At 40.3% G+C, this 72089-nt stretch overlaps 1 protein-coding gene across 1 annotated transcript; it reads right to left on the bottom strand.

Annotated features, from left to right (window-relative positions):
• Positions 1-43934: 43934 nt before the first annotated feature.
• Positions 43935-45020, bottom strand: LOC114296562 (uncharacterized). Its single transcript, XM_028240861.2, has one exon. The coding sequence runs from the start codon at positions 45018-45020 to the stop codon at positions 43935-43937; it is 1086 nt and encodes a 361-aa protein (XP_028096662.2).
• Positions 45021-72089: the final 27069 nt, after the last annotated feature.

Here is a 72089-nt window from a genome sequence, read left to right as displayed (position 1 = left end):
GAGAAATGATGCAGACCACTAATTAGTAGTTGCACTAGGTATGTGGCAGTGGGTCCCATCCACTGCCACATGTGTTTTGTGTCTTAGTTTTTGTTTTTTTTTTTTTTACTTGCCACATCATTAGTGGTGGTGTTAGTGGTAGAAATTTAGTGGTCTGTAGCATTGTTGTTTTTTTAAAAAATAAAAAATAACAATGAATGCCACATCATTAGTGGTTGCTTTAGAGCACCACTTTTAGTGATCTCTAACATTGCCCTTGGACAAATATGTAATTTCAAATTGTGAGTGTTACATTTAAAAAAAAAAAACACACTAAAGTGTTTGTAATATTTTTGTGTGTTACATTGGAATGTTACGTTTGGGATTACATTGATTTGAGTGTTACGTTCGGGAAAAGTACATTAAAAATTCTTTTTGTTTTTAGGTGTTACATTTTAGTGTTACATCTACAAAAGTATACTAAGGAGTTTTTTTTTTTTAGTGTTACGTCGCTACGTTTGGCAAAAGCACACCAAGTAGTTTTTTATATGTTGCATTGAAGTGTTACGTTATCAGAGTGTTACATTAGAGTGTTGTTACGTTATTAGAGTGTTACATTATAGTGTTGTTACGTTATTAGAGTGTTACATTATAGTGTTATGTTTTTGTTCATAATGTGAGATTTGTTCCAGAATGAGGGAAAATCTAAAACTTATATAGTGCGAATTGTCCAAATGTGTACTTTTACATTTGGAGATCTCACTTTTATCCCTAAAAAATTAAACTCAAACATATAAGTGACTATCTTTTTGTGTAATTTCCACTTTAATGAGATATTTAGGTTCATAAGAAAAAAATAAAGAATTAAATTGTGGGGATAAATTTTCTAAGTCCTAACACGTGGCCAAGGTGACGCCGATGTGTCAGCCGAGGTGCCACGTGTCCAGGTCATGACGCCGAGGTGATCTCGGCAAGGCCGAGATTATCTCCGAAGATATCGGAATCTGAGATTAGCGGATAAGGGACAAGAGTCTTAGAATAAGGAAGGACTTTAGCATGGATAATGATAACACTCTTAGGGAGTTTATCTTTATCTCTTGGAGAGTCCAGGATAAGCACTGAGTAAGAGTCCATTGAAGCTAGGCTTCTATTGGGATTAGGTAAGTGTTGGCTATAAAAGAGAGGCACCCCCAATGGGTCTAAGGTACGCAATTTATATTCTGAACAGTGAGATTAGCACTATTGATTATCTTTGAGAGATATACTGACTTGATCGTCGGAGTGCCCCCGGGTGGACGAACCACCGCCGGAATCTTCTCTTTCTGTTGGAGGTCAGCCAGGTGCCATCTATTCTGCCAGTGCTCTCTAGCTGAATACTGAGTTGGCAGTGTGGTCGGAAAATCACTCACACAATTTGGCGCCGTCTGTGGGAAAGAAAGGAGAATAGATGGCCAGTGACGGACAAAAGGAGAAGATTAGGGACGACACTCCTGCTAGGAGTGGCAGACCTATCGACCTTGACGTCGAAGGAGACAACCGCAACACAGAAACTCGTGACCAGAATCACAACAGGAAAGACGTTGGCCAAGATGGCGGCGTACCAAAGAAACCAGAACAAATCAGGTATTATAATGAAGACGACCTCCAAGTGTGGAAAGATAGATGCCTTCGAAGGGATGAAGAAGTAAAAGAGATGGCGAACAAATTGGCAGACCTGCAATCGGTCGTCAATTTTATGATGCAAAACAATGTTATGCAGCCACCGTTCCCGCTACAGGGCATGTCGATTCCAGCAGCCAATGCACAGAATGGAGGGCAGAAATCAATCCCAGGAATCCCCCAACACACCAGGAGTGAAAAACACTCTCACCGGCCTTCAGGGGAGGTCGGATGAGGAGAGTCGAGGAGAGAAGAGTCACAGAGGGCGCATCGCCCCAAGGAGGCAGACCCCAAGGAACATCGGCATATTCAGAGGCAAGCGCTCTGCTTCGACACAACTTAGGGAGAAAGATCGAAAAGGACCCACCATGAAGCTGAGAGTAGTATGCCGAAAAGACTGAAGTCAGGAGATAGCCGAGCTCCTGGGCGGAGCAAAGAAGACTTGAGAGATTACCTCAAGAGGAAGCAGCAGAATGCCGATGCCGAGGTAACTTCCCTTGATAAGCCAAGAACACCATTCTCAGTGGAGTTAGACAAATTTGAGGTGCCGAAGAGATTCAGTATGCCGAGGTTCCAAATTTATGATGGTAAGTCAGACCCCAACTTCCACGTTGGACTATACTTGAACTCGATGGCATTATATAGTGGAAACGAGCCGTTGCTCTGCAAAGTGTTTCCCTCATCTTTCGGGAAGATTGCATCAGATTGGTTTCACAAACTACCGAAGGGAAGTGTGAAGACCTGTGAAGGCCTAGCTGAGATGTTTGTGGCCAGGTTCGTGACAAACAAGCTGCAGCCATTAAGGGTGGATGCTTTGATGGCTCTGAAGATCAATAAGGAGGAAGGCCATAGGGCCTATGCAAAAAGGTACTATGAGGTGTTCAACCGAATACCAGAGTGTAATCAAGAGGTGGCGGTCGTATCTTTCAAGAACGGCCTAAAAGACAACTGTCCACTACGAAAATCTTTGGCAAAGACATTGCCAAAAAGCATGGAAGTGCTCATGGCGAGGATCGAGAAGTATGCCAGAGCCGAAGAAGATACATCGGGGACCAAGGAGGCAAAGCAAGAAAAGGGAAACGGCTTGCCGAAATGAGGCCGAGGTAACAACGGATCTAGCAAGCAGGAGATAGAACTAAGGGCAACACAGGCAGTGACAACGGTGTTCCGAATCCCAATTCACAAAGTCCTGGATCAAATTCGGAATCAACCCTATTTCAGAACACCAGCAAAGGCACCAGGAGAATTCATAGGAAGAAACCTTGGCAGGCATTGTGCTTACCACAATGAAAACGGGCATATGACTCAGGGCTACAGAGCCCTGAAAACACACTTGGAAGACCTGGTGCGGCAAAGCCATCTGAAAGACCTTGTCGATGAGGCCAGAACAAGGGAAGAACATGCAAGATTGCCTCAGGCGACAGTAACTCCACCTCTCCCAACACAGCAACCACAAGGAGGAGGACCTCGGATAATTAATGTAATTCACTCGAAGGTCAACGAAAACAAGATTTGGGGGGAGACCCAGAAGGTAAAACACCTGCAGCATGTCTACCAAGTCGGGGAAAAGAGACATCGGGCAGAGAAGTGCCAAGGACCATTAGTGTCCTTTTCTGAAGCCGACCTTGAGATGGTGCAGCATCCGTATAATGATGTCTTGGTGGTATCCCTCCAGGTTGGGGGATGCCAAGTAAAGCGCATCCTGATTGACCAAGGCAGCTCTTGTGACATCATGTACGTCCGATGTTACAAGGAGCTTGGCCTTCACCCAGACGACATGGAGCAATCCAATAGCCCAATGGTCGGGTTCAATGGAACGCCGACATGGCCACTGGGAACAATTAGCTTGGAGGTGCAGGCAGGCACCAGGAAGATAACAATAGAGTTCAGCATAATTGACACACCCTCCCCTTACAACATCATCTTGGGAAGGCCATGGTTTCATGCAATGAGGGCTATTCCCTCAACTCTGCATCAACTATTGCGGTTCCCAACAGAGTATGGGATTGAGGAAGTCAGAGGAGATCAGCTGTAAGCAAAGAATTGCTCCATGGCAGCAATGAAATCCACCTGCAGCATTCAAAAACCAGAGAAGATAGAGATCGAAGACGAGGACATGGAGGTCCTAGAGGATGTCGGCAAGGAGCCGGCCGAAAAGAGTGAAAAAACACTGAAGAAAATCCTCGTCCAAGAGGGGGATGAAGAAAGCTTCTTTCTTCTCGGCTCGGGCCTAGCCGAAGAAGAAGAAAGAGAGATGGAAGCTTTCTTGAGAGCAAATATTGAGGTGTTTGCTTGGACGCCTTACGAGATGCCTGGCATTGACCTTGAGGTCACTTGCCATAAACTGAATGTTGATAGGCCAGCAAAACTGGTAATCCAACAAGCAAGAAGACCGACGTTGATACACGTCGAAGCAGTGGAGGAGGAAGTAGACAGTCTTCTCGAGGCCGGGGCCATTCGAGAGGTAGATTATCCGACATGGCTATCAAACCCAGTAGTAGTGAAGAAGAAGAATGGTAAAATGGAGGGTCTGCGTGGACTTTACCAGCCTGAATAAGGCCTGTCCCAAAGACAATTTTCCTCTACCCAAGATTGACCAGCTAGTAGACGCCACTTCGGGGCATGGAAGGATGAGCTTCCTGGATGCCTACAGGGGATACCATCAGATAGCCATGCATCCCTCAGATGAGGAGAAGACCACATTTATCACCTCCAAAAGGTCTGTACTACTATAGAGTGATGCCTTTTGGGTTGAAAAATGCAGGAGTAACATACCAAAGACTGGTAACCAAGATGTTCAAACACCTGATTGGCAGAACGGTGGAAGTTTACATCGATGACATGGTCGTGAAAAACCAAGGAACCTAAAGGTCATCTGGCTGACTTGAAAGCAGTCTTTGGCATCCTTAAAACATATCGGCTCCGACTCAATACAGCGAAGTGTGCATTTGGAGTAGGATCTGGTAAGCTTTTAGGATACCTAGTGACTAGAAGGGGCATTAAGGCCAACCTAGATCAGATTAAGGCCATCCTGGAATTGAAGAGCCTGACGTCGGCAAAACAGGTACAAATGTTGACTAGAAGGGCCGCAGCCCTGAATCGGTTCATAAGCAGAAGCTCAGACAAGTGCAAACCTTTCTTCAACTTAGTGAAGAAAGCCACATATTTTTTATGGACAGAAGAATGCAAGGCCGCCCTGACCGACCTGAAGAAGTATTTGACCACAGCTCCAGTTCTTTCAAATCCAGAACCTGGGGAGGAGTTGTTTTTGTACTTAGCAGTCTCAGAACATGCAGTAAGCGCAGTGGTAATCCGAGAAGAAAAAGGGGAGCAAAGGGCTGTTTACTATGTAAGCAAAACCTTAGCCGATGCAGAAACAAGGTATCTACCCTTAGAGAAATTGGCACTGGCTTTAGTAATGGCTTCATAGAAGCTGAACCATTACTTCCAAGCTCATAAAATTGTGGTACTAACTGAACACCCCTTGAAGTCTTTGCTACAACAAGGAGACCTGATAGGAAGAATAGCCAAATGGGCAGTGGCCTTGGGACAGTATGACTTGGAGTACAGACCCAGAACAGCAATGAAAGGCCAAGTTTTGGCCGACTTCGTGGCCGAGTTGACACCAGAATCCATCGTACATCGGGCTCCGTTGAGCCGAGGCGAACGATGTCCAAGCAAGTAAGGAGAAGCTCAGCCAAATGCAACAGAACAAAAGAAAGAGGAAAAACTCAGACCCTGCAGCATTTACATCGGTGACTCTTTTCGATTGTTTGTTGATGAGAGCTCAAACTGGCAAGGAGCAGGGGCAGGAGTAGTATTGGTATCTCCAGATGGAGAAGTACTGGAGTAGTCCATTCGATTAGGGTTCAAGGCCTCAAACAATGAAGTAGAGTATGAAGCATTGATTGCAGGACTAAAGCTGGCGGTAGCAGCAGAAGCAGATGACGTGATAGTCTTCTGTGACTCACAGCTCATAATCAACCAGACAACGAGCGAATTTGCAGCTCGAGATGAAAGGATGTCAGCCTATGCAAAAGAAGTCAACAGGTTAGTAGCTTTGTTTCAGAATTGCCGACTACATCAGGTTAGCCGAGATGATAACAGTCACGCCGATGCACTAGCCAATCTGGCCAGTGCAATACAACCTGGAAAAGCAAGAACGATAATGGTCGAATACTTGTCGGGCCCTGTAGACGTCCCCGAACGTCCCGGGAGGAAATCTCCCGTTTTGTTCATTGGGCTCACTACAGTTCACGACTCAATGTCACGGTCTTGTATCTAATCTCGCAGAGTGCAATACAAGACCGATGAAATCATCAAAGAGTCCAAATCTGGCAAATCATTTTTGAAAACAGACTTTTTTTTGAAAGAAGTGCCAAACATGGACTGCTTTGCCAGATATAGAGTCGCCACCTAAATATTTATTTTGGGGGAATTTAGGAAACCCTGACTTGTTGCCTAAGGCCACGTGTCCGTCATCACCAAAGTTGTCTCGGCTCGGGAACTTGGGTACGATTGGGGAAGGTCACTTCGTGAGCACCCCCGCTCGCCCGATCAAAGATCGGCCTCTACTAACCATGATATCTAGTTTTGAAAACATTATGCGTTCTTATTCCGGTTATTAGCCTAGATTTACTATGTGATGCGCACAGCATACAAGTATAGACTGGATCGCCTGAATTGGAACAAAACGTTTCATGTTTGTTTTTGAAAGTGGTTTGATGGTGCTACTCGCAAGTAGGCTAAAAATGCAGATTTTTCCACCCTCGGGTGGGCTTAGAAAACATGGTGTTGCTACTATCTAGTGGGCTTAAAACTCACAGTCAATGCATTATTCCAATTCAGATAATCCAACCTTCACTCACAGGCATTCAGGCAGGTATATCACATAAGCACATAGCCTCATGGTAAGCATGCTATCATGGCAGTCACTCACACACATGTAAGGATGCTAAAGCATAAAACTTACCGAGTACTCCAAGCCAAAACAAAAGCTATGTTAGAAATCCATGCATGAATCCTAACTATGCTAAAATGCCTAATGCAACACATGCAAAATGTAACTATAGTAGGCTCGGCTATTCTAAGAATGGCATGCGAAATGCTACAACTAACAAGTATCTAACTCGGAATTGAAATACAATGCAGTTAGTATGATGCGCCGAGCCCGGTGCATGCAATATAGATGAATGATGCGAACATGCAAGCATAAGTATGCTAATTGAAACATGCCCTAATCTAACCATCATAAGCTGGTAAATAAAAGGAAGAAAGACGTGAGGTTGGAAGACATACATCACACGCATGCACACTTATTACAATTGTGCCCTCGCTCGGAGGGTCCGAATAAATAATATAGTCTGAATAATAATTACAGTCCGAATAAGTACAAAACTCTAATTAATTAACAGTTTAACTAGGAAAGCAAGTAAATTAGCATGCAAGCTATGGACCGCCTCGGCTCGGTTCCGAATAATGAAAGATGCATGCTTGAGTTGCTTGGCGCGGAAATCCATTGCGATGTCCTAATTCGCCTCTGTTTACACTTAATCCCGGAATGTTGTGCGAGGCTCCGGAAGGCTGTTGATTTCTGATTTGCTGCAATAGAGAACAAGAAAGGGGCATGGCAAAGTATTTTTACATATGTATGCATGACTACTCTTCAGGGAGTGTAGTCCTCAATCCTCGTGCCACCAATCACGCATCTCGATGCATGATGGCTGAGGAGTCGAATTGCACGACTCGATGTGAAATGAATGCACATATAAACACAACAAGGCCTAGACTCCATTATGATTAATCCGGAGTGTCGGCGACCGGGAATTGAGACACGTTCCGTCACTCAGAGTACGAAACGTCCCTCGTTTCCGTGCTTGGGTTAACTCCTATCTCAAACATGATGCAAATAAGATGGCATACATAATGCGACTAACATACAACCTAGCATACGCAATGCTATGAAATGGCATACACAATGCTCGATGTAACATGGCATACACAATGCTCTAATATGCAACTCAGCATACACAATGCCATGGATCAAAATGGCATACACAATGCACGATGGACTTACACCAACATGAGTGGACCTCAGTCACACTCACATCAGTGGCCATTAGATGAAAATGAGACAACTGAAATGTGTGCACACATGCACGAATACCAAGGACCGAACCTAAGGCATGGAATGCCACTCTACCAAAGCATGGCAAGGGATGAAAGATGGCATGGAATAGCATAAATTAAAGCTCTGAAACAACATGAAATATGGTCCCAAAACATGCAAATATGGCACACAATGCAAGCTAGGGGGCTCGAGTACCGAAATTAGTGAAGTGCGTTACACTAGAGGTACCCAAAGCAATGCACCAAAGGCAAAACCAACCCCAAACAGACCCTAGGCAGGTCTGAAATAGTGGGGAAATGGCCTAAAATGATGGCTTGGAATGCAACGGAATGGAGCTCATTCAATGGCCGGCAAATGAGGCATACGAGCCCGACTCTCAAACGTATTTAAAGAGATGAAAACATGGCAACATGGTATTCCTATTAGCTCTGAAATGTGATGAAAAATGACCCCAAGGCATAAAAATACCTCAGTATATGCATGCAATGGACCTCAAACCTCAAAGTTAAGTATGGGTATTGAACTACAAGCATGCAAAACGAGCATTATTCAACCACAAGACCCAAAAACATAGCTAGGGCAGTCCAAAATAAGCACATTATTAGTTTAAGACATTGTCAAAATGTGCTAAAATCAAGGTCCAACAAAGCATGCAAAGAAAGCTAGTGAACCATGAGTTGTTCTACAACTATGTGAAGCATAAGAAAGCTCATTAAACCGGCCAAAAACAGATGTATGCCATGCCAAAATATGCCCAAATAACCACTAAAACTCAGTCAATGCATGCAAAAATGATGATCTCCTTTGGAAGGCCATGCAAGGGGTTACTCTACACCTATATGATGGACACATAAAAGGTCAAAACCACCTCTGGAAATGAGTTATGAAAACCTTAAAACTCACCAAATAGGCCCTGGAATTGGTCTAGGAAGCATGTAATGAAAAGTCCCTTTGAAAGGCCTTGAATAGGATTGCTCTACACATGCATCATAGACATAAAATATGGAAAAAAGGGCTCCGGACAGAGCTAATGCAGACCATAAAACTCACAAAATAAGTCCTGGAATGTGACTTCACAACATGCAAAATGGAGCTCCTTTGAAAGGCCAACAAAGCTAGTAAAGAGAATGAGGGGTGAGAGGGTCACCCCTCTATGATTTTAGAGCTCAAAGACACATCAAATCCATTGAAAATCCACTGCATTTCAGTGGCTAAGAGGCCAAAATAAGGCCAATGCAAATGCTCAAATGCATGGCTCAAAGCATGAGGAAATGAAGCATGCAAGGAAGAAGATGACTCCAAACAGAAAAGTGACCTCAATCAAAATTTAAGAGGAGGTCAAAAAAAGACTTTTTCTAGTTTATGGAAAATCTCAAAAATGCTCACAAGTAGGGCTAAGATACGATGCAAAATAAGTCTACAAAGAGGGATAGAGCATACAAGGAGGTAGATGGTCTCAAACAGAATAGTGTCCTTAATCAAACTCCAAGAGGAGCTCAAAAGAAGACACTTTTCAATTTATGACAAAGCCCAAAAATGCTTGCAAATAGGGCTAAGCTATCGTGAAAAATAAGGCAAGAAAAGGGGAAATGGAGGCTTACCCTTGAAGAGCAGGTTTTTAGCAGCTTCTGGACCAAGAATGTGAGCTCTCAACCTCTGTAAATGACCTCCAAGGTACTGGAATGGATGGTGGAGGTGGTAGGCTATGAGGTGTAGTGCAAATGGTACAAGAAAATTAGGGTTTGGAGCTTTGAAGAAGAAGGCTATGGAGGGTGGAGTGTATATGCCTTAAACAAATTTGTTGAACCCTTCAAATGGAAGAGGAGTGCCTCTCTTATAGAGAAGAGAGGCCAAAGCTTCTCTTGGAAGCTTCAAATATCCTCCATACATGTGTATGGAGGATGGTCCAAATGCCTCCCAGCTGGCATAGCTGTGATGCATTCAGAGAGAGCAAAAAGCAAGAAGCAGGTCGACCAGTTCAAGTGGTCGGCCGGCCACTCCCCCTGGTCGGTCGACCAGGGGTCAAATGGTTCAAGGAGAAATGCTAGCCGGCCACCCTAGAAAGGTGGCCTCCTAGATGAGTACAACATAGCTGTATGGTGGAAAATTAGAAAATGTGACCCAATAGAGAGAAAAACCATCCTTTTAGCAAGGTTCAAAAGGGTCAAGAAGAATTACTGGTCGGCCTACCCATATTGGTGGCCTCCCAGATGAGCACAACACAATGGTGGTATGAAAAGCCAGAAATTGTGACTCAAAAGTGAGAAAAATCAGCTTTCTGTCAGAAAAACTAGTTTTAGGAGAGAGAAAAAGAGAAAATTGGTTTCCAAGGGAAAAAGGTGGCCTCCCACCATACTACCACCTCCCTAACAATGAAAATAGGGTCCCTACCAAAAATGGACCAAGACGGATGCAAAACGAGGGTTCGGAGGCCAAAACACGCAGTTCGAGGCCCTGAAAATAGGCTGTTAGGCACCAAAAGTGACGTATAACCACGAAGGTGGTCTCCCGGGCCACAGTGTCCCTCTAAAGGGAGGAAACAAGGTGTGTGCCAAAAATCGGAGCAAACGGAGGTAGTTAAGCGGTCCCGAACCGAGGCACACGGCCGACGGCTCGGAAAATCGCAAAACTGGGCTCCAAACGGGAAAAATGGCCTACGACCATGAAACGTAGCCTATGACCACTGAGAGATGGTCTACGAGACCTCTCCCTCCCTTCGGGAAGAGAAAACAGAGAAAATAGGACCTGGTTCGCAAATCGAGGCAAGGCTCGCGGCCGAGACTCCGCAACCTCAGAACGAGCACAACATGCAACGTCACCGAGCGCTCAGTTGGTGATGTCTGAGTCTTAAGGTCAGTCAAAAATAGGGTGTCTACAGGCCCGAGCATCGAACCACTGACCACAAAACATGAAATAATGTGTGTGGACATGAGACCAAGCTGGATGGATACAATTGTTGCATTCCTGAAAGAAGGAAAGCTGTCAGATGACCACAAGAAAGCACACAAAATCAGATTGAAGTCGGCAAGATTCAGTCTAACAGTAGAAGGACATCTCTACAGAAGATCTTTCACTGGACCCCTTTTAACGTGTGTACACCCATCACATGTTGAAGATTTTCTATATGAAATACATGAAGGAATTTGCGGAAGCCACGCTGGGGGCAGATCACTTGCTCATAGGGCCATTACCCAGGGTTATTGGTGGCCCTATATGCAGAAAGATGCAGAGGCCTATGTCAAGAAGTGCGAGAAGTGTCAAAAGTTTGCACCTCTGATACACCAACCTGCAACCGACTTGAATCCAATTTCCAGTTCTTGGCCATTTGCCCAATGGGGCATGGATCTCTTTGGGCAATTGCCCCAAGCAACTAGACAAAGGAAGTACCTACTGGTAGCAACAGATTACTTCACCAAGTGGATAGAAGCTGAGCCTCTAGCCAAGATCCGAGATGTAGACGTGAAGAACTTCTTATGGAAAAATATCATCACCAGATTTGGGATTACTAGAGCAATAGTTGCTGACAACGGAACACAATTTGACAGCAAGCTAATCAAGAACTTCTGTGCAAAGTTCAAGATCAAGAACTACTTTTCAACCCCAAGCTTTCCTCAAAGCAATGGACAAGCGGAAGCATCCAACAAAGTTATCCTGGATGGGATAAAGAAGAGGCTGCAGGAAGCAAAAGGAAAGTGGGTGGATGAACTACTAAATGTGCTCTGGGCATATCGGACTACGTCGAGAAGATCAACGGGAGAATCCCCCTTTGCCATGACCTATGGCACAGAAGCTGTCATTCTTCTTGAAGTCAGCATTCCTGGGATCAGAACTCAGGGAGTAGAGAAAGGGACTAGTGATGTACTTTTAGCTTGAGATCTGGACCTACTAGAAGAAAAAAGAGAGAAAGCTGCAATTCAGCTTGCAGCCTACCAGCAGCAGCTTACCAGAGCTTATAATAAAAGGGTCAACCCAAGGAAGTTCCAAGTCAGCGACCTAGTCTTGAGAAAAGTCGTCGGCAACAAGAAGGATCCCAGGGAGGGCAAGCTTGGCCCAAACTGGGAAGGACCCTACAGAATCACTTCGGTATTGGGCAACGGGGCATATCGGCTTGAAGATAGTGAGGGCAAAGAGTTGCCATGACCCTGGAATACTTGTAATCTGAAGTTTTTCTATCATTAGATTTTCCTTGTTATTTGCCGACATAATGAATAAAATTTTAGCAGAATTATTCTATATTTGTGACTAATGAAGATACGTAACATTGTTTCGGAATACGTGCATAATGAGACCCCAAGTGGAACTTAGGTTCACATTAGGGGGCAAAGAGAAGAAATGATGTTTAACACTTGTTGAAACTTGAGAAAAGTTTACAAGTTGAAGTTAAACCAAAATGATGTTTAACACTTGTTGAAACTTGAGAAAAGTTTACAAGTTGAAGTTAAACCGAAATGATGTTTAACGCTTGTTGAAACTTAAGAAAAGTTTACAAGTTGAAGTTAAACTGAAATGATGTTTAACGCTTGTTGAAACTTGAGAAAAGTTTACAAGTTGAAGTTAAATCGAAATAATGTTTAACACTTGTTGAAACTTGAGAAAAAGTTTACAAGTTGAAGTTAAACCGAGATGATATTTAACACTTGTTAAAAATTGAAGTTGAAGTCGGACTGAGGTTAAACACTTGTTGAAATTTTATGCAAAATTTACAAGTTGAAACCGAGGTCGCGCCAAGAAAGATACTTGGGTACTTGCCGAAGTAAATCGTTATAACCGAGGTATGTCATCCCGAGAAGGTTGCACAAAGATTGAAGTATATATTAAAGATATACAAGTTATTCTAAGTATGCAAGTCATACAAGAAGCAGTAAAGAGAAGACAAACATGCAAACATTCAAGAAAGAAGGAAGTTGTATTCATTAAACGGCACGTCGGCCACATGAAGAGCTTACATTGTCTCAAAAACAAAGAAGTACAAAGTATAAAAAACAAAAGAAAAATACATCAAATCTAAGATTCCTCAGCATCATTAGCAGGCTGAGTCTTGATCTCGGAAGACTGCTGGGAGAACATCTCGGCCACCTTCTCGGCTGCTAGCTCAGCATCAATTTCTTGAAGGGTCTGATCAAGGCTTTTGTCAGCGAGAGGTACGTCCAAAGATGCCTGCTCAGGGGTAGTTTCCTTAGGGACCTCCTCAACCTCCTTATCTTAAGTCAAGTCTAGGACTTACCCATTTTGAGGAAGAGACTTGGCCCTAGCAACGTTTTTTGACTTCCTCACCAAAACCTCCTCCTTGGACTCAGAGTCATTGTCGGCAGGTTGGCTTGGAGTTAGGGAGAATGGCAGAGGAAAGACATTGACATTCCTGAGGAAGGAGTCCTCGGGGACATCAAGCCTTTTTAGCAAGGTCATCCAGCTAAGGGTGAAACCCTTGTTGCATGCTTGCTTCACTCGCTTTTCATAGTCCGCCGTGACATCGGCCACCCCTTCGTTGTAGCCCTTTTCATCGGCTACCTTGACTTCGGCCTCTTTGGTGGCCAGAGTGTCTTGCAGTTCTTTTTGGGCCTGGGCCATTTTCTCCTCGGCATCCTTCTTCTCGGCCTCAAACACCTTTTTGATGGCCTCAGCAGAGTCTGCCTTTTCTTCGGCGTCGTTTTGAGCTTTGATGGTAGCCTCGGCCTGGTCTTCCAACTTTTTCATTTTTGATTGCAAACTTTTGTTGGCCTTTTGAAGACTGGAGACCTCCCTCTTTATTTCGGCCAGCTTCTCCCAATTCTCAAAAGACTGTACTGAGAAATGGGCATGCTGGATGGCCTGAAAATAAACAGAAGATATTAGAAAAGATTACAAGTATGGAATGAACAGAAAGAAAGAAAAAGTTGCCAGATAAGGACACTTACTTGAACGGAGCGTTGAAGCATCAGGGCGTAGTTTTCATACTCGCTCAACTCGGCGTTTCGGTCAAGATCGCCGGGAAGAAGCAGAGCGGTGCTGAGGGCTACGTCGACGTTAATGTCATCAGCGCTATCGTTGGCCATAACTAGCTTATCTTCCAAAGTGATTTTGGGGGCCCAGGGGGCATCATGCTCTTGAGACCCTTAGGTCGTTGCATAAGATGACCTCGGCCTTTTTGATCTGTTGGATTCGGACGGGTGTGTTTCAGTAGACCTCTTCTCGGGGATAGAGGCAGTCTTCTCACTCTCAGCCAATCTAGAAATTGGCAAGGTGTCCTCAGTATCAATCTGTGTCACCTTTACCTTTGGCTGAGCCTTTTTGATTCTTTTTTGCTTTGGTGGGGGCTGGGCTTGCTGAGCGTCAACGTCAGAAGGGATGCTGACTAAGAGGTCTTTTGCGATAGCTTTTTGGCAGCCCATTTCAGCAGGAAAAACAGTTCGTCGCCGACGATGTCGTTGAGATAGTGGGATCAGGTATGGAGCCGAGGTTGACGACTGCTCAGCAGGATCAGAGGTTGATCTTTGGTTTGTCCGAGATGTGGACACGACTTGTGGCGTTGTGGCAGAAGGTGGAGAAAGGCTTTTCTTCTTCTTCTTCTTTGGGACGTCAGGAAGAGCCGACTTATAAGTGGGGATGAAGTTGAGAAGTAAAGGGGCCTTCCGCTTGTGGACTGGCAAATTCAGTAGTTTTTTCAAGTCTTTGCTGGGAAAGAAAGACTGACGGAAGCCCTTTTGGTGGCTGAGGGAGAACTGCAAAAAAGAAAAAAAGAGTAGACATTAGAGTAGAATGTTGAAAACTTTATGCAAGAAAACAAGAAAATTTGTGAAGGGTGGCCCTTACCAGCTCATTCCCCGGAAACTGTTCGACTTAAGGGATAAAGATGAAGGTATCGTTTGGCTGAAACTCCCAATTACCCGAAACGATGAAGTAATCATCCTCCGCTCCCATGTTAGAATCAGGGAAGTCGGCAACAATTTTGTATTCCGTAGACCTCAGCTTGAGGTAGTAGATGTGGCATTTTTCTGATTTTAGGCGAGACATGGTATAACAGAACTGGAAGTCGACAAGAGTAATCCTAGCATTCTCTTGTTTGGCTAAGGCTATGGTACCATTAATAACTCGGTACGAATTGATTGCAAGTTGCATTGGGTTCAACCTATAGAAATGGAGGATTTCACGGAAGAAAGGGTTAAGTGGAAACCTAAGTCCACACTCAATAAACGCTACTATTGGGAAAGGCATAAGGTTTACATCGGGCATGATAGAGTCATCATCCCTAGCCAACCTCAGATGGACGTCGGCAGGGATAGAAAACTCTCGCCTAAAGTATTCTAATTTTTCGGGGTGTCTACCCTATGTTTCCGCATATCCATGATATCAACTTAAACTGAAGAAGTTGGATTTCAGAAGGGGTGTTTCTAAAGGGTTTTATAGACCTCGGCTACAGCTAGAAGATACACAAAATCTGTGGGGAATCGTTTTAATTTTCCAAACAATTGTTTTGAGTTCTACAAACAGACCCCAAGCCTAGATCTATGGAAACAAAGATTGAATGCACAGATCTGGAAAACAGAAAAACAGGGATGCGTTTCAGAATAAAAAATGATGATGAAGCCATCAAGAAATCAAGACAAAAAATTTGCACAGGTGTATCAGGCCAAGAACAGTGGCAGAAATCAACATAAGTGTGAACAGTGTATATTCAAGAAGATGATTTGGGTAAAAACAGAATCATGAAACAAACATATTCAAATATATGGTGGAATACAAGATGCAAGATGAAATATCAAAAATATGAACAAAGGTTGCAAAGACAGCAGGTAAAACAGTAAAAGTTTAGTAAGGTAACAAGAAACTGAAACCAGGCGAAATAGTGGCTTACCAGAAAGAGGGAAGCCGGAGAGGGATTTGCCGAAGTCTGACGACGGTTGCAGAGGCGGAAGATCAATGGAAATCACGCGCGGAGGTGGTAAATGAAGTAAGTTGCAGAGCTCAAAAAGCTTAAGCAATGGCGGGTCTGAAGAAGAGAGCTAGAGAGAGAAAAATCTAGAGGATTGAACAAAAAGTGAAACGACGAAAAGAGGAAAAAAAGTTTTGTTAAAACTTGAAACGGCGGCAAGGCAGAATTAATGCGCCTAAAACAACGTGAGCGTCAGACGGCGCAAGCAGGCGCAAGACGATTTAGAAGCGCGTACCGAGCACGATCCAGTAGGAGAAGGACACATGGTTAAAACGGTTGAGTTGATATGCATGACAGCTTATACGCGTGAAGAAGTTCTTGGAATTCTTGATCTTTAAAAAGACATATCGGCCAATAGTGATGAGCTCGGCTTAAGCTGATATACTGCCAGGAAGTGCCGATATAGGTTCCATCACCTCAGAATGCCGAGGTAATAGAACCTAAGGGGCAGTTGTGGGAATATATTTTCTAAGTCTCAACACGTGGCCAAGGGGACGCCGACGTGTCAGCTGAGGTGCCACGTGTCTAGGTCATGATGCCGAGGTGATCTCGGCAAGGCCGAGGTTATCTCCGAAGATATCGGAATCTGAGATAAGCGGATAAGGGACAAGAGTCCTAGAATAAGGAAGGACTTTAGCATGGATAAGGATAATACTCTTTGGGAGTTTATCTTTATCTCTTGGAGAGTTCAGGATAAGCACTGAGTAAGAGTCCATTGAAGCTAGGCTTCTATTGGGATTAGGTAAGTGTTGGCTATAAAAGAGAGGCACCTTCATGGGTCTAAGGTACGCAATTTATATTCTGAATAGTGAGATTAGCACTATTGATTATCTTTGAGAGATATACAGACTTGATCGTCGGAGTGCCCCGGGTGGACGAACTACCGCCGGAATCTTCTCTTTCTGTTGCAAGTCAGCCAGGTGCCATCTATTCTGCCAGTACTCTCCAGCTGAATACTGAGTTGGCAGTGTGGTTAGAAAATCACTCACACATAAACAGTTTATAAGAATACATTTTGGAATTTATTGATACTTTACTCAAAGAGTAATATACTTGATTTTTATTTTATTTTATTTGAGATTAGTATAATTGTGTTAAAAATATGAAACTTGTTATATGCTTCTAAAATTTCAACAGAAGTCAACGTGAATTATGTTACAAAATAAATAGACAAATGGTCGAGTCTCTCTCACATATTCCAGATGATATTTGTATATATGTAACTTGATGGTTAATGAGACAAAAATATGCATACTCACTAATCATAGATTTGATCTCATTTGCTATTTTTTTATTTGATATCATCTCCTTTCTACCTTGAACAAATGGAATATGAAGGTTCAAACAAAGAATGAAAACTTTTGTAATTATTCCTTAACACTGAGAACTTGGCCAAGGCAGATCTTTTGGACCCATCTTAGGCGTGTAAACTCGAGGATTAGAAGTCATTTCTTGAACTAGACGAATAGGAAAAAAGTCGACTTTCAAACCTTTTAAATTGAAACTTTGGCAACTGATTATTCACGTTACCCTCAAGGATATAAAACAGTATTTTTGCAAATCCGTGCCTCCGCCAATCCAACATAAACTTGTAACTTGATTAAATTAACAATGGTTAAAAAAGAACTATTGTGCTAGAAAATTTCAACAACCTAATCGGGGATAAATTTTTATTTTATTTTTGGGTAAATTACATATACCTCCCTCTAGATTTAGCTAAATTACAGATACCCCTGAGATTTCGAAAATTACTGATGCCTCCTTGAGGTTTATATTTTTATAACAAATTGTCCCATGAGATTTATGTTTCCATAACAATTTGCTCCATAATTTGTTATGCAAATAGTACCTTCGGGGGTATCTGTAATTTCTCAAATCACAGGGAGGTATCTGTAATTTTGCTAAATTTCGAGGGAGGTATATGTAATTTGTCTTTTATTTTTTTTATCAACAAAGAGAAGAAACTTTATTAATGAAAATCGATATACAAGACTAAGACAAACATCAATAAAGATAATACATCATAACAAAATTTAACGATCACAATTAGATTGATACAAAAAAATAAGTTTAATCATCTGCTAACACTAAACCAATCAATTGCGATAATTACAACTTGGCATTTGAGAGTGGGATGGCAACCCAACCCATTTTTATATGGTTGGAGTTGATCCAAAATAAATGCCAAACTCAGGCTTGAGATTTATATTTTGGCCCATAAAATTTGAATGGGCTCAAATTTTAGAACCACTTATTAAATGAACCGGACTTCGAAATAATCAATGAAGCCTGCCCCTCTCGGCTCGATTATTGTATATATAGTAAAGGTTAAATTACACTTTTCCTTCTTATGCTGTGTTTAGTTGAGAAATGTGAAAAAAAATTTGAAAAGAAAAATAAAAAAAAAGTAAAATATGAATAAAATATATCTATATTATCATTTAGTTTTACACACTTTTTTCCTTTCTATTTTTAGATTTCTCCCAAAATCTCTCAACCAAACACAATATTAAAGTTTCACTCATTTCTCACTTTGACTATTTAAGTTTGATTTTTTACATTTTGACTCTTCATGTTTACAAGTCCTCCCACTTTGGCCTTTCATGTTTACAAACTTTCTCATTTTACTCCTAGACTAACTTCTATTCAAAAAAGTAACAAGATCTGTCACATCACCAACACATTAGCTCTATGTGTGATATAAAAACTTTACTAAAGATACAAAAAATGAAAAATAGAAAACAAAAAAGATTGAATTTTTTTTTTGTCTTTAGTGAACTTATTTTTTTCCAATTTATTCATAAAATATCACTACATTATAGATGCATATAGATTAGAAGCACCTACAAAAATAAAACAAATTTAACTAAAAGTGGAAAAAAGTATACTAAAAAAAATGAAATATAATGACTTAAACACTTATATTGTCAATTCTGAAATGAAAAATTTACTATTTAGGCCTCGTTTGGCAAGACGCTATTTTAGCCAATTAGTCAAAAAGTTACTAAATTAGCCAAAAAGCCAACAACACATACCAAAAAGTCAAAGATTCTCTTTTCTCTTTACTTTTTGCACATCTTTTCGTAATTAGCCAAAAAGTCATCCCAAACATACAAGTTTTTTTTACCTACCTTTTTAGCCAAATAGCCAAAAAGTTACTGAATTTTTTAAAAATTGAGTTTTTTGATTTTCGCAGTTTTTTTTATTTTATTTTTAGTGAATGTTTTTAAAATTTTAAATTTTTAAAATTTTAAAATTTTTTTTTTGCTTTTTTAGATGCACCTTACTTAGATATATCTAAAAAGTAAAAAATTTATGAAAAAATATTTTAAAAAATTAGTAAATACATAAAAATACAAAAAATATACTGAATTCTAGTTTTTTTTTTTTGGCATTTAGTGAATTTTTAATAAGTTTTTTTAACAAATTTTTTACTTTTTAGGTATATTTATGTTAGGTATGTCTGAAAAATAAAATAAAAATTGCTTAAAATATTAAAAATGTTCAGTAAAAACAAAAAAAAAACATGAAAAATAAGAAAGTATAATTTTTTGAAAAGTGTTTTTGGAAAACTCTAACCAAACAAATTAAAAAAAAAAATTTCCCATCTTTTGTGTACTTTTTTCTTTTTTCTTTTTAGTTAAATTTGTTTGTATATTTTTATGTGTATCTAAGCTAGATGCATCTATAATGTAATAATGCTTATGAATAAATTTGAAAAAAAGTTCATGAAAGACTATAAAAAATTTTAATTTTTTTTTTTGTTTTCTATTTTTCATTTTTTTGCATCTTTAATGAATTTTTTACATCATATATGGATCTAATGTGTTGGTGATGTGGCAGATTCTATAATCAATTTTTTAGATGAAAATTAGTCTAGGAATAAAGTGAAAATGATTGTAAGCATGAAGAGTCAATGTGAAAAGAATTACAAATATGAAAGTACTAAAATGGGAAAAATCAAACTTAAGTGGCTAAAGTGAGAAATAAGTAAAATTTGAGGGAGACAAAGTATAATTTAGCCTATAGTTAATTAGGTCCATGCACGGGGCAACTAGCACAGTTCTTTTTGTTTTTATTTATTTATTTATTTTTTTTGACTTTATGGTAGTAGTTGCTTTAATTGAAGCAAAATATATTGAAATAATTATTTAGCAAAGGCTAAAGAAAAATAATTTTATTCTAATTCAAATTAATCGGATATATTTTGAATCGTTCAAAATTGAACTTCATGCTATTTTTCGAGAATAAGAAGTCTTTTTATCCAACAATTGGAGAAAATAAGGAAAAATTATCCTTTATATAAAATAAAAAAAATTATGGAAAAGTCTATTTGCACACCATACAAACTATTAGTACACACCATAAATAGTGTTTGAATATAAACTTTCAAACAAATTTCAAATGTTCAAATTTAAAATTGTGAATAAAAATAAATTGTTCAAAATAAAAATTCCGTTCAATTATTTATGTTTGAACAATTACTTTATGTTCATAAATTTATATTCTAACATTTGACTTTTATTCAAATATTTATATTCGAATACTATTTGTGGTGTATGCGGAGAGTTTATATTGTGTGCAAATAGAATTACTCAAAAATAATACCTCTATGAAAATTGATTTTCCCAAAATAACTCTAAAATAAAAAATGAAAAAATGGAAAATTAAAAACAAAGCAAGCGCAGAATAGGAATGGAAATATTGCGTCAAATCAATTCTTATATAACAAGATTAGTGGAGGACACACGCCATGCATGTGCAACTAAAAAAAAAAATTATAATATTAAAATAATAATTTTTCTTCAAGTGTATTTTTAAGTTTTTTTTATATTTTTTTTTTATATAATTTTTTTAAGAACAATCCAAATAATGTTGTGAGAACGATCATGAAAAAAAATTAAAATATTTATTTTTAAGTTTAATAACTTTTGATTTTCTCCTTATCATTTATAAATTTATTTTTTATTTGTTTAAATCAAATTTAAAACTATATTCGTACATAATTTCTCAAGGTATTCTTTCTTCTTTTTATTTTTTTTCTTTTTTAATATTTTTTGGAGTCTTCTTGTTATCTGAAAATAAATTGTTAGTCAATAAATATATATATAAAAAAAACAATTAAATGGAACCTTATGTGATATAACAAACAAATTAAAAATTATCTGTTACTCATAAATAATCTTATAGTTATCCTATCTTTTTTCTGTTGTTAATTTTAAAATCTTTTGGAATCTCCTTATTATATAATATAACTTCTTATTATGTATCATAATAAATAAAAAAAACGAAAAAAGAAATTGAGAGAGAACTTGGGAAAAAGTTTTACTTAGTAATACATACCAAACACAAATAAATAAAGATTTTGAGAGAGCGAGAGAGAGAGAATTGGTAAACCATAATTAATATATCATAATAAAAAAATATAATAAATAAATTAATAAAAATAAATTGAGAAAGAGAAAAAAAATTCTGTCAAAAAAATTTGAGAAAAACAACTGGGAAAAATATGGGAGAATTGATTCATCACAACTGATATATCATAATAAAAAAAATACAACAAATAAATAAAATTGATAAAGAAAAAAGTTTCAGGCAAAAAAAAATTTTTTTTGGGAGAGAGAACAAGAGAATATAGTGGAGAATTGATTCACCACAATTAATATATCACAATAGAGAAATAAAATAAAAAGAAATTGAGAGAAAAAAGTTTCAGTCAAAAATAAATTGAGAGAGAAACTGGAAAAAAACGGTTTCAGTTAAAAAGAAGAAGACGAAAAAACCAACTCCAGAATCGAAATAAAACAAAAAAATAAAAAGAGAAATTCAGGGAGAAACTTCGGTGAAAATAAATCATACTCGACCTTATTTTGGGGAAAAAAAAAAAAAAAAAACTCTATAGTAATCCATCAATAAAATTAAAAAAAAAATTGAGAAAGAGAAAAAAAGGTTTAAGTTAAAAAAAAAAAATTTAAGACAGAACTAGAAAAACAGTGGAGAATTGATTCATCATAATTGATAGATCATAATAAAGGAATAAAATAAATAGAAATTGAGAAAAAAAATTCAGTTAAAAAAAAAAAGGAAAACTGAAAAAAAAAAAAACTATTTCAGTTTTTTTATAAACAGAAAAAAAACAACAACTCTAGAACCCAAATAATCAATAAAATAAAATAAAATAAATTGAGAAAGAGAAAAAAAGTTGCAGTTAAAAAAAGTAGAGAGAAAGAATTAAGAAAAACCGTGGAAAATTAATTCATCACAATTGATATATCATAATAAAGAACTAAAATAAATAAAAAGAAAGAGAAAAAAAAAAGTTTTAGTTAAAAAAATATTTGAGAGAGAAAATTGGAAAAAACATGTTTCAGTTCAAAAAAAAAAAAAACAAAAAAACAAAAAAAAAACAAAAAAACCAACTTTTGAACCCAAATAACGAAATAAAAACTTTAAGAGAGAGAATTATTGGGAAAAAAAAATTCTACAGTAATCCATTAAGGTTCTACATATCAAAAATAAATAAATAAATAAAGGTTTTAAGAGAGAGAGAGAATTGGTTCATCACATTAATACATCATAAAATAGAAATAAAATTTAAAAAAATTGAGAGAAAGAACTAGAGAAAAGAGTTTTGTAAACCAAACATGACCTTACTTTATTAATGGTTGGAAGAGGGGGGGGGGGGGGGGGGGGTGGTGTTGTGGTTTGGTGAATTTGCTAAACAGAAAATAAAATTGAGAGAAAGAACTAGAGAAAATAGTTTTGTAAACCAAATATGACCTTACTTTATTAATGGGGGGGGGGGGGTGTGGTTTGGAGAATTTGCTAAACAGAAAATGGTGAAACCCAGAAAGAAAGAGAAAAGAGAAAGAATCTGTCATAAATGAATCATACACATTTATACTTTCTTTGAAAGAAAATTATTGTAGAAACAGAGGAAGAAACTAAAATGTTAAAAAGAAAAATAATAAACGTAACTAATTGTAGAAGAGAAGTGTAGAGTATTTATAATTGGAGAACGTATTGGTTGAGTGGGAATGATGTGGATGATTTATTATTATTTTTACTTATCTAAATGTCACATAGTAAAAGTTTCAAGAGTCAAAGCTAGTGTTTCCTTTTAATATTCCATCTGTCTTCCGTCCCAAAATATTAGTCCCTTATTCCATTTTTCATTGTTCCAAAATATTAGTCCCTCTTCAAAAATCAAGTACAAAAATAATATAAATTTCCTATTTTACCCTTCTTTTAAATTAATGAACAACATAAAAAGTACAATTATGCATTGATATTCCCAAAAAATGTACTATCAAAAGGATAATTTTGGAAAATCAACTTTTTTCAAATGCAATAATTGTACTACCAAAAAAAGTTGGATTCCCCAAAAGGGACCATTATTTTGGGACGAAGGGAGTAGTCGCTTTTAAGTAATTAAATTTTTTTTATAATATAATTATTATACTTTAAAAATATTAATTTTTCAAAACTATCATTCGGTAGTACATTTTTTAAGAATATCAATTGTCATAATTATACTTTTTGTGTTATCAACAAATTTTAAAAAGGACAAAATAAAAAATTCATATTATTTTAGTCATTAAATTTTTAAAATAAACTAATATTTTGGGATAATGGAAATGAAATAAAAAAACTAATATTTTGAAACTCAGGGAATAATGGTGTGGGGATGTATTTTCTGAATACCAACACGTGGCAAGGTGACGCCGACGTTTCAGCCGAGATGTCACGTCTCCTGGTTGTGATGCCGAAGTTATCTCGGCAAGGCCGAGGTTATCTCCGAAGATATTGGAATCCGAGATAAATGGATAAGGGGCAAGAGTCCTAGAGTAAAGAGGGAACTTTGCTAAGATAAGGATAAAGCTCTTAGGGAGTTTATCTTTATCTCTTGTGAAATCCAAAGTAAGCATTGAATGGGAGTCTGTAGAAGTCAGGCTTCTAGTGGGACTAGATTTATGTTGGCTATAAAAGAGAGGCACCCCCGTGGGTCTAAGGTACACAGTTTTATGCTTTGAGTAGTAAGTTTAGCACTTGATTATCTTTGAGAGATATACTGACTTGATCGTCGGAGTGCCCCCGGGTGGAAGAGCCACCGCCGGAGCCTTTTCTTTCTGTTGCAGATTAGCTGAAACCATCTATTCTGCCGGTGGTCTCCAACTGATTACTAGGCGGGCAGTGTGGTCAGAAAATCACCCACACAATTTGGCGCCGTCTGTGGAAAAGATAATAGAATAAATGGCCAGTAACGGACAGAAGGAAAACATTGGGGGCGACACTCCTGCTGGGAGTGGGAGACCCATTGACCTTGAGGTCACAGGAGACGAATACAACGCAGAAACTCGTGACCAGAATACCGGCGTAAAGGACGTCGGCCATACTAACAATCCAGATCGAAGTGGCTACTACAATGAAGATGACCTCCAAGCATGGAAGGATAGATGCCTGCGGAGGGACGAAGAGGTGAAAGTGATGGCAAATAAGTTGGCAGACCTGCAATCGATCGTCAACTTTATGATGCAAAATAATGTCATGCAGCCACCATACCCGCTGCAAGACACGCCGATGCCAGCAGCCATTGCCCAGAAGCAAGGGCTGAAAGCAATTCCAGAAGCCCCCCAACACATTGGGAGAGAAAGACATTCTCACCGACCTTCTAGGGAGGTCGGACGAGGGGAGCCAAGAAGAGAAGAATCACGAAGGGCGCAACACGCAAAGGAGGCAGACCCTAGAGGACATCGGCATGTTCAGGGGCAGGCACTGTGCTTCGACACAACTCATAGAGAAGGGTCGAAAAGGGCTCACCACGAGGCCGAGAGTAGTATACCGAAGAGACTGAACTCGAAAGATAGCCGAGCTCCTGGGCAGAGCAAAGAAGACTTAAGAGATTACCTCAAGAGGAAGCAGTAGAATGCCGAAGCCGAGGTAACATCTCCAGATAAGCCGAGGACACCATTCTCGGTGGAATTGGACAGGTTCGAGGCACCAAAGAGATTCAATATGGCGAGGTTTCAAATATACGACGGCAAGTCAGACCCCAACTTCCACGTCGGACTATATTTGAACTCAATGGCATTGTATAGTGGGAACGAGCCGTTGCTCTGCAAAGTATTCCCTTCATCCTTCGGGGAGATTGCATCAGATTGGTTCCATAAACTACCAAAGGGAAGCGTGAAGACTTGGGAAGGCCTGGCCGAGATTTTTGTGGCCTGGTTCGTGACAAATAAGCTACAACCATTAAGGATGGACGCCTTGATGGCCTTAAGGATCAGTAAGGATGAAGGCCTTAGGGCCTATGCAAAAAGATACTATGAGGTATTCAACCGAATACCAGAATGTAATCAAGAAGCGACGGTCGTATCATTCAAGAATGGCCTAAAAGACAATTGTCCGCTACGGAAATCTTTGGCAAAAACTTTGCCAAAAAGCATGGAAGAGCTCATGGCAAGAATCGAGAAGTATGCCAGAGCCGAAGAAGACACATCGGCGAATAGGGAGATAAAACAGGAGAAAGGGAACGGCTCGCTGAAGCGAGGCCGAGGTAACAATGGAACGAGCAAGTAAGAGGCAGAACTAAGGGCCACACAAGCAATAACAACTGTGTTCTGGATACCAATTCCCAAAGTCCTGGATCAAATTCGAAACCAGCCCTATTTCAGAACGCCAGAAAGGACTCCAGGAGAGTTCATGGGAAGAAACATTGGTAGGTATTGTGCCTACCACAATGCAAATGGACATACGACTCAGGGTTGCAGAGCCCTAAAAACATATTTGGAAGACCTGGTAAGACAAGGACATCTGAGAGACCTTGTTAATGAAACCAGAACAAGGGAAGAATGGGCGAGATTGCCTCAAGCACAAGCAGCCCCACCTCCCCCAGCACAACAGCCACAGGCAGGAGGACCTCGGGTAATCAACGTAATCCACTCAAAGGTCAACGAAACGAAATTCGAGGAGAAACCCAGAAGGTAAAACACCAACAACATGTCTATCAAGTCGGAGAGAAAAGACATCGGGCAGAACAGTACCAGGGACCGATGATAACCTTCACTGAAGCCGACCTAGAGATGGTCCAGCACCCACATAATGATGCCTTGGTAGTATCCCTCCAAGTTGGGGAGTGCCAAGTGAAACACATCCTGATTGACCAAGGAAGCTCTTGTGACATCATGTACATCCGATGTTACAAGGAGCTCGGCCTTCACCCATATGACATGGAACGATCCAACGGCCCAATGGTTGGGTTCAATGGAACGCCGACATGGCCACTGGGAGCAGTAAGCTTGGAGGTGTAGGCTGGCACCAGGAAAATCAAGACAGAATTCACCGTTATCGACACACCTCCCCTTACAATATCATCTTGGGAAGACCATGGTTGCATGTGATGGGGGCAGTTTCCTCAACATTGCATCAACTGTTGCGATTCCCAACAGAGCATGGGATAGAAGAAGTCAGGGGTGATCAGCTGCAGGCAAAAAGTTGCTCTATGGCAGCAATGAAGTCTACTTGCAGCGTTTGAAAGCCAGAGAAGGTAGAAATTGAAGAAGAGGACGTGGAAGTCCTAGAAGACGTCGGCAAGGAGCCAGCCAAGAAGAGAGAAGAGGCACTAAAGAAAATCCTCGTCCAGGATGGGGATGAAGAACTTCTGTGCAAATTTCAAGATCAAGAACTACTTCTCAACACCAAGTCTTCCCCAAAAGCAATGAGCAAGCAGAGGCATCCAACAAAGTAATCTTGGATGGAATAAAAAAGAGGTTGCAGGCAGTAAAAGGAAAATGGGTAGGCGAATTGCCCAATGTACTCTAGCATATCGGACTACGCCGAGAAGATCAACTGGGAAAACCCCTTTGCCATGGTTTATGGCACAGAAGCAGTCATTCCACTAGAGATCGGCATCCCTAGAATCAGAACCCAAGGGGTAGAAAACGGAACTAATGATGTTCTCTTAGCCCGAGAGCTAGATCTTCTGAAAGAACGATGAGAGAAAACTACAAATCAGCTTGCAGCATACCAACAACAGCTTACCAGAGCATACAACAAGAAGGTCAATCCAAGAGAATTTCAAAGTGGTAACCTCATCCTAAGGAAAGTTGTCGACAACAAGAAGGATCCCAGAGAGGGCAAGCTTGGCCAAAATTGGGAAGGACCCTACAAGATCATCTCGGTACTGGGAAATATGGCATACCGGCTTGAAGATAAAGAGGGCAAAGAATTGCCAAGATCTTGGAACACTTGTAATTTGAAATTTTTCTATCATTAGAATTCCTTTGTTCCTTGGCCATTTGCCGAAATAAATAAATAAAGATTCAGTTGTTTTCAAGATACTTGAGATTGTGTCTGAAATACATGTATAATGCGAACCCAAGTGAAACTCAGGCTCACATTAGGGGGCAGAGGGAAGAAAAAAGTATTGCTTAACACTGGTTGAAATTAGTGGACAATTTACAAGTTAAGTTAAGCCGGGATCATTGTTTAACACTTGTTGAAATTTGTGGACAATTTACAAGTTGGTTAAACTGAAAAGTATTAACGCTTGTTGAAATTTGTAAACAATTTACAAGTTAAGTTAAGCCGAGATTATTGTTTAACACTTGTTGAAATTTGTGGACAATTTACAAGTTGGTTAAACCGAAAAGTATTGCTTAACACTTGTTGAAATTTGTGGACAATTTACAAGTTAAGTTAAGCTGAGATTATTGTTTAACACTTGTTGAAATTTGTGGACAATTTATAAGTTGGTTAAACTGAAAAGTATTGCTTAACACTGGTTGAAATTTGTGGACAATTTACAAGTTAAGTTAAGCCGAGATTATTGTTTAACACTTGTTGAAATTTGTGGATAATTTACAAGTTGGTTAAACCGAAAAGTATTGCTTAACACTTGTTGAAATTTGTGGACAATTTATAAGTTAAGTTAAACCGAGATCATTGTTTAACACTTGTTGAAATTTGTGGACAATTTACAAGTTGGTTAAACCGAAAAGTATTGCTTAACACTTGTTGAAATTTGTGGACAATTTACAAGTTAAGTTAAGTTAAGTCGAGATCATTGTTTAACACTTGTTAAAATTTGTGGACAATTTACAAGTTGGTTAAACCGAAAAGTATTGCTTAACACTTGTTGAAATTTGTGGACAATTTACAAGTTAAGTTAAGCCGAGATTATTATTTAACACTTGTTGAAATTTGTGGACAATTTACAAGTTGGTTAAACCGAAAAGTATTGCTTAACACTTGTTGAAATTTGTAGACAATTTACAAGTCGAGTTAAACCAGCATGATATTCAGCACTTGTTAAGATTAAAATCGAGAAGTTTATGTATCCGAGGTGTGTCACCCTGAGAAGATTTTACAAAGTGGGAAGAATATGTGAAAGACGTGCAGAATATTCTAAGTATAGAATAGCCCCAGAACAGCCAAGAAAAGACAAGATTACAAGCATTTAATAAAAGAAAAAAATTGTATTAACATTTAAAGATAAAAGGGAACGTCAGCCATACAAGAAGATTACATTGTTTCCAAAGATAAAGAAGAAACAAAAGTACAAAAAAAAAAAAAGACTTAGAGCTAAGGCTCCTCTCCTCCAGATTGTTGAATTTGAAGATCAGATACCACCTCGGCCTTCTTCTCTGCCGCTATCTTGGCGTCAATTTCTTGGAGAGTTTTTTCAACAGTCTTGACCTCAGAAGGGATGTTAGCTGATGCGATGTCGGGAACAGCTTCTTAGGCAACCTCATCGCCTTCTTCATCATAAGTCAAGTCTAGGACTTGCTTATTCTGAAGAGGGGACTTGACCCCATCAGCATCTTTTGATTTTCTAATCAAAGCCTCGTCCTCTTCCTCCTCGGCCTCATCCTTAGCATCAGATTCGCCGACATCTTCACTTGGAGTTAGGGCTGGAGGAAATGGCAAGGGAATGGCGTCGGCCTTCCGCAATGGAGAGTCATCAGGAACATTAAGCTTTTTAGGAATGGACATCCAACCAAGGGTGAAACCCTTGTTGCATGCCTCCCTCACTTGTTTTTCACAGGCCTCAGTAACGTCGGCCATACCCTGTGAGTACGCCTTTTCGTTAGCATCTTTGATTTCAGCTTCTTTAGTGGCCAGGGCCTCCTGAAGTTCTTTTTCAGCTTGGGCCATTTTTTCCTCGGCCTCTCTCCTTTGCGATTTGGCCACCTTCCTAATGGCCTTAGCAGCCTCAGCCTTTTCTTCGTCTTCGGTCTGAGCCTTGATGGCTTCCTCAGCTTGGTCTTCCAGCTTCTTCATTTTTGACTGGAGGCCTTTGTTGGTCTTTTGGAGGCTGGAGACCTCCCTCTTCATCTCGGCAAGCCGCTCCCGGTTCTCAAAAGACTGCATTAAGAAAGAGTGGGCATGCTGGATGGCCTGAAAGAAAACAGAGGTATTAAAGAATGTTCAAAGTGTGAAATAAAGAGAAAGAAAAATTTATCAAGTAGAAGACATTTACTTGAATAGAGTGCTGTAACATTAAGGCATAGTTCTCATACTCGCTATACTGGGCGTTCTGCTCCAGGTCACCTGGGAGAAGTAGAGCGGTACTGAGTGCAACGCCGACATTGATAGCGTCGGCGCTGTCACTTGCCATTACGGGCTTATCCTCTAGGGTGATTTCGGGGGCCTAGGGGGCATCTGGTTTCTTTGACCCCAAAGTCGTTGCAGATGACCTCGGTCTTTTTGATTTAGAGGATTTGGAAAGAGGTACTTCGGTAGACCTCTTCGAAGGGACAGAGGCAGTTTTCTAACTTGGAGCCAGTTTTGGGGCTGGCAAAGTGTCCTCAGTCTCAACCTGAGTCACTTTTGCCTTCGGTTGAGCTTTCTTAATTCTTTTTGGTTTTTCTGGAGGTTGGGTTTGTGTTGGTTGTTCGTCAATGGATGATGGAATGTTGGCTAGGAGGTCTTTAGCAACTGGCTTTGTGCGATCTATCTTGGCTGTTAGAACAAGACGTCGGCGACGCTTTCTTTGGGATGGTGGAATGAGGTATGAAGCCAAGGTCGACGGCTGTTCTGCTGGATCAGAGGTTGATCCTTGATCTGTTCGTGATGTTGATGCAACTGGAAGAGTTGTAGCAGAGGGAGGAGATAAGCTCTTTTTCTTCTTGTTCCTGGGGACGTCGGGGAGAGCTGATTTGTATGTTGGGATGAAGTTGAGAAGCAGGGGTGCCTTTCGCTTCTGAACTGACAAGTCCAATAATTTCCTTAAATCCTTGCTGGGAACAAAGGATTGGCAAAAGTTTTTTAGCGGCTGAGGAAGAACTACAAAAGCAAAGACAAAGCAGATATTAGGAAACAGATAAAGTATACAAGACTTTAAAAGCAAAACAAGTATGAATGCAGGGCTCTTACCATTACCCTCTATAAAGACTGATCGTGGAAGAGTGAAGAGATGGAGGTCTTTATCTGGGGCGAACTCCCAGTTCCCCGAGGTAATGAAGTAATCGTCACCAGCCCCCTTGTTGGAGTCCGGGAGGTCGGCTACAATTTTGAATTTTGTGGACCTCGGCTTAAGGTAATAAATGTAGCCTTTTTCTTTTAAGTTAAGGCCACACATGGTATAACAATATTGGATGTCGGCAAGGGTGATCCTAGCGTTTTTCTGTTTAGCTAGGGCTATAATACCATTGATCACTCGGTAAGAATTGATGGCCAGTTGCATAGGGTTCAACTTATAGTAATGGAGAACCTCACGAAACAGAATGTTTAATGGAAGCCGAAGTCCACACTCGAGGAAGGCGACTATGGGGAAAGGCATGGAGTCGGCAGTGGGCATGATGGAGTCATCATCCCCAGCCAACCTCAAATGGACGTCGGCTGGGATCTCAAACTCCTGTCTAAAGTATTCTAGTTTAGAGGGGGTGTTTACCCTATGTTTCCACATATCCATGATATCGGCTTAATCTTAGAAGGCGGGTCTCAGAAGATGTTTTTGAAAGGTTATTGGGACCTCGGCAAACAATAAGGTATGTGCAGGTTTTAGTTTTTTCCTAAGTTTTGGGTTCTACAGACAAATCCTAGACCTAAATCTATGGAAACACGGATTAAAAGCAAGAATTTGGAAAAGATGCAAAAAACAGAAAACAAAAACGAAATTTCAGAAACAAGAATTGAGATGGGCTATCAAGAACATGAAGCATACAAGAGTATATGGCCAAGAACAATGACAAAAGTGCAAAGAAGTGGCAAAACAGTGCGTGTGTTGAAAATTTGGGCAAAGGCAAAATCATGGATGAATGCATTCAAATGTACGATTTATGAATTAAAAAAGCTTGAAACAGTACAGTAATGGCGACAGCAAAAAAAAAGAAGAAGAAATATCAGGGAATTGAAAATGAAAAGAACAGTAGCTTACCAGAAAAAGGGAAGCCGGAAAGGGATTTGCCGATGTCCTACGACGATTGCAGAAGTAGAAGACCGATGGAAATTTCGTGCGGAAGGGGTGAACGGAGAAGGTTGCAGAGCTTTGGAAGCTTGAGCAATGGAGGGTTTCGAAAGCTAGAGAGAGATAGCAGGAGATTCGAATGAAAAAGTGAAGAGACAGAAAAAAGGGAAAAAGTTTTTGATTAAACAGAAACGGCGGCAAAAGCAATCAATACACCTAGAAGAACGAGGGCGTCAGACGGCGCACATGAAGAAAGAAGCGGCTAACAGGCGCGTCACATGTATGGATTAGTAAGAGGGAAACGTGTAGCTAAAACGGTTGGGTTGAAGTGCATGACAGCTCATGCGCGTGAGAAGGTCCTTAAGAATCTTGATTTTTTAGGGAAAGCATGTCGGCCTGAAATAAATGATCCCGGCTATCGAATTTACTGGAAGAAAATACAGATATAGGTTCCATCACCTCAGAATGCCAAGGTAATAGAACTTAGGGGGTAGTTGTGGGGATGTATTTTCTGAATACCAACACGTGGCAAGGTGACGCCGACGTTTCAGCCGAGGTGCCACGTGTCCTGGTTGTGATGCCGAAGTTATCTCGGCAAGGCCGAGGTTATCTCCGAAGATATCGGAATCCGAGATAAATGAATAAGGGGCAAGAGTCCTAGAGTAAAGAGGGAACTTTGCTAAGATAAGGATAAAGCTTTTAGGGAGTTTATCTTTATCTCTTGTGAAATCCAAAGTAAGCATTGAATGGGAGTCTGTAGAAGTCAGGCTTCTAGTGGGACTAGGTTTATGTTGGCTATAAAAGAGAGGCACCCCTGTGGGTCTAAGGTACGCAGTTTTATGCTTTGAGTAGTGAGTTTAGCACTTGATTATCTTTGAGAGATATACTGACTTGATCGTCGGAGTGCCCCCGGGTGGAAGAGCCACCGCTGGAGCCTTTTCTTTCTGTTGCAGGTTAGCGGAAACCATCTATTCTGCCGGTGCTTTCCAGCTGATTACTAGGCGGGCAGTGTGGTCAGAAAATCACCCACACAAATGGTATAGATATATATGGAATTCCCTAGTTTCTACAATTTAGTTTAGTTTAATTTGTTTTTTTTTAACATCCTAGTTTAGCTTAATTTGTTTTAATAAAAAATGTATTTAGGAAGGAAAATGCTCCCATTAGCTTGAACTTAAGTTGCAATGGATAGATACTAAGCTGGCAATTGATAAATTTGAAAATTGAAAATTGAAAAATGAAAAACTAAAGGCTGAAGTTTTTAAGTTGAAAAGTTGTTTGGTAATGTAAGAGGGGTTAACTTGAGCCCACGGAAGTAAGTAGGCCCAATCAGAGCCCAACCCAAAAGCCCAAAATCAATGGGCTTGGAGGAATCATTACCAAATGGGCCTAAACAAATCCTATTGTAATGGGACCGAAAGAGTGTCAACCAAATGGGTCGAAAAGGCCCAATGAGCTTATGATTCTAAAGAAGCCCATACAAGTCCACTCAAAAAGGTCACCATCATAGGGGCATCCGAGGGAATTAAACTTGTAAAACCCTCCGAGGAGATCCATCTTTCATGGAAAGCACTTTAATCTCAAAAAGTTTAAGAACCACAAACTTAAAGATCTCTTAAGCTCGGACTCAAAAGGTTTCTAAGCAAACCTACAGATTTGAAACATTGGCTTCGAATGAATTCAAACGCAATCTAGAAGTTGATCTGTTAATGAGTCCTAGAACACTTGTAGGCTTAGAGCTTTCCAAGATCAACACATCAGAACCATGAGTGTGCCAGAGTCCAAAAAAAGGACTCGATATCGAGGACGATGAATCAAGATAAATTTACTCTTCGATTAAACTAGCTTATACTCGGGTCAAGATGACACGACCTAGGGGGTCTCTAAGACTTAGCAATATTTGTAATAGGGCGTTCTCTTGAACTACTCCTGAACCTTTTGAGATGATTGATGATCATTGGTTAGGTGTGTCTAAGAAGAAAAGTTCGCCGAGAAATTGGTCTGATTTTTGGGATTTTCCTCATTCTCATAGAGATGACTTCCTCGGACAAAGTGGTTAAAGAGAATATTATCCCATGTGTTTGTATGTGCTTTCATGTAACTTGCACATGGCTCAATCCTAGATCATGAGTTGCTTATAAATAACACTCACCCAAAACTTTATGAAGAATAATTGTGAGAGGACACTTGGAGATTAACTAATCTCCATACTTGATTGTTCCTCTTTGAAAGTGAAATTGGGGATTTGATGGAAGAGCCATGTCAGTATTCTTTCTCTAACTCCTTTGCCTTCTTTTTCACCCAATCTTTAATTGCCAATAACTTTTTCTTATTGTGTTCCTAGTTTGCAACCGTTGAAGAATCTAAGCCTCACAACCTATTTCTAGAGAATTTGAATTTTTCGATGACATTTCAAGTTTCCAACGAGTTTTTTGGTGACATTCAAATTTTTTGGTGACTTTTCCAAACTCCTACATACATTTTGGCAACTCTAAGAGGGAAGTGGGTTGGTTAATGGTAGCAACGAGATTTGGAACACATAAGCACTAGAAGAAGAAATCAACATAAAGGTTTCTTCAATGGTGGAGACAAAACTCAAGCTCGAGCTACTTTCATGAAAGCTATTCAAGGGTTTCAAAGCACACAAAAGGTAATACTCATTGCACTTCTACCAAACCCAAATAGGTTCTCAAATGTCCATAAATGATTTGTAATTGATTAGGAATGGTATTTCAATAAACCCAAATAGGTTTCTAAATCCTCAAAATGGTGAGCAATAGGTAGGCAATTGTGTTTTCCTAAACCCCAAATGGGTTTCCAAATGCCCAAGTTGGTTTTCAAATGGCTTCCTATGATGTTTCAAATTGTAGAAATTGACAAACTCACTTTGTTGCTCCATCACCATTACAAACCCACTTTGTTGTTCAATCACCATTACATATCTTAGATCCAAATGGGCAAAGCATTCCAAACATCTTTCATGCTTCTATGGCTATATACACGTATCCATAGCTCTACTATTGATGACATACACAACACTTTCTCTCTCTAGATTGTTTTTTTGAATTTTTCATATGACCACAATTTCTCTTCATCTCTCCATGAGTCTAGTTTAATTATCAACAATCTCTAGCCTCTTCTTTCCATTTTCAAAGGAATTCAAATTTTCCAAGTGGTATCGCATTTTCCGAGAATGTTGTTCCCAAAAAAGTCATTTATGAGGATATTACTCTCAAGGAAGTCACCTACAAGGATGTTGTTCCCAAGAAAGTCACTTTCAAGGATATTGCTCTTGAGGAAGTCACTGTCTAGAGAATTCTGTCCAAGAAAACTACATCTGAAGTCATGCTCGATCAAGAGAGGAATAAAATGACTCTTCCCACCTTACCCGATCAGGACATCAATATCTAAAAGGGTACACTATCCCCAAGTTCACGAAGTTTGATGGTAAACAAGGTAATCTTCCGAAGCACCTAGTGAGGTTCAACAAAACATTGGGTATTCATGGATCCAATTAATCTATTCCCTTGAGGGAATTCTCTAAGTTCCCCACTAAACGGGTTTACAGTTAGAATTTCAATGCAAATGAGAGGATATCCTTGATTTTGTGAAGAGATTCCAAGACAAGGTGGCAAATCCCCATAAGGCTGTAGAGGAGAGTTATTTGGTTCAAATTTGTGTTCAAGGGGCACTTGATGATTACAAGCTACTTCTTGTCAAGCATAAGTTGCCAACATTCTCGGTATTGATAGAAGAGGCTCAGAATATCAACACTCATCATGCTTGGAAGTCTAGTTTTAAATCCAACTATAAGGCTAGTTACAAGTCATCTGGAGAAACCTTCAATCTGGAAGGTTACTATAGAGGACCCTTCAATCGAAAAGGGGCTTACTATGATGAAATCGAAGATGTTTCCAACTATGAACCACCGAAGGTAAACGTCGATCCCGACCAACATGCGAAGAAATTTCAAAATTGTGTGAAGTTCAAGAAGTTCTTCGATCAACTTGGGTTATCTGAGATGGCTTGGTTTGAAATTACTTAAGCCATTATCAGTATCACAGAAACACATCACGAATAATGTACATGTGCCGAAGGTTAAGTCTAGAGGAAAGTTTGAGGAAAATTGAGTGATATAACCTTCTCCGAGGGAGATCAAAAGTAATCATTTTTTAATAATCGTCTACTTTATGCTGCAACTTACATCAATGGAGTTGACTTCAAGAAAGCCTTTATTGAGAATTACTCTTGGTTGTGTGACTGTTGGGCTAACTATTGAGGAAATCCTCTTGGCCACAAAGTTTCACATCATTGAGGCCTAGACAGCCTACCATAAGATCTTGGGGACGAACTTGGTCTGAGAAATTGATAACTACACTTTGGGCTCATCAAACTTCCAAGCAAAAGTAGCACAAGCAATACCTTACTCCCTTATCTTTGGGTCAGAAGTCATGCTATCAATCGAGTTGGAGATACCATTTACTTGGATGACACTTGCCTGTTCAAGTCTTATGCTTATATTTATCTCAAAATGGACCAAATAGAATAACTCTTGGATTATGCCAACTTCCTAGCTAATTTCCTTTATCTCAGAGCGAGTTAAAAGAAGTGTTTCTTAGTTAGTATTCTCTTCTTCTCCAATGACCTCAATATCTCATCTCTATCTTAGGCATCGACAAAGGTCTCGACTCCTTAAGAATGCACCGAAGAAATTTCCTCTTGAACTATATTCTGAAGCTATCATTGAAATCAGAACATAGGGAGGAAAGACATTTCCATATCTGTAGACTGCCCTTACGACTTAGGGGCCTCTGATTATTTACTTGGTGATGAAAGTTGTGCAGTGCAAAGGTTTGATTTCTTCGGCAATGAGAGAGTCAAATCCCAACCTTACACTTCATTTTTGGACCAAAGCCTTTTGACCAAAAAGATTTTAGACCTTATAACGCTCTCTTTCAAAACATTTTTGAAAGAAGTTTCTATGATGTTCCGAGGCTCGCATTTCGTTAAATGTTGCATTTTTCGTTAAACCGAGCAATGACAAAATGGAAATGAATGAAAGAGAGGCGAACTCTTTGAAAAAAATATTTAAAACATCTTTTTTAGAGGTTTGGAGTTGAAGAAAATGGGAGGAGAGGGAAGAAACCTAGTTGGGGAAAGAAGTTAAGCATGAATCGTTAAGAGAGAGTTGAGCAGCTCTCGCTAAATTGGGCTTATCCATTTGTACACTTGGATTTCAGCTATGAGACCACTATCGTTGGAAAGTGGACTTCCGGAGCTTCATTTTACATTCAAGAATCTCCTAAAGCCGAGTCCAGATGAGGGAGATATGGCTGATTGAAGTTAGGCATCAATCCAATTGGATCGAAACTGAGCAGTCTTCACTAAAATAGGGATATCTCTTACCACACTTGGAATTTTGATGTGATTCTTCCACCATTGGAAAGAAAACTTCCGGGGCTATAATTTAGACTCAAGAATGACCTGAAAATGAGTCTAGACGAAGGAGATATGCCTGTTTGAAGTCAGGGTCAGGAACCAATTTTTGTTGTCAGCCACTAGGGGAGGGTGCCGGCCACAAATAGAGTTTTCCGGCCATAGGTCGGCCAAAAGTGACCCTTGTCGGCCACCAATGTCCAGAAAGCTCAGAATTTGCAGATATTTTCGACCTAAGGCTTGTATATTGCTATATATGGAGGTCATATCTCTCATTTTAGAAGGTTAGCAAGTTTGAGAGCCTCTCTCTCTAAAATCTCTCTCTCTCTCTCTCTCTCTATAATCCTCTTTCTCTGAGCTTTTGTGTTTAAAAGCTTGCATACATCAAACCTTAGCCTATACATCCTTGACCAAAGTAGTTCATCTTTGGACTGAGGTTGCTTGAAGCTATCTTGGAGCCTCCTTTGAGCTCTAGAAGGTGGTTTAAGCTCAAATTTGTGCCTAAATTGTGCTTTGCTTCAAAGATATAACACTTACCCCATTTAAGTTTATTTTGCACACTTGTTTTTCCACCTTTGCAAACTATTTTTGGCCTGGTTTTCAACAACAAAAATCTCTGTTTTTCAGTCCTAAAAATGGTGGTTTGAGCCTTTGTGAGTTAGGAGGTTGTCCCCATTTTTGGATCTTTGGCTTGTGAAGCTTTTTGTGCCATCTTCATCACTTTTCAAACCGACTCTTTTGGCCTTTTAACCACTGAATCTTAGAGATTTTTCAGTGGTAAAAACTTTGTTTTGAGGTCCAAAATAGGAGGGGTTAGCCTCCCCTTCTTTTGTCTTGTTTGTGAGTGTAAATAGCCTAACGCGTGAGCATGTTTTTCTACCATTTTGTGATTTGATCTCAGCATGTTTTTGCTATTATTTTGACTTGTTTTACCTCTGTTTGGGGTTGGTTAAGTCACTTGAGGCTTGCTTTGTATGCTTGTAGTGCAATTGTACTTGTTAGTTTAGTTGTGCTATGTATTAGCCTCTCATTCTGGCTCTTTTTAGCCTACTTTGAGCATGTTTTAGAACTTCATTTAAGCTGTTTTAGGACTGTTTGTCCCTTTTGAGCATGATATTGCATGTCTCTAGTGTAGTCCTCTTCACTAGTTTGGTATTTTTGGCTTTTGAACATGTTGTGCATGTGTTGCTTGCATGTTTTAGCATTATTTTTCATGCCATTTTAGCACTAAAAAATCTGTAACCTCCATCATTTCTTCATTTTTTCATTTGTTTTGAGGGTTGGTTAACCTTATGATTGTGTTTAAGTTTAAGATAGAGCTTGTGCTAAATGGCTTTAACCCTCTTATGAGGGTTTCTCCTAGCCAAAGGCATGATCTCTCTCATGTCTTAAACCATCCTTTGGTTGACCCCTCTCTCATTAGAGGACAATCACATTGGACTTAATCGGTTAAAGGATTAATCGGTAATGTAAAATGTGTAAACAAAATGAGCAAAGTAAAACAATGAACAAGATAAACATTTGTGTTGCATTGCATGTGTTTGGATCTGACGTTAATCCAAATACAAGAAATGTGGGATGTTTCATACTCAAAGTGATGAAACGTGTCACATTTCTTGGTCGCCATCACCCGTGATCATGGATGATAGGGTGGTGGTCCTTGGAGTCTTATTTGTGCATTCATTGACTTTGTACAAGCTTGACTCTTTGGCCATCATGCATTGAAAATGCTTGGTTGGTGGCTTGAGAGCCAAGAATTACACTCCTTTGAGCTTGAGAAATGATAAGGAGGGTAATAGTACATATATTGTTTGAGAATACACTACTTTGCCTCTGTTTGCTCTCCATTGCAGCAAAAAGGTGAATTCTAGGGAAAGGGTGGCCGACCGGCTACCAATGGTAGCCGACAGCCACAAACAGTGGCCGACCGGCCAGTAGTAGTGGCCAACAGCCATCTATGGTAGCCGACCGGCCATCAGTGGAAAAGTTGCTCAAAGTGTTCCTAAGGTGGAGTAGAAACAGTCTATTATTTGGTGTATTGTTCAGAGATCAAAGCAAAGTGCAAACAGAGGCATCCAAAGGCAAAACGCTGGATTTTCGGAAAGAAGCCAACCGAGCATGCATGTCTCCCTCGTCTGCGAGGCCACTTTATTGCTTCATTAGCTAGTTGTAACTAATTAATACATGTGTTATAATTAATTAGTTTAATCTGTTTTGTAATATTTTAATTAGCTTAGCATAGCTAGTTATTCAATTGTGTTGTAATAATTAATTAGTTAGAATAGTTAATTAATTAGTTTGTAATAATTAGCTTAATTAGCGTAGCTAATAGCTTGTTTATTTGGACCCTCCTTTGCGAGGGCACAATGTTGTAATAAGTGTGCGTGTGTGCGTGTGTGTGTGTGCATGTTTTCTAACCTCACGTCTTTCACCCTTTTATTTAACCGCTTTCGATGGTTAGTTTTATGGCATGTTTCAATTAGCATACCTTATGCTTGCATGTTTGCATCATTCATTTGTCTTGCATGCACCGGGCTCACCGCATCATTCAAATTGCATTGTATTTCAATACACTTACTTGAATACGTGTTTCAAAGCATGTTATCAAGTTGTTTCATTCATGTGTCATCTTAGATAGCCGAGCCTATTTTAGTTGCATTATTGCATGTGTTGCAATAGACATCTTAACATAGTTAGGAACATGTATTATTTCTAACTAGTTTTTGTTTTGGCTTGGAGTACACTGTAAGTTTTACGCTTTAGCATACTTCCATGAGTGTGAGGGTTGCCAAGTTTAGTATGCTTGCCATGGGGCTATTTGCTTATATGATTAATTGCCTGAATGCCTGTAGATGAAGGCTTGGTTGCTTGAATTAGAACAATTCGACGAGTGTGAGTTTTAAGCCCACTTTGCAAAGTGACAAATCATGTGTTAGCCCACTTGAGGTGACAAATCCGCGTTTTAGCTCACTTGAGGGTGGCAACTTCAAACCATTTTAAAAAACAAACATGAGTCGAAATGTTCCAATTCTTGCGATTTTAGCCTATACTTGCGTGTGCATCACATAGTAAAGTTAGCTAATAATCGGAATAAGAAGACATGAGGTTTATAAAACATCGTATCATGTTAGTAGAGGCCGATCTTTGATCGGGTGAGCGGGGGTGCTCATTTCAGGACCTTCCCCTCTCGTAACCAAATTTCCTAGCCGAGGCAACTTTGGTGATGACGGACATGTGGCCTTTGGCACGAGTCAGGGTTTCCTAAATTTTTTCAAAATAAAATATTTAGGTGGTAACTCTGTAATCTGGCAAAGTAGTTCTGTTTTGGCATTATTTGATTCAAAATCGATTTTCTAAAATGATTTATCGGATTGGACTCTTTGGTGTTTATCAGTTTCACATTGCACTTTGTGAGATTAGATTCAGAACTGTGACAGGAGTCCGAGCTGTAGAAGACCAATTCGCGCCTCTCCAAAAGGGGGGCGCGCGAAGAAAGTCGAGCTACAATATCCGAAAACGGTAATGCCCTAGGATAGCTTGTATATCCGAAATGGACAAATGTCCTAGGGTAGATTCTATATTCGAAAAGGCCAAATGCCATAAGATAGCTTTCGCATTCAAAAGGGGCAAATGCCTTAGGATAGCTTCTGTATCCAAAGGGGTAATGCCCTAAGATAGCTTCTGAATCCGAAAGGGGCAAAGGCCCTAGGATAGCGTCTGCATCTGAAAAGGACAAATACCCTAAGATAACTTGTGCATCTGAAAGGGGCAATGACCCTAGGATAGCTTTTGCGTCTGAAATGGGCAATACTCTAGGATAACTCTTGTATCTAAAAAGGGCTAAAGGCCCTACGATAGCTTTTCCAAATAGAACTAGCAGTTATCACTAAGTAATTTTTTTGTCCAAAATGACAAAAAAAGGTCGAGTAAATGGGTTCCATGAAACCCGGGACATATGAGAATGACACCATTTTCAAAGGCGTATTGACAACAACCTACTCCAACCAAGTACGGCGAGCACAAACCATTGCAAGAAGTGTTTGTCTAAGAAAATCAAATGTGCATGTCCAAAAAGATTAGAAACTTCCCGTACATGCAAGGGGAAAAATGTAAGAGAGGTTAACTCGAGCCTACGGAAGTAAGTGGGCCTAATTGGAGTCCAACCGAAAAGCCCAAAACTAATGGGCCTGGAAAAATCATCACCAAATGGGCCTAAGTAGATACTAATATAATCGGCCTCGAAGGAGTGTCAACCAAATGGGTTGGAAAGGCCCAACAAGCTTATAATTCCAAAGAAGCCCACTCGAGGAGGTCACCATCACAGGGGCATATGAGGGAATTAAATCAGTGAAACCCTCAGAGGAGATCCATCTTCTGAGGTAAGCGTTTTAATCTTGAAAGGGTTTGGAACCACGAACCTAGAGATCTCTTAAGCTCGTACTCGAAAGGGTTCTAAGAAAACCTAGATATCTGAAGCATTTGGCTTTAAACGAATTCAAATGCAATATAGAAATCGCTTTGTTAATGAGTCCCAGAACAGTTGCGGGCTTGGAGGTTTCTGGGATCGACATACCAGAACCATAAGTGTGGCAGTGTCCGAATAAAGGATTCAATCCCGAGGACAGTAAGTGAAGATAAATTCACTCTTTAATTAAACTAGCTTATTGTTGGGTCAAGATGGCACGCGATAAAGGGTCTATGAGACTCGACAATATTTATAACAAGGTGTTCTTTTGAACCTCCCCTCACACTTTCTGCAATAAGGCATCCTTTAGGATTACCCCTAACCCTTTTGGGATGATTAGGGATCATTGGTCAGGTATGACTAAGATAAAAGGTTCGTCGAGAAGTTGGTCTCATCTTTGGGATTTTCCTCATCTTCGGAGAGATGACTTCCTCGAATAAAGTGGTTAGAGAGCATATTACCCCATGTGCTGGCATGTGCTTTCATGCAACTTACACATAGGCTCAATCTTACATTATGAGTTCCTTATAATAGAACTCACCCATAGTTTCATGAAGAACAATTGAGAAAGGACACGTGAGAGAGCTAATCTTCATACTTGATTGCTTCTCTTTGAAAGTGAACTTGGGGATTTGATGGAAAAGCCATGCCATTATTCTCTCTCTAACACTTTTGTCTTATTCCTCATCGAATTATCTCCATGATCTCTTTCTTATTGTGTTCCTAATTTGCAATTGTTGAAGAATTTAAGCCTCATCATCTATTCCTAGAGAATTCAAAATTTTCGACAGACATTCATTGTTTCTGGCGATTTTCTTGAACCCCCTCATATAGATAAAAATTTAAGTATTGAACTAAAATAAAATATTTGATATGTATAAGTTCAAATTTGAAAATTATTATTTTTAAATTGCATATTTTAATTTTTATATTGTGATAGTGGTGATGGTGGTAGCAATGGTAGTGGTAGTAAAATAATAGTGGTGCTTATAGGAACAATGACAATGGCGATGAAAGTGGTGGTAGTAGTGGCGATGGTGGTGGTTGTAATGGTAGTGATGATAGTGATGGTGGTGGTGGTGGTGGTGGTGGTGGTGGTAGTTGTAAATTTATAATAGTGTATTATGTTTAGTATTTATAAATTCAGTTAGAATTAAGTAAATTTTATATGACTTAAAATTTTCTTAAGTCATAACTTACATTTTAAAAGGCACTTTAACTTTTAAATGATATCAGTTGTCGTTATCAAATAAAGTTAATTAATTAGCACTTAATACATTCAATTTTAAGTGCTAAATCAAATTGTTAAATACCGCAAAATATTTGTATTAACTAAACTATACATTTATTATTGTTTTAATATTTACTTTTTAATATAATATATTGATTTGTTAAGTGGGTTTGAGATTTTAACATTGTTTTAAGATCGAACTTGCAATGAGTTTTTTAAGTCTGATATTAGATTGTTTTAGGAAATTTGTTAAAAGTTGATTTTTTAATTTTTTTTTTGATTTTTATTGAAAAAATATATAGATAATTATGTAAAAAAATAGAGAAATAATATCACTTAAAAAAAATTAACAAATTAAAAAAACCAAGAACACTAAGGTTGCCGACATGGGCATAGATTGGGCTTAGCTACTACGAGACCTTTTTTATTTTTATTGATGGCGGCCCTTAAATTATGTCTGATTGTTGGATTATGTAGGGTAGAACTATGGCCTATAGGCTATGTCTTTAGTGTTGTTGTTGTTGTTGTTTTTTTTTTTTTTTTTTTGGGTGGGATTATAGAAGTTAAGATGGATTTAATGAATTAAAATACAAATAAGGATAAATTAGCGTAACCTGTCAACCTATGTTTTTTTTTTTTAGCCTTAAGCGAAATTCTAAGATGCAGACTTCTGTACATAATTATAAAATAAAAAAAAAAAAAAAAATTTGGATGTTGAATTTTGATAGTGATTTCAGAAAACTTTCATACTCACTTTGGTTACATTACGGCCATGTTTGTTTGGGTGGACTGGATTAGCATTCCCATGACTAATAGTCTTAGAATTACGAATCCGTTGGATTATGTATCCTATCTTAACTAATAGTCACGTTTAAAATAATTAGTCCCTACTTCAATTGTTTAACCAAATATCGGATTAATAATTTTATTGGACTATTAGTCAAATCCTAAGCTCATATCCACACAAACAAACATGACGTACCAGTTTAATTTTACTATAAGTTTTTCATGTGAGAATTTTCTCTATCCAGCAATTCATTCTAATTGGAACATAAAAACGTTCACAAATGTTAAGACAAACATGTAAAAAGTCTCACATATAGATCTCATCTTTTTATCTCACATCTATGATTATTTTTGTATTTCGAATTCTATATTCCTTAACACAATTCATTACAAATTGGCCGTCCACTAAACATCCTTACTTTTTTGGACATCGATGAGGACAACAGAATGCTTTGAAAGTAATAGATGGTACCCACTGGCACAAAAATAAATGTCCAAAAATGGTTGGTTTTATCATCACAAGCAAATTCCATCTCATTTTTCACTGTTATGCACATCATTGCAAAAATCAAGGATAATGAACGTATGGTTCTGCTTCTTCTTCTTCTTTTTTTTCTTTTTTTATTTTTTGTGCAAAAAGATTTCCTAGTTGTAGTTGGTTACTTTGGGTGACAATACTAAACAAATAATAAAAACAAAAAATAAAAAGTGCAAACTAAAAGGAGTAATGTTTCATGGTTTAAATTCTACTAATCCGATGAAGGGCATAGGAAGATATGATACATTAAGTCACTGCTTGCTAAGTCCTCTCACACAATGCTGCTAATCCGTGCCGTGCGTGGTCACATGCATGGGTTCCTCGAATGACCAAAGTTATACCCCCACACGATGAATGTTAATGTGAATGTGATGCTCTCGTTTGGTTCAATGCTATCGATTAACATCCACCACCTCTCGTCTCCCAACTTGCACCGGTGGCAACTCAACACTGGTGTTGTACTGTAAACAATGTCCGCCAGTAGCTAATGCATCAACGATTGGTTTAATTACCAAAATGCCCTCCCCCACTATAGCACAGAATGACACGCTGACAAACATGCCCAACATGGCACCACGATAAGTGTGGTGATCTGGTCTCCAAAAAGATGACAATGCCAGAAAGAGGACTTGCATGGGCAAAGCAACAAGGACTGAGAAAGCAAGAACATGGATTCTGACCCTAGTGCCTTTGTTGATCACAAGAGACACAACCTTCCAATATGAGAACAAGAACCCTAGCGAGTAGACAATCCCAAATGCAGCAAAGACTATGATACTAAACAAAGGGTACGTGCACATCAATATTTTGTTATTGTAAGGGTCAATAGAAAGAACATAACTTACGTGAAAAACATCTGGTAATTGAGCTTTTAGAGGCGAAAAAAACACGAAGAACACTTGAAGCATGAAAACAGGCAAACAATTAAGGATGATTGATCCCATTGCCCACATATCTTGTGGGCTTCGCTTTTTGATTGATACGTCAACAAGGAAAAGAAGGGATATTAAGAAGCCTGGCTCAAAGAAACCAAGAGAAAGAACAACATGAATTTTACAGATGTTGGTTTGCTCGGATAGGGTCAAGGAGGGAAAAAATGGGTACAGATATCGTTGGTAGAAAAAGGGTAGGTGAAGGATTTCGTTGAGGGCCCAAAAGGCGATGAAGGAGACGAGAAGGAGTCGGACAGACCAGAGGGAGTTGAAGTTTTGTAAATGGTACGCTCTACGTGATTTTAGATGGAGATGAAAGATGAATGAGAGAGAAAGGCTAGAGAAGAGGATGAGACAGAAGATTATAGAGAGGGTGGTTATATCGAAAGCTGAGTCAAGAATTGAAATCGCTGAAAACAAGAACATCCCATGCCCATAATAATTGTTGGTTGGGGATGAAGATGGCACTCTTGCTATCAACGGCGAGGGCGGTAATACCTGTAGCAGTGCCGTGGCGTTGGCTTCAACGGAGGTGAGTTTTCTCATAGATAATCAACGGCTTCGATATATTGTTCAGATTTTGTAATTACATAATTTGCGAATTGTGGAGTGAGGGTTGAGGAGAGAGAGAAAGGAGGGTCTAATTCCCTTCTCTTCTCCCAACCGGCAGAAACCAGGTAACTGCACAACTACAAAAGATTTTGCGTTGGAGAAACAGGCAGGAGAGAGAGAGAGAGAGGGGGGAGGAAGAGTCCCATTTCCTCCTAAGATATCGGTGTTGTATGGTTGTGGTGGTTAATGCACTAGCATAGCTTAGAACATTTATCATAGAGCAATACTAGGTATCATGAAAAAACTTTCATGAAAATGATCATGAAAGATCTATGACCTTTGGATTACACTTAAAATAAAATACCACACACTAATCAAGGTAAGCCAATGGTCATAAATTTTTCATGACCAGTTTCATGAAATTTTTTTCATGATCCCTATCTTTTCTCTTTATCATATTGGATATTAAAAATTTGCTTTCATTACAAAATTTAAACATGTTCTCTTTTTTTAGTTTTCCTATTTATAATAAGGAAATAACAGGATTCATAATTGAAATAATAACCACAGAGACATTTACAAGCATATTCTAGTCTAACCCTTAGATTTCTTGGAATAAATCAAGGGTACTTGTTATAAAACTAATTCATGATTTTAGTTATTCAATTTGGTCAATTTAAATTGTATGGTTGGAGCAATTGTACATAAAAAAAATAAAAAAATAAAAAATAAATAAAACTTATGAATTATTTATTTTACTATCACACCTACTAACGGATATTATTTTATTTTACTTTTTCCACTATCCTTTTGCTTTTGTTTATTTTTTTTTTATTTTTCCATCCAGGGTTTACCTTAGATTGTCTAAAAGTCATGAAGGCTAAGAGCATCACACTAACCACTTCAAATTTTTAGTCAAATTAAAATTATTTTACTATTTTAGCTCATCAGTTTTAGTATTTATTGTATCAAACTCTCTATGCTAACTTAATCTTATTAAAATATTATTATTTTTATTGTGTTTGTTATTTTTTTTTATTAAATTGATAAGTTATCAGCCAAATAATTCCTAAAAAATGCAAAAAAAAAAAAAAAAAATTTGCCGTTGATTGGTTGATCGACCGGACTTCCAGATGGGCATTCGGAAACACTAATCTAGCGATGAACAATACCTCACTTGTTATATCAAGATACTGTAGCAATCATAAATTTTGACGAGCTGCAATCGAGATTGATGGATTTGATTTTTTGAAGTTTATTAGCTAGAAAACGATTTTATCAAATTAGGGTTAGTTAACCCCATCAGTAGCTTAAAAAAAAAAAACTAATAAGAAAATATCATTTTTAAATTTAATCTTTGTTTGCACCGATGGGTTATTTTTGGATTCATTAATTGGATTCTAATTTCATTTACACACCTTTTTTATTTTTATTTTTATCAGCAACAGAGAAACTTTATTAATAGAATAAACAAGTACAAGGTACAAGATATATAACATCAATAAAGGAAAGGGAAGTGCAAAATCATCATAATGAGCTAAATGATTCCAACTAAGTTGGTCCCACAAAACTCATCCTATTATTTGCTAGCACCCCAAAGTTGGTGAGAGACTAACGAAAAAAGAACAGACCAACCAACCAACCGATGCTAGCACCTAAGCATAGCAGACCAACAGACTACAGAGCATTTTGAAGTCCTAATAAGCTGTATAAATAATATGGGTAAATTATAAATACACCCATTGAGTTTAGCAGCTTGGTGATGACAGGCAATGGAGTTTTTCCAGCCATGGAGATGGTGGCTATGGAGTTTTTCCGGCCAGCGATCTTCCTCGGTAGGTGCAGAGGTGCGTGCAGCAGGTTGGGGTAAGGTTTAGCAGTAGCAGTAGCAGCTTGCGTGCATAGGGGTATGATTTAGTTGAAGCTGTGGACGTTGTCAGGCATGGGGCGTAGCTGTGGACGTTAGGAGTTGAAGCTGCATAGGTGTATGATTTAGATTTCAAAATTTGCAGGTGGGCGGCTAAATTTTGGCTTTGTCTTTGGGTTTTGTGGGTTGATTTGTGGGGATTATTGTATTTTTATTGTATTTTTTTCTGGTTAAGTTCTTCTTAACTTTTTGTTCAAAAAAAAAAAAAAACAATTCGTGAGGCCAAGGGGTGGGTTGTATGGATGCGAGTAGCAATAGTAGGGGTATTTTGTACTTCCGAATCTCTCTCGATGCATGTCATCTTCCTGTACCTTTAATTTCATGCTTTTAATGAAATTTTTCTTTGCTGATCAAAAAAAAAAATAAAAAAATAAAAAAATAAATACACCTATTGAGATTTGATTAAAATATGAATTGCTCCTTGTGATTTTAGAAATTACATTCCACCCCCTGAGGTTTTTAATTTCATAACAAATTGCCTATTTTATTAATAAATCATCAAGTCAATTAACAGCTTTTAATGATATTAAAAATATGTTTCAATTAATAATTTAGGTAATTTTATTATTGTATAGGAGAGCAATTATGAATTTCATTTTTTTTATTAATTTTGTTAAGTAAAAAATATTAACAAAAAGATATTTGTAATTTTTCAAATCACAAGGGACAATCTATACTTTAAGTAAATCTCAAAAGGTATATTTATAATTTAGCCAAATAATAAACATAATTACTTATTAGTTAAAATAGCATGATCATTCATTTTAAATGAGCTCACATTTTAAATGTGATCCATTACATTATTTTAACTAATACATAGGATATTTTATTCACACACTTCAACAAAATAGTTTTTCACTAACTATTGTTATTAACTTTTAAAAAAATATTTAAAAAATTATATCATTATATCATATTATATGTATTCATTTCTCATCTTTCCATTAAACAACCATGGCTCACCTATTTATTCTTTTGTTTTGTTTGTTTGTTTATTTATTTTTTTTCTTTTAATAATTCTACATTATTTTTTTTTCTCATATTTTTTTAGCACCAAATATGAGAAATCTCCAATCCTTATATGTTAGTGAGTCCATGTGCGATTTCCATTTTTTTTTATTACTTTTAAGTTATTTTAGAATAGAAAACCTTAAAAATTTTACAAATGGATTGGATTTGAAAAAAAGTCAATTACAAGAAAGACATAAGTAGAGAGAGAAAAAAAAAAAACTAAGTTAAGAGGCTTTTTGACCCCCCCAAAAAAAAAGTATTTTTGGGGAAAACTTATCGAATGTTTGTTAGATGATCCACTGAGATAAAAATAGTGGATAACTATCCCTAGCCATTCTTCTACTGCTGTTCGTCTTTGTTTGGGAGAATTTTTTTAGTCTGATTTTTTAATTTTTTTGAATATTTTAATTTGACTAAAAAAAATTCGTCTAGAAAGAATTTTTGGCTTTTTTTTTTTTTTTTTTTATAGTTTTGTGAGAAAAAAAGTAAAATAATTATGATTTGAATACGATATTTTGTCTTGTTGATTTTTTAACTTATTTTATCTTTTAATGGGCCAAATTAGTCCAAACCTACTTTCCAAACAAGACCTTGAAGTTTTTTAAATAAAATTTTGAATATATTAGGGTAAAAACAAACTTGACTGAATCGTAAAAATATTGGACTAATTTTATTTTCGATACATTACACTGACCTTAATTAATATATAGTAAATTTTATAATTTTGACATAATTACATTAAAATCTTGAATGAATCGTAAAAATATTGAACTAATTTTATTTTGGATCCATTACACTGACCTTAATTAACATATAGTAAGTTTCATAATTTTGACATAATTACATTAAAATCATTAAAAAAAATTATCAACAATTAATTAATCATATAGAATAAAAAAATGATAATGTCATATTTTTTACATCAAAATGTATTTTTTCCCTTATTTATCAATATGATTTCACAATATTTGCATTGGTTTCAGTCAGTTTTACCAAACTACAAGAGAGATCAATGTAGTTATGTCAAAATTGTAAGACTACTTGTATTTTTTTTCAATATATAAGGGAAGGTCAACATAATTTACCCTTTTACTTTTATTCCGTCAATTATCAAAAAAAAATTTGGCAAATTACACTGCCATCCCTCGAAGTTTGAAGAAAATATAGTAAGTCCACAATTTTGGCATAATTACATCGAGCTTCCTTGAGATTTTAATTCATATAACACTTAGTCTCATTTTAATCAATAATTTGTTAGTTATATAGATGAGAAAATAATGTTATCATATCTTTTACACGAAAATATATACTTTATATTGTTTGTTTTTGTATTTTCGCACTATCTGCATTAGTTTCAGTCCATTCAACCTGACTAAAAGGGCGGTCAGTGTAATTATGTGAAAACTATAAAATTTATTGTATTTTTTTTTTCAAATCCTGAGAGAGGTCAGCATACTTTACCCTTTTTTTTTCTTTTTTTTAATTTCATTTCTATAACATCATTTCATCTATGCCCCTAAAATTTATGATTTCAGTTAATATCATTCAATTGGAAATAATTATATAAATTAATATCCATTGAAATCTAATTTGATATATGATCAGGTTGTACTTCCAACGGAAGATGGGTCGGACTGATCCACACTTCTAACGGCTTTGCTGGTCTTGAAGCCCACAGGAGGTGCCTGAAAAAAGGTCCAAAGGGGGAGGTAATCCCCCAGCAGACCCTCCGACGATCGACTTAGAATTAGATAGATTGACTGTGTAGAGAGAGAAAAAGGAAACGAAGAAAAACTCACCTCCAATGCGTCTTGGAAACTTCCTTATATTCTTTGCTTATCATTTCCTTGTCCACCCCAAACTGTCGTGTTGGCCGAAAGTCTATTCTAGCTCGTATCGTTCGTGGTGAGTCTGTATATTCTGACGTGAAGGAGTTGTCGTATTTAATGTTGTGAGAGCCTCATTAATGGTAGATATATAGGTGCAATAACTTTGTAGGATCTTTGTCTGCTTATGTGGCTAGACCTCTGCTTGACACGCGTTTGAATGCTATTGGTCTTGGTCCATCATTGATTTTTCAAGATTACTAGGCCTTAGTATCTGGTTCGTGGGCTAGGTCCTAAGTCGTGGGCCGAACCCTTTTGTGGGCCCACCGGTATCAGTAGTCCCCATTCTGGAGTGCAGCTTTAGTCCAACGAAGGGAATAAATAAAGAGCCAATTGGGAGGAGGGTCGATTGCGAAAAGGGGTCGAGCGGAATGATTGATCTTGAGGAGGGCCGACCGCGAAGGGAGCCGAGCGGGATGACCGATCGTGAGGAGGGTTGATCGTGAAGGGAGGCTGAGCGGGATGACCGATCTTGAGGAGGCCCGACTGCGAAGGGGGCTGAACGGGATGACCGATCGTGAGGATGGCAGATCGCAAAGGGGGGCCGAGCAGGATGACCAACTATGAGGAGGGCCGGAGAGGCAATGACGACGCATGGGGCTCGAGGAGCGATCAAGCACGTGATGATGTGAAGTGGAATAGACGGGGAGAGGAAATTAGAGGGATGGGCTGATGGACAAATCATAGCTGTACACGTGGGGTAATTGGGGGCAATGGTGGGGGAGGTGATGCGTTAGTAGGAAGCGAAGGGTTAGTATAGGACGTGGGAAATGCGGGGGTTTTAACTTAGAGAAATTTTCAATCCGGTGAATTTTAACCGTGATCCTTGGAAAATAGGTAAACCCTAGGCCTTTGGAGTAATACACTTTACTTACCTGATTGTGAAAAATCATCGTATTCCAGACTTGAGTTCCTTCGTCGCAGTGGACTCTTCTCATTTGCAAATCGCAGATTTCCTAGAGCCCGCAACCAAATCGATTGTCAAAAACATGACAAAGATGGCCCAAGACAAAGCAATAGTTGTGGGTTTAGAATCGTTAGGAGAGAATGATGCTGTAGAATTGGCGGAGCAGTATAGGGCGAGGAGAGGTGTGGAGCGGCAGGCAGGATCAGTGTCAACGACGATGATGGCAGCCATCCAGCCTATTATCCAAGTGAAGCTCGACCATTGGCACACGAAGGCGGGCAAATCTATGTTAACGGAAGAAGATCTAGAGGAGATTCAGATTAGATATTAGATTCCGAAGGAGGTGGAGTTGAGAGTGCCGACAGCAAAGGAGAGGGCATCGGATGTACGACCGATGGATTTTACTTTGTACGAAGAGACATTGCATGGGGGCCTAAGGTTGCCCTTTCCGTAGTTAGTAATAGATGTGCTAAACCGTTTGGAGGTGGCTCTAGTGTAGACACCCCATAGAACTTCGAATCATTTTTCTCGAGCCGTACGAGGAGAAAACTTCCGACCTCAAGACTTAGACGTCATCGTTTGTGCACTCGATGATTCTGCTTGTTTGTGCTCGTTTTGAGTGTCCGAAGTTCTCGGTGGAACGCCTTGTCTTTGAGCCTCTAAACCCTCTTTTCTTTGTGCTTGTTTTAGGGCCAAACCTTAGTGCCTCTTGCCTAGAGGGGGGGAAGGGCCTTGTCAGCCACTTTTGGCCCTTGTCGGCCACTGGAAGTGGTCGGTCAGCTAAGGGAGGTGGCCGGACAGCCACCTAAAGTGGCCGACGGCCATTTTTCTCCATTTCTAGATATTTTCTTTACCAGTTGTGCTAGTTGTTCATCACTGAATGTCATCTCCATACACGTGTATGGAGGGATGAATGCAAGCCTTTGTCTTGTATTTCTATGTAATGGGGGGTCTCTCCTCATTTTAGGAGTTAGAAATTTTTTTGAGCAAATTTCCTCTCTCTCACTCTCTCCAGAATCCTCTCTCTCTCTATCTCTCACTATTTTATGCTTGAAAGTGAGAATTCTCTACACATTTGCACTAAGACCCTTGACCAAACATCTTCATCTTGGAGTTGAGGTTCTATGAGGCTTAGTTTGAGTTTTTAAGGCTGATTTTGGCTTAGAATTGTGACTGTTTAGTGCTGTGCTTTAAAGGTATAAGGCTTACCTCATTTAAGCTTTGTTTTAATCAATTGCTTGGCTATCTTTTTACACTGTTTTGACCTGGTTTTTCAACCATACAAAACTCTGTTTTTAAGGTTACAAAGTGGTGGTTTAAGTCTTGTTGAGTTAGGGGGTTGTCTCATCTTTTTGCTCTTTGGCTTGTGAAGCCTTTTGTGCCATCTTTCAAAGCTTTTTGAAACAACTTTTTAAACTCTTTTAACCACTGAATTCCAAGGAAATTTCAGTGGTAAAAACTTGGTGTTGAGGTCCAAAATAGGAGGGGGTGGCCTCCTCTCCTCGTGTCTTGTTTGCAAGTGTAGATAGCTTAACACGTGAGCATGTTTTGCTACCTTTTTGTGACTTGATCTCAGCATGTTTTAGGCTCTGATTTGGCATGATTTAACTCTGTTTTGAGCTGTCTTGGTCATATGATCCTTGCCTTGCACGGTTGTAGTGCAAATGCCTTCACTAACTTAGTGTTTCAAGGCCTCTAACATGTTTTGCTTGAGATGATTGCATATTGTAGCATCATTTTACATATGATTTCAGTGTATATAGCTCTGTCACACTCTCACTTATTCTACTCTTTCATTGCTTTTGAGAGTTGTGTCTTGAGTCTTGCTTGCGGGCTAACATCTGAGTATGTTTTTCTAGCCTTTTATGCTTCAATCTCAGCATGCTTTAGCCACTGTTTTGGCATGTTTTAACTCTGTCTAGAGCTGGTTTGGTCAGTTGAGCTTGGTATTGCATACCTCTAGTGTAGTGCTCTTCACTAGTTTAGTGTTGTGGCTTTTGAACTTGTTGTGCATGAGTTGCTTACATGTTGTAGTATCATTTTGCATGCCATGTCGGCACTGAAATGTCTGGAACCTGCCTCTATTCTTCTCTTTTTACTTTGTTTTGAAAGTGGACTTGAGCCCCTTGTTGGCTTGAGTGTGGAATTGAGGCTCTCATACCTAATGGTTTTAATCCTCTCTTGAGGGTTTCTACTAACCAACAGCATGAGACCTCTTTCATGCTCACGACACTTGTGGCTTAGGCCCTCTTTCCAATTAGAGGACTTTCACTTTGGACTTAACCGGTTAAAAGACTAATCGGTAATGTAAAATGTGTAAACAAAACGAATCAAGTAAAACTTGAGCAAGATAAGCATCTTTGTGTTGCATTGCATGTGTTTGGATTGGACGTTAATCCAAACACAAGAAAAATGGGACGTTTCATACTCAAAGTGATGAAACGTGCCACTTTTCTTGGTCACTGTCACCTTTGATCATGCATGATAGGGTGGTGGTCCTTAGAGTCTTATTTGTGCATTCATTAAGCTTGTACAAGCTTGGTTTTTTGGCCATCATGCATTGAAAGTGCTTGATTGGTGGCTTGAGAGCCAAGTGCCATACTCCTTTGAGCTTGAGAAATGATAAGGAGGGTGGCAGTACACATATTCCTTGAAAAATGCATTGCTTTGCCTCTGTTACTCTCTGTTGCAGCAAAAACAAAAGTCTGGAAAAAGGGGTGGCCGACCGGCCACCTGAAGTAGCCGACTGGCCAGTTAAGGTGGCTGACAACCACTTCTTGTGGCCGACTGGCCACCAGTCATTTTTTGTGCAAAAGTGTTCGTGTGTTGGAGCAGAAGCAGTCTGGAAGTTGGTGCAATTTTCAAAGATCAAAGCGAGTGCAAATAGAGGCAACTGATGGCAAGGCAATTGATTTTCTAGAGGAAGCCAACCGAGCATGCATGCATCCCTCGCCCTCGAGGCCACTTAATTGCTTTAATTAGTTAGCGTAGCTAATTATTCAATGATGTTGTAGTTAATTAGTTAGTGTAACTAATTCTTTAGTTTTGGTTTGCAATATATTAATTAGCTTAGCATAGCTAGTTAATTAATTGTGTTGTAATAATTAATTAGCTAGAATAGTTAATTAGTTCGTTTTGTAATAATTAGCTTAGCTTAGTATAGCTTAGCTTATTCATTCAGACCCTCATTCGCGAGGGTGTATTGTTATAATAAGTGTGTGCGTGTGTGCATGTCTTCCAACCCCACGTCTTTCTCCCTTTTATTTATCCGCTTTTGATGGTTAGATTAGGGACACGTTTTGATTAACATACCTTATGCTTTCATGTTTGCATCATTCATTTGTCTTGCATGCACCGAAACTTGGCGCACCATTCAAATTGCATTGTCAATTCAATACTTACTTGAATATATGTTTCAAAGCATGTTATCAAATTGTATCATATGCCATGATTAGGTAGCCGAGCCTATCTTATTGCATTATTGCATGTGTTGCATTAGGTATTTTGTATGGTTAGGATCATGCATATTTCTAACTAGCTTTTGTTTTGGTTTGGAGTACACTGTAAGTTTTACCCTTTAGCATGCTTGCATGAGTGTGAGTGTTGCCATGATAGCATGCTTGCCATGAGGCTATTTGCTTAAGTGATTAGCTGCATGAATGCCTGTGGATGAAGGCTTGTTGTTTGAATTGGAACAGTTCAACGAATGAATGTTTTAAGCCCACTTTGTGAAGTGGCAAACCATGTTTTAAACCCACCTGAGGGTGGCAAATTCGCGTTTTAGCCCACTTGAGGGTGGCACCTCCAAACCATTTTCGAAATCAAATATGAGTCGAAATGTTCCAATTCTTGCGATTTAGTCTATACTTGTATGTGTGCGTCACACAGTAAAGTTAGCTAATAACCGGATAAGAACACATGAGGTTTATAAAACAACATATCATGATAGTAGAGGCCGATCTTTGATCGGGCGAGCGGGGGTGCTCATTTCAGGACCTTCCCCTCTCGTACCCAAGTTCCCGAGCCGAGGCAACTTTAGTGATGACGGACACGTGGCCTTTGACATGAGTTAAGGTTTCTGAAATTTTCCATAAACAAAATATTTAGGTGGCGACTCTGTAATCTGGCAAAGCAGTCCAATTTTGACACTATTTGATTTAAAATCGATTTTCCAAAATGATTTGTTGGATTAGACTCTTTGGTGTTTATTAGTCTCACATTGCACTTTGTGAAATTAGATTTAGAACTGTGACAGGAGTTCGAACTGTAGGACTAATTCGAGCTCTCCGAAAGGGGGTGCGAAGAAAGTCGAGTCTATAGTTTCTGGCGACTCTGCTGGGGATTTAGAGAACCTGACTCGAACTCATGATATGTTGTTTTATCTACATTTGTGTGTTTTTTTGCATTGTATTTGTATAGGTGCGCCTAAGTCACAGTGTTTGCCATCTGCTATTCCTGAACAGTTTGTTGGAGGCTCACTTGGAAAAGCTTGCCATATGGTTGACTGGTTGCAGGCTCTGCCACGATGGGAACACAACCTTTGGATCTAGACTACTGCTGTACCGCTTGATCCTCCTTTCACTTCTTGGTGTTAGGAGCGAAAGGTATATTAGGTGGTCTTGCTGAGGCACTTTTTTGACTAATTGGCCTAGTTGCATATCGGAAGCCTTAGAGACTGTTCCAAACTGGGACAGGTTGCTCACCCGAATGCAAGATTGTATGAAACCGCATACGTGTGTAGTGAACCCCTAGTTCTTGACGAAACTAGGATAGGGAAACCCTACCCCACCGTAGGGGTGTTTTGGCTCTCACTTGCTTGATATGTGCTGTTAGGGTGTGTCTCTACAGGAATGTATGTATCAGTTGCAAGTCTGGGTATCAGTTTTGAGGTAGAAAATTTGGGAGCAGAAATCAGTATTTGAGTACATATTGTCCAGCTTACGATTTCAACTGTGTGTTGTCCTTATCTAAGCCAAGATGCTGTGCGTTTGCTGATTGTTGTTTCCTTTTTGTTTTATTTTTCTTTTTGCATGGTAGTATTTCACAATTGCTTCTGATGAGGCAGTTTCTGCCCAAGCACTCTGGACCAGAGTTAGGAGGATTTACCAATCTGAGGATCTTATTGGAGGACAACCAGTGTTTGCTTCGCTACCCCTGGTTACGAGACGGAGGACAGTCAGGCATAGATCACCAGTTCAACAGTCGCCAATTCAGTGGTCATTATCTACGTCACCAGTGCGCAGTTGGGCCCAATTTTCTGCTTCCACCTCAGAAAGGGAATATACACCAGTTCTGGTAGATCAGCACCCCTTAGACAGTATGAAGGATATGACGCATTAACTTTAACAAACTATCGAGGCCATGCAGTGGGACGCTGCTCGCCAAATAGAAGTTACTGCTTGCCAAACAGAGGTTGTAGCCCAGCAGCCTGAACTGATTGCTAGGCTTCAACAGCAATAGCAACAACAACCACAACAAGTAGCAGCTTCCGCTTTGCATCCACCCCCAGCTAGGGTTCCAATACTAGGGGATACAGCTAATGTCCAGGAGAATGCGAACATTCCAGTAAGGCCAGTCCCACCTCAGACTTCCAAAGCACCGGCCTACCCAACAGGCGCACCGTTTGAGCTTGAGGTCGATCCTACCGCCTTGAAAGTGAGCAAGCTTGAGAAGCTTTTCAAACGAGCTTAGGAAGTCAACTCGATTCCAGACATAGAGGACGGCTATACAGATTCGGCAGTGACATTGCCGGATAGATTTAAAATGCCTCACATAGATCGCTTTGACGGTTTGGGTGATTTCATGGTCCACTTGCGGCTATTTTCAAATATTTTGCAGTCGATGGGCCTGACTAGACTGCAGAAGCTATCCCTCTTTGGTCAGACCCTGTCAGGTATTGCGGCCATCTGGTATGCTAAACTGGAAGATTCTATGAAGAGGAGTTGGGAAGAGATGGTCGTGGCCTTCATTGCCCAATATTCGTATAACACTCAAATCGAGGTCACAACTCGTGATCTCGAGGCAACTCGGCAAGAGTCGAAGGAGGGCTTTTTAGACTTCGTCACTCGGTGGAGAGCCAAGGCCTCCATGATGACCACCAGACCAGCAGAAAAGGACCAGATAAGAATGGTCGTTCGTAATCTACAATCGAAGCTGCAGCAGAAGATGTTACCCCTACTTACATTTCCCGATCTTCATGAGATAGGGGTACAGATAGAGGATACGATGAAACAAGGTCTGATTGACCATGAAAAAGAGTAGCCCAAGAGGGCATTTACATGCGGTTCAAATGCGACTACGAGTAGCAATGCAGCTGCAAGGACCTCTGATGTTGGTATGGTCCCCACCACACCAAAAATAGCCACACCCTTTACCAGCACATTTGGAGCCACATCACAACCTACAAAGTACCCACCCCGAGGCCAGAGGATTTTCACCCCACTCTATATGTCTCTATCTAAAGCCTTGGGGGTCCTGATTAGAAAAGGGCATCTAAAGCCCCTGGAGCCACGCCCGTTGCCTAATCCCCTCCCTCCTACACACAACCCGCCCAAGTATTGCGCTTTCTACCAGCAGCATGGTCATGATACCGACCTATGCTTTAGACTCCGTCATGAGATTCAAGATCTCATTGACAACAAGTGATAGCGCCTCCTGTGAAACTTAACGTCACTACAAATCCTCTCCCACCACATAATCAACCCCCTCCTCCACCTAGGCAAGTAAACCTTATCCAAACAATGGCCGTTCCATATGACCCCAACATATATATCACCCCCTCCCACTTACCCAAGCCGGCGCTGTTCATTCCAGAAAGCACAGACTTGTACATGATGAGCGCGTCCATATCCCAACCCGAACCCGTGGTGGTGGTTGTGGTAAAAGAAGAGTACAACCCTTACTGTTACATTGTGCCAACTAGCCAAGCCAGACCAAGGGTGGAATTGCCAAAGAGAATGGAGGTTAATGCAGTCCGAGAGGACGGGCCAAGCCAGGGGTTGGATGACTTATCTGAGCTTGAGGAGGACATCAGTAATTTGCAATTCTTTGATGAACAGGATTTAGGGAATATATAGATCGGCTGGTTTGATGTGAATGGATCAACGGATAATACAAGGTGGCTTAGTGATGAGCCATATATTGATGGAGGGTCTTAACCAAAGCAGGGACAGTTGGAAACAAGAACGTATGCAACGGCCAGAACGGTCGACAACAAAGGGAAGTTGCCGGAGAGCACCGGTACTAAGAATTTTGCTCAAGAATTGGATAGCTTGTGTACAACTGATATAGAATAGGAGGCCGTGCTGAAGCGGTTCGAGCAGGAAAGAACTGAGGCTGACCAGAAGGTTAGAAAAGCCAAAGGCCCCGCAGAGACAGAATGTGTTGTGAACACGGAAACAATTACAGTGGAATCGAACAGCTGCCTGCCGGTTGTCGGAGGAATGTGGTGGGAAGATGACGATTTGCGCCTTGCCCATACTGGTGAGGACTGGGGATGGAATCTGTTGGATGATACGTGGTATGCTGAGGAAGTTGATCACATGACTTGGAGTGGGCGATACTTTAAGCCCCTACACCTGGACCAACCAGAGGCATCAGGGAAAGACAAGGAAACATAGAAATAGAAAGATAAACTGTTGAAAGAGGAAGCTGTAGTGAAGCAACTGAAAAAGATTCAGGCAGACATCTCCATCTGGGGTTTGCTCATGGCTTCACGGGTACATAGACAAGCAGTCCTATCAGCAATGGATAAGGCTAAGCTCTTTATTGACACAACCCCTGAGCAGTTATTTGGACTGGTTTTCCCGAGTGGTGCTTCATCGACTTTGACTTTCACAAATAAAGAATTGTCGCCTGATGGATCTGAACACAACAAGCCACTCTATATCTCTATGGAATGTAAAGAGAAGTGGATACCAATTGTCTTGGTTGATATTGGGTCTGCAATTAATGTGTGTCTGTCGTGCACGGCCTATGCTATCGGTTTGAAACCCGCAGACTTCGCACCAACGGCCCAGGTGATTCGGGCTTATGACAATGCAAGTCGGGAAGTGATGGGGACAGTCCGGATCAGAACTCAGGTTGGCCCGGCACAACAGGACATTGAATTTCACGTTCCGGATGTTCCAGCCACCTTTAATTTACTCCTTGGACGGCCATGGCTGCACCAAGTAAGAGTTGTCTCTTCCACTATGCATCAGATACCGAAGTACCCTCATGGGAAGGTGGTAGCTATTGTTTTGGGAACTCTTCCATACAACTGTCGCCGGAGGTTACTACACCAGTCTTGGAAATCGTACACGGCGAGGAGGATGTCTTTTTGTCTGGGTTCACCTTAGTCGAGGCCCGGGTAGTGCAAGATATTCTGGCTATTGATGGGGGATTGTATATTAGTGTGCAACATGTACCCGAAATGGGATTAGGAAGGAGCGGCTGGAAGGGCGTCACTACGTTGGCCGAAGTGCCACACAACCCTTATACCTTTGGTCTAGGTTACATTCCTACCAAAGAGAATTGAGTGAGAAAGGAAAAGGAAATGGCAGGAAGGGCCAAGGCAAAACAAACTGGGAAGCACTATGAGTTGGTGCATAGACCTATTCAAGGAACCCTGAACGGCTGCTTTGTCCGAGAGGGGGAAGATTTCCCATTTTGTGGCTTTCCTGAGCCATGGCTGAATTCAGAAAAGCAGCGTTTGCCCGGCTTCAAGATCTTTTTCGACCTACAGTTGCAAGGGGATAAAGTTGTAGAAGAGCAGACTGACCTACCAACTGAGGTTGAATAGTGCATAGAGGATGAGTCCAATGGCACAGAACTTGAGATGGGAGCAGTGTTGGCTTGTCTCCTCTAGGATCCTCAAATCACACCAGAGAGCTTGGAGGATGACTTCTCTGTTTCCATGATTAGAGATCAATCGGCTGTGGGCCCTTCTTCTGGCATTCTGGATGCATATATCGCACCCTCCCTCGTTTGGCAGTTCAAGGAGGGCTTTTTGTGTAGCAGTTCTGAGTCAGGTAGTGAATTGGAATCTGATTCCACGGAGTCTGTGGAGTCGGAATAAGATTCTAGTTCTTTTGAGTCAGAGTCCGGTATTCTTGGGGTTGATAACCCAGATGCCGTTGTTTTGTCCAGGTCGTCTTTTTCCTTTTCTTTCGAGTCGGTTGTAACCGAGGAATTGGACGAGCTGGAAGTTGTGAACGAGAATGGTACCACTGCTGTTTCTGAGTACTTTTTTGTGCCATTTGTTTACTGCATTAATCAGGACTTTCAAAACTTTGATAAAAATGATGAGGAAGAAATTCCTCCGATTTTGAAACATTTGATTGATTGAGAGGAGGAGAGGTTTTTAAAACCCCTGGTTGATGAAATCACTTCAATTAATGTGGGCACTGAGAAGGATCCGCGTCTGGTCCAGATCGACTCCATGTTGTCTTCGGAGGAACGCGAGCGCTTAGTCACTCTATTAAAAGATTTCAAAGATGTTTTCTCATGGTCCTACGAAGACATGCCTGGAATTAATCCTGAGATAGTACAACACCGGATCCCTCTTGACCCTGAGGCCCCACCCGTCAAGCAGAAACTTCGAAGAATATGCTCGGATTGGGTCTGAAAATCAAGGAAGAGGTCACCAAGCAAATAGATGCAGGGTTCCTGCTAGTATCTGAATATCCTACTTGGTTGGCCAACATTGTTCCAGTGCCGAAGAAATATGGTAGAATTCGGGTGTGTGTGGATTTCAGAGATCTGAACAAAGCTAGTTCGAAGGATGACTTTCCTCTACCGCATATCGACGAATTGGTGGACTTCACCCCCGGGCACGCGCTGCTCTCCTTTATGGATGGGTTTTTCGGGTACAACCAGATCTTGATGGCACCCGAAGATAGGGAGAAGACTGCCTTCACCACGTTGTGGGGAACCTATTGCAATAGGGTGATACCGTTCGGTCTGAAGAATGCTAGGGCTACTTATCAATAGGCTACAACTACGATCTTGCACAATATGATCCACAAAGAGGTTGAGGTGTATGTAGATGACATGATTGTCAAGTCCAAGGAAAGGGAGGGCCACTACACCGCTTTGAAGAAATTTTTCCAACGGATCAGAGAGTATCGATTGCGACTGAATTCTCAGAAATGTACTTTTGGTGTCACAGTAAGGAAAATGCAGTGGTTCTTGATTACACAAAGGGGCATTGAGGTCAATCCTTCCAAGATTAAGGCCATCTTAGAAATGTCACCACCAAGGACTGAAAAGGGATGTGCGGGGCTTTTTGGGTAAAGTGCAATTCATAAGACGATTTATTGTAAAATTAATCTTGACTTGTGAACCACTATTTGGTCTCCTAAAGAAAGGAAAAAAATTCCAATGGGATGACCAATGCCAGGTTGCTTTTGAGCAGATCAAGCAGTATCTACAGAACCCACTTGTGTTGTCATCGCTAGAGCCAGGGAAGCCGTTGATTTTGTATCTGTTAGTAACCGAGACGACTATGGGTTACATGCTTGCATAGGAATCTGAGGATAGAGTGGAGAAGGCCATCTATTACCTGAGCAAGAAGATGCTGGAATATGAGACCCGTTATACTTCGCTCGAGAAGACTTGTTTGGCCTTGGTATGGGCTACCAGAAAGTTGGGGCACTACCTGTTAGCTCACTCCATAATTCTGGTTTCGAGATTAGATCCCATCAAATATCTTTTCGAGAAACCAGCGCTTACGGGTAGGCTAGCCCGTTGGTTGCTTCTTCTCTCCGAATTTGATTTGAAGTATATGACTCACAAGTCTGTGAAAGGGAGAGCGATAGCGAAGTTCCTAGCCAATCACCCAGTGGAGGGAGACAAAGCAGTAGAGTATCTGTTCCTAGATGAGACCATTCTGCAGGTCAAAGAAGAGATTTGGACTATGTACTTTGACGGAGCGTCTAACCAATACGGGTATGGGATAGGGGTGTTACTGATAGTGCCCGACAATTTCTACATACCTTTAGCTTTCAAACTCCTGTTTAAAGTATCAAACAATGAAGCAGAATCCGAGGCATGTATCGCTGGCCTGGAAACCGCCTGGAACTAGGGGCAAAACGGTTGGACGTCATTAGGGACTCGAACCTGGTTATGTCTCAAGCAGAAGGTGACTGGAAAGTTAAAGAAGAAATGATGAAAATCTATCACCAAACCTTGGATGTTCTGATTCCTAGGTTTGAGAAGTTAGCCTTCACGCATCTGTTAAAAGAGAGCAACAGGTTCGCTGATGCTTTATCAACTCTATCTTCCATGATAGACATCCCTTTGGGAACCCGGATGCGTCCAATCATTATTGAACAGAGGTATGTGCCGACTTATGAGTTAATCGCCGCAATAGACGAAGTACAAGATCAGAACCCCTGGTATCATGACATATGGAACTTCTTGAAAAATGAGGCTTATCCACTAAGGGCAAATGCCAAAGATAAAAGGGTAATACGGCGAATGGCTGCTCAGTTGCTCATCTGTGGGGGTAAATTGTATAAACAAGGTCATCTGCGAATGCATAAACTGTGTGTTGATGCTAAAGAGTCAAAGTGCTTAATGGAGGCCATCTACGGAGGAGAGTGCGGAGTGCACATGAGCGGAGTGATGGTAGCTCGGAAGATTCTCAAAAAGGGTTACTACTGGTCAACTATGGAGAAGGATTGTATTGGTTTTGTTCGGCGATGCCACAAATGCCAGATCTATGCAAATCGCATAAATATCCCACCGTCGAAGCTGTACGATATGACTTCACCATGGCCGTTTTTAGTATGGGGAATTGATGTTATTGGGGCAAGTACTTCGAAGGGGTCAAATGGGCATGAGTACATCCTGGTGGCGATAGACTACTTTACAAAGTGGGTCGAGGCCCAATCCTATGCAATGCTGAAAGCGTCGCATATGACCAAGTTCATCAGGATTAATATCATCTGTCGTTATGGGGTCCCGAATGAGATCATTTCGGACAATGGTTCCCGCTTCAAGAAAGAAGTGATTGACTTGTAGGAGAAATACAATGTGGCTTTTCATAAGTCATCCACATATTGGCCGCAAACCAACGGAGCTGTTGAGGTCGCCAACAAGAATATCAAGCACATTCTACAAAAGATGGTGGAAATCTACAAGGACTGGCCAGATAAGCTGCCATTTGCTATTTGTGGCTATAGAACATCAATTCAAACTTCTACTGGGGCAACTCCGTATTCTCTGGTTTATGGGATGAAGGCTGTTCTGTTGATCGAAGTTAAGGTTCCGCCGCTGTGGGTTATGGCTGAGTGCTAGATAGCGGAAGCAGATTGGCAGTAGAGCATGTTCGAGGAAATTATGCTGTTCGACGAGAGGAGGCTGAAAGCACTGTACTACGTCCAAGGCTATCAATGAAGGATTGCCAGGGCTTTCAACAAGAAAGTTAAGTCCAAGAATCTGAAAGAATGGGATTTGGTGCTCAAAGACAACTGAGCTCCCATCCATGACCCTAGGGGCAAGTTCGGACCCAATTGGACTGGTCCTTACATCATCAAATCTATTTGGTCGGGTGGAGCTATTGTTCTTATGGACTTAGATGGCCTCGAATTCTTCCAACCAATCAACATGGACAAATTGAAGAAATACTACCCTTGAGAGGCTCGCTAGGCTGAAAATTCGAAAGGGCGACCTAGGCAAAAGTTAGAGCACAAAAAATTTGAAACAAGAAAAATTTAGCCGCAAGGTTGAAAACCTAAAAAGGGCGTCTTTGGCAAAAGTTAGAGCGCAAAAGGAGAGTGTTAACGCCCAAGTGAACCCAAACTAAACTACGTAAGGCTTGATTCCCATCTTTGGGATACGTAGGCAACTTTAATCTGAAGTCCAGCCATAAACACTTCCAAATCAACTGTGTCCATGTGATTGTTTTGGTTATCTTTGTCTTTTCTGCATCCAAGAGTTCGGTTGTGATCTTTGCTATCAGAGCTGGTTACAGTACAGTGCAGTGCTATTCAGATAAGGGGTAACTTTCCAATTATTGGATTTGGGGTTGTACATCTCAAGGATAGATTCCGGGTGTGTCTAGTTGTAATCCTTATCGAAAATGTTTTGAAAAGTTTTAATAAAAGTTGATTTTGTTCAAATTAATCTTTTTACAACTTAGACCATTTTTGCAAGAAAAGGAAAACTTTCAGTACCCACGACCTTCAATTTCATTGATTTCAGTACAGAGTTCTCCGCCTCTTAATACAAATCGAATTTGCTTTTTATTACATTCAAAAGGAAAACTTGAAAGTACAGATTAAAGCAATAAACTTGGGGCATAGTTGAGTCAAGTGTTCCTGCGGCCCCTCCCAGAGCTTGTGGAAGCTTCAGATGTCAAAGTAGACCCGATTTGTGCCTCTTCTTCAAGCCAAGCTATGCATTCACCAGAAAGGGCGCAACTGAAATTGGGAGCGAGGGCCAGAAGTTCTCTTGCCCTCCATGTAGTGGAATACCGAGCTAGCTGTGAGTCTCGGATTGAAAATGAAGCTGGGTACTCTATCCCCTCTTTTGGGCAAGTCTGGTCATGTCCGAACTGACGTTGGAACTGAAATGAAAAGTAGAAGACATAGTGCGTCAAGCCAATCAACTGAATGCCAGGTTGGTGAGACATGCTATAGCTCATCTCAGGCAGAACAAACCAAGGGTAACACCAAGTAATGTCAACAGCAGACTTGTTGCACATCTAGTCGCACCACCACCCCTCATCTGGGAAATCGACTAGCCGTTGGCAAAAGAAATAGCTGCGTGCTGAATATGCAGGGCAAGAGTCCACTACTTTCAACTTGTCCATGAGCCATACCTAGGGAGGGATGAAAAAAATAAGAGAGATTCAAGAATAGAGAGGTGTACGTGGAGAGAAAAGTGAGAAAAGGTTTTTAAGAGAAAACCAGAGCCTGAGGGTCGAGTGATGTGAAAAACACATGTGAAAAGGGTAGGAAACATTATCTTCAAGAATAGTGGACTTCCTGCGAACCTGGTCGTCTCCCGGCAATGGAAAGCATCCAAACCGATTAAAGTCTCGGCTAGTGTCAAGCCAATGTAGCTCTTGCCCTCCTTTAAGCCTTGGGCAACTTCTATCAAGCGAATGTTAGACCCTCCGAAGCCAGGGGCAAGAAGAAAATGAGCCAACATACACAAGCAGAGGGCAAGCTACCGAAAACTTTGCCAAAGACGGTCGCCACGGTTGCTGGCCTAAAAAAATCAGTGAATGAGATTGGGAATGTCAAGTTCTCCGTTGTGAACTAAAGATTAGGCATCGTGTAAAGTGAGCCCACACATCCGTTCTAAAGCTTGGATGTGGCTAAAACGAGACTGGGGCAAGATCTCCTCATCACGCCGGGATTCCATCAATGCTTGGAATTCTTCGATTGTGGGACATATGTCTTGTCCCCCGAAGCTAAGCACATGCATAACCTGGTTCCAACATCTAGCCACGGCATGGAGGAATGGAAAACACAGCGGAGTATGACTTAGCAGGAATAGTACATTTATCCCGAAACCCCGGTAATTTAGCTTTTTTGAGCCATCTAAATTTGCAATCTAATTGGAGAGTTTTTTTGGTGAAGAATGGCTCTATTTGTGGCAAAAACATAGCTGGAATGAAGAAACTACGAAGTCCTAACTTTTGTAGAAGTTAAGGTAGGGAGTGGAAGACAGGTGGTAGCAATCTGGAGACTCTCTGCATCACTAGCCGACCGACCAGTTAAGGTAGCCGACTGGCCACCTTTAGTGGCCGACAATCACCACTAAGTAGCCGACAACCACTGTTTGTCTCCATCAGAATTGCTTTGGTCTCCCTGTGTATTGAGAATGTTGGGAGCCTGTGTTTTGTTCTACTTTGGATGCATTCTGCTGCGGTTTTGTTGAGTCGTTCTGAAGTTTGTTTCAATTTGTTTATCGAGTTATCATAATTTATCGAGTTGTTGCAATTTTCTTATCGGGTTGCATTTGTTTTGTTTATTGAGTTATTGTTTTGTTTATTGAGTTGTTGCATTGTCCGTTGAATTGTCTTATTTTGTTTGTTATGTTTTGGTTGGTTCACTACCTAACTAAGCAATTGTCAAGACAATGTACAATATTCAATTTCCATCAAATCCCGTTTTTGTGTAAAATGGTGCAATGCGATGCCCAGAATATGAGATGCAACACATTTTCATCAAAAAGCTGTTTCCATTCCAATCATGGTTTCTTTTTTACAAATAGTACAAGTTTTAAAGAAAATAAATCGGCCTAAGGCTGTACAATGTGCTAGCACTACTAGAAAAAAGAGAAACAAAGCAAAAAGCGTCTAAATTGGTGCCACCCATCTCAGGGTCGAGAGGCCCTCTTCGTCATCTTCCTTGACTGAGCAGACTTAGAGCTTTCGCCATCGGCGCCACTGTCCGAATCTGAGCTGGAGCCTAAACCAGAGCTGCCTCCACTTCCATCCTCGGAGCCCTCCTCAGCATCATTACCACCTTCAGAACCCGAGCCGATGCCGTCGCCTCTACCCTCAGATGACTCTGACTGGGGACTCGCTGGCTCCTCATCCTTGCTAGACTCATTATCGTCATCGTGCATGACAAGCTCCCAACATCTCCCTCGGCCGCGTGCCAGAATCTCTCTCCCTGCTGCTGGAGAAAGCTCTGATGGTCCTGTCTATAGAGGTGTGACCTGAAAAAGTAGTTTGAATATATTAGCCATAGTATGAGTATTAGATGCAAGTATGGTGTGCAGGGTGAGTACATGTAGAAGTTAGATACAGTATACAAATGCAATGTGTCAAATGTGGTCTATACGTGCAGTGTATCAGTGCAATGTGGGAAAATGTTTAGCTGAGATGTCAGTTTCAGTATATCAGCAGAAATATGATAATCGAAATGCAAGAAAACTAAAAAATTACCTGAATGCTGTGGGAGCTAAGCATCGTCTCTCTCCTCAAGATCATGCCCTCGAATGAGGCCAACACCTTGAGTAACCTCTCGACATATCCTATGGAGGGCTGCAAATGCAAGTTGAAACAATCAGTGAATAAATGAATGAGTATCGCGAAAGTGAAAAAATGAAAGCTGTAAAGTATACCGATGGTGAGTTAGGTGTCCTGACATATCGGTGATCAGGCAACGGGGGCTCAATTGGAATCTGATAAGGCATTTTGGAGTACCGCCAACTTGTCATCTCGGTCGGAAGATTTGGCCATCCAACACTCTGCCTGGTAGGAGGCATCCCCCTAGCCCCACCCTTTGGTGCCCAGGCCTTGCTCGTCGAAGGGGCATCTACTGCTCTGGCCTTGCTCGATGAAGGGATATCAGCTGCCCTCCCCGTGTGAACATCAACACTTGTTAGAGGAGGCATGAGGTACGTCTGGAGATAAGTCGTATAGTCCCCCTTTCGATGAACAGGTCTGCATCTGCACCCCGCATGAAGTCAGTGATCACTTGAGGGGAGAGACTCTCTGTGGCTCGCATAGAAGGCGGAGGCGATAATGGAACTGATTGTAATGGCAGACCCAGCGTCTGGCGCATGAAGCGCTCGCCAAGAAACTTGGCTTGGTCTATTGGCCCCTCAAGTAGGAGCCGATATCGGGAAGCACCCCAAGCTCCGGCAAAATGAAATCGGGCACCCTCTAGCATTGTTGCCCAGGGCTGCCATGTGACCTGCAGACAACAAGTGCATAGATTGATTAGTTGCCATTAGATATGTAATATGAATTGAAGTTGAAAGCAGGAAGAACTGTGAGTTTTGAATTACCTCTACCGTCCTCACTGTGTCAAAATACTGGAGAAGGTACGAGAGGGTCTCCTGGGTCCTCGGCTGGCACCGACCATCATATCGATGCGAGTATGGTACCTCAAGAGGCGTCTTGACCTCCGGCTCGGGAGCAAGCGCCGGGAAATAGGCGTACACCCATAGTTGTGAAAAGCAAGAGAGCGGCAGTGAGAATATAGATAAACACAGATAATGTGGAAGACAAAGTATGTGTGCGATGTCCAGAGAATGTAGAATGAAAAGAATACAAGAATATAGAAAATACGGAAAGCAAGGTGCATGGCACAGTGTATAGAAAATACAAGTGCAGAGCAGAGATTAGACTGTGTATGTGAAGTGTGTGCAATGTATAGAAAGTGCAAAGCAGAAAGCATGGCAGAAAATGTAAAGCAGAAAAGTAAAGCATACCTCCTAGGCTCTCCAATAGCCGTCTACTCTATTTCTGCCCCTGCAGGAGGTCGAGCTCATGTAGCAATATAGGGTAGCGAGGCCGACGCCGCCCCAATCATAATGCCGAACCTGGGATAAGTTCACTAAGGCGCTCAAAAGATACAGTTCGACTGTGTTCGCCTGTCGTCGAACAAGGTAGTGCCGAGGAGGAACATCAGAAAACCTCGAGCGTACTGCTCAATCCCCTCTATAGTTATTGGGTCTGTCCCTCTGAAGTGGTTTGTGAACCAGGTATATCAGACCATGCTTGATCGGAAGATAGGCGGGTGTGCTCCCAGTAAATTGGTCCAAGCGGCCTCCCACTCACCTATATCGGAGTCGTATGGGATCAATCGGCCTCCCACCTAAAGGCCCGTCAACATGGCGAAATCATATGGGGTCATCGTTATATCCCCTGTGGTAAAGAAATGGAAAGAGTTGGTAGTGTCCCATCATCTCTCTACCAGTATGCCTAAGAGGGTCCTACTCGCCATGAGGTGTGACAGCCCCATGCAAAACAAACCGAACCCTGCCTCATCAATGATCTGTCAAACGCCATCGGGGAGGTCCATCTACCACTCCCTCGTTGCGGTGGACCCATATCTGTGGGTAAAACGAGAGTTTACTTGTGTAGATGAGTAGAATTATAGTGTGTGAATGTGTTCAGAATGAGCAGAAATACAGTTTGTACATGTGTTCAAAATGAGCAGATGAAATATAGTGCAAAAGTGCGAGCAATGCAAGAAATGTAAAGTATATCACAAGAAATGTAAGAATGCAGCATGTACCTCAGAGGCATCGTGGGACAGATGAGACTTTGGCTCTCATAGCAGAAGATCTGCTGGTGCGCGTCATGCAAATCCACTAAAGTGACGGACTGTGCTGGGTGGTAGTGTATGTGCCTCAGGGCGGTACCTATCTGGGTCGAAAGGCCAGACTTTGGGCGGCAACGATATGTACTCAGGCTCTTCCTCCATCCTCGGAGAACCCCCGTCATGTGGAACGTTGTCTGTTATCTGGAAAGAAGGTGAGAAAGTAGGCGAAAATGAGCAAAATGGGCGAAAAGTGCCAAAAGTCAACTCTCGAAGAGAGAAAATGGGAGAAAAAGTCAAAACCCATGAAAAGGCATCAAACTCAAGACAAACTTGAGGGAAACAAACCTCAAGTGGTGAAAATGGAGAAAAAAGCTCCGAAAACAAATTTTGATTGGTTCAAAACGAAGGAAACCGAAAGGTTTTAGCGAATCAACTTCGCGAGGGGCGTTGGAAAACACGTGTAAAGCACGGATCTATGAGGAAAAAGAGTCTAGAGATGAAGAGTGATTTCGGCGCCGTGGGTGTGAGGAAATGTGACTTGGGGATGTGTTTTTAAAGATCTCCATGAAAAAAGACCGAAATGGCCCAAAGTTACCACAGTTGGCCGACCGGCCACTTAGGTGGCCGACAGACATTTCAGGTGGCTGACATGGCTTTAGGGTGGTCGGCAGGTGTCCAGTGTTCTCCCTATATGTTTTCAAGTTGTTTTGTGTCCTTGGCTCTTGAGAAAGTGCAAGAAAAGTCCACTTTTCAGCTCAAAGTGTTTCTACGGAAGTTTCAACTCATGTCTTCGATGCATGACTCATCGTCAGACGGCATGAACGAGGTGTATCCTTTGAAATACATTGTAACTCCTCCGAGAGGTAAATCGGAGGTTGCAACTGAATTAGTCTTGTTAAGGCATGCGTTTCTTTATTTGATGTTTTACATTGAACATGCTATTGATGTTGCATTGAATATGCATTGTTATTGTGCATAGAATATGTATGCTGCGTTGCATTGCATTACCTATGTTCTCATGTTTGCATAGAATATGCATGTTGCATTGTATTGCATTGTGTATGCCCTTACATTCGCATAGAAAATGTTCATAGCTGTTGCATTAAACATGCATTCGGTGTTGCATGGAATATGCTCAATTTCTTATTGCATAGAACATGCTCCATTTCTTGCATGATGTGCATGAAACATGTCTCTCTAAGTGTTGTGTCATGGTTATTTGTCTTGCATAGAATATGCATTCCTATTGTATTGTACTTGTCAAAGTTTCTTTCTTGTGCAAGCACGATATTGTATGTATAGTTCATTCAAAGCTGGTGTAACCAAATGATGTTGTATGTACGGTTCATTCAGAGAAATTCTGGGTAATATCATTCCTGTCCTTTGAACTCTCTTGTTGGTTAGAAACATTCGGGTACGCCCGGTGTTTACACCACTCTCTTATTGGTTAGAAACATTCGGGTACGCCCGGTGTTTACACCACTTCTTGTTGGTTAGAAACATTCGGGTACGTCCGGTGTTTACACCACTCCTTGTTGGTTAAAAACATTCGGGTACGCCCAATGTTTATACCTCTTTTTTGGTTAGAAACATTTGGGTATGCCCGGTGTTTACACCACTCCTTGATGGTTAGAAGCGTTTGGGATGTGTGTTCGACGCTTATACCACCCCGTTGGTTAGAAATACTTGGGTTGCGTGCCCGATGTTTATACCACCCTCCCAGTTAAAAGCGTTTGGGATGTGTGTCCGACAATTATACCACCCCGTTGGTTAGAAACACTTGAGTTGCGTGCCAGATGTTTATACCACCCTCTCGGTTGAAGCGTTTGGGATGTGTGTCCGACGCTTATACCACCCTGTTGGTTAGAAACACTCGGGTACGCCCGATGTCTACACCACTCCCTGGTTAGAAGCATTTGGGATGTGTGTCCGATGCTTATACCACTCTGCTTTGGTTAGAAACTGTCACGACCCGAACCCGCCCCCATGGGTTAAGGACGTAACCGGCCAGTAATCCTAAGATTACCTACGGCCTCAAACCAAAACAGACTTAACACATCAGAGTAAAGGGGGCCAAAAGGGAAGCAAAATTTAAAACTTTGTCCATAGAGCTGTGCTTACATGGCACATCAAAACAAACCATACATATGTACGTTAATAACTCACAACAGAAACATAGCGACATAGGTTCTGTACAGACAGGATCATCCAAAACTAAGTCAACCCATAAAACTGTAAGCAGACATATACAAAACTTCGCTAACCTGACAAAATGTAAATATATAACAAAAGGGTGAAGACGGGTCTCATGCGTGAGACACAAGGGCTGACTCTCTCAAAACCTTAGTTGCTCCCTACAGACTTCACTGAGGCTGGGTCTGGACTTCTCTTGGCTCACCTACAAACACATGAATGAGCGTGAGCGATAGCCCAGTGAATAATATCAAATATGACAGTTACATAACAATATGTAGAACAACATGCTCCAAACGGCCTTGGGCCCAATTCATACTTCTAATTAGCAAATATATACGACTATACGAAATGCAAATCAAGTAACTGTAGTTCCAACATTCTGGCCTTTGGCCCATTTGGGTTCCCATTCATGGCAAAACGGCCTTCGGCCCATTCACTTATGTCGAAACGGCCTTCGGCCCATTCATTTTTGTCAAAATGGCCTTCGGCCCATTCATTGATGTCAAAACGGCCTTTGGCCCACTCGTTCATGTCAAAACGGCCTTCGGCCCACTCGTTCATGTCAAAACGGCCTTCGGCCCACTCACATGTGTCAAAACGACCTTTGGTCCATTCATTTACATCAGGACGACCTTTGGTCCATTCATTTATGTCAGGACGACCTTTGGTCCATTCATTCACATCAAAACGACCTCCGGTCCATTCATTCACATCAAAACGACCTTCGGTCCATTCATTTATATCAAAACGACCTTTGGTCCATTCATTTATATCAGGACGACCTTTGGTCCATTCATTCACATCAAAACGACCTTCGGTCCATTCATTCACATCAAAACGACCTTCGGTCCATTCATTTATATCAAAACGGCCTTTGGTCCATTCATCCATATCAGGACGACCTTTGGTCCATTCATTCACATCAAAACGACCTTCGGTCCATTCATTCACATCAAAACGACCTTCGGTCCATTCATTTATATCAAAACGACCTTCGGTCCATTCATTTATATCAAAACGACCTTTGGTCCATTCATTCATTCCTGTCAGGTTTTGTCCACAATCCCAATTAACAACTCATAAAGTTTATAAGGGAACAACAATTGGACATTGACAAGCTTTCGAATATTGATATTA

The sequence above is a fragment of the Camellia sinensis genome, chromosome 1 (assembly GCF_055761805.1).
Source record: "Camellia sinensis isolate YWXY chromosome 1, ASM5576180v1, whole genome shotgun sequence".
NCBI lineage: Eukaryota > Viridiplantae > Streptophyta > Magnoliopsida > Ericales > Theaceae > Camellia > Camellia sinensis.
The sequence above is the reverse complement of the archived record's forward strand: the minus strand, read 5'-3'. Positions and strand labels throughout refer to the sequence as shown.

What these genes read in the sequence shown, in the direction of transcription:
- LOC114296562 (XM_028240861.2), bottom strand. Translation starts at nt 45,020, where the DNA reads ATGAGAAAACTCACCTCCGTTGAAGCCAACGCCACGGCACTGCTACAG.